The 72,089-nt window shown below is 34.3% G+C and overlaps 5 protein-coding genes across 6 annotated transcripts; all 5 read left to right on the forward strand.

Annotated features, from left to right (window-relative positions):
* The first annotated feature begins 3,769 nt into the window (after positions 1–3,769).
* LOC111392650 lies at positions 3,770–6,932 on the forward strand. Its single transcript, XM_023018027.1, has 4 exons — positions 3,770–3,977; positions 6,020–6,134; positions 6,246–6,335; positions 6,530–6,932. Exons 1-4 carry the CDS (start codon positions 3,910–3,912, stop codon positions 6,728–6,730), a joined length of 474 nt encoding a protein of 157 aa, XP_022873795.1. The 5' UTR covers positions 3,770–3,909; the 3' UTR covers positions 6,731–6,932.
* Positions 6,933–7,318: 386 nt separating this feature from the next.
* Positions 7,319–9,466, forward strand: LOC111392649 (1-aminocyclopropane-1-carboxylate oxidase homolog 1-like). Its single transcript, XM_023018026.1, has 3 exons — positions 7,319–7,939; positions 8,464–8,785; positions 9,066–9,466. Exons 1-3 carry the CDS (start codon positions 7,446–7,448, stop codon positions 9,315–9,317), a joined length of 1,068 nt encoding a protein of 355 aa, XP_022873794.1. The 5' UTR covers positions 7,319–7,445; the 3' UTR covers positions 9,318–9,466.
* A 3,381-nt stretch (positions 9,467–12,847) lies between these two features.
* LOC111392642 lies at positions 12,848–13,591 on the forward strand. The gene has a single exon (XM_023018019.1). It carries the CDS (start codon positions 12,848–12,850, stop codon positions 13,589–13,591), a length of 744 nt encoding a protein of 247 aa, XP_022873787.1.
* Positions 13,592–18,470: 4,879 nt separating this feature from the next.
* LOC111392648 (1-aminocyclopropane-1-carboxylate oxidase homolog 1-like) lies at positions 18,471–20,299 on the forward strand. The gene is made up of 3 exons (XM_023018025.1): positions 18,471–19,106; positions 19,238–19,559; positions 19,889–20,299. Exons 1-3 carry the CDS (start codon positions 18,565–18,567, stop codon positions 20,138–20,140), a joined length of 1,116 nt encoding a protein of 371 aa, XP_022873793.1. The 5' UTR covers positions 18,471–18,564; the 3' UTR covers positions 20,141–20,299.
* Positions 20,300–31,097: 10,798 nt separating this feature from the next.
* LOC111392646 (1-aminocyclopropane-1-carboxylate oxidase homolog 11-like) lies at positions 31,098–34,048 on the forward strand. Of its 2 annotated transcripts, XM_023018023.1 has the most exons (4): positions 31,102–31,844; positions 31,987–32,062; positions 32,719–33,040; positions 33,594–34,031. In XM_023018023.1, exons 2-4 carry the CDS (start codon positions 32,016–32,018, stop codon positions 33,867–33,869), a joined length of 645 nt encoding a protein of 214 aa, XP_022873791.1. In that variant the 5' UTR covers positions 31,102–31,844; positions 31,987–32,015; the 3' UTR covers positions 33,870–34,031. The 2 variants fall into 2 exon arrangements, with proteins under 2 accessions (XP_022873789.1, XP_022873791.1); XM_023018021.1 differs by having other exon boundaries at positions 31,098–32,062; positions 33,594–34,048.
* The last annotated feature ends 38,041 nt before the right edge of the window (positions 34,049–72,089 follow it).

The raw sequence follows: 72,089 nt of genomic DNA on the forward strand, positions 1-72,089 counted from the left end.
AAAAATTAATGAAAATGTATGATTAAAAAGTTATAAATCCCTTAAAATATGTTAAAATTATTTATTTATTTTGACTTAGATTGAAATCTATATTTTAATTTCTACCATATAAGGACTAAATCTAATTGATCTTATAGAATTATGGAGGAATTTCGTTGCAACTTTCTATATTTTGGTTAACCTTTTTCATGAAGCTTTTTTAATAGAATCAAAGTCATCTATTTTTTTATATGGAATCTTTCTGCAATCATAATTGTCAATTTAGTGATTTACTTACCATATTGTAGTGAAACAAATATTTTGCTACTTGTACATCAAAATGATTTACAGGTGGTTAATGTGGAGGCAAGAAATTAGACAAAAAAGTTGATTGTGGTTTAAACGAGTAAATGGTCGCTCATGTAGCATTCTTTAATCTTTTATGTAAATCTTTATGTACATGTAACAAACTCGGTAAAATAAAAAAATTTACTTTTCAGTTTGTAAGCCTATGTTTTGGAAGTATATATAAACATTATTGATTAAATCACTCTTTATCCATACATTTTCTTAAAACTAACATTTATTAATTACTTTTCCACAACCACTACAACAAATAGGACTTTTTATAGCGTGCATTGTACACCATAAAAACACCTTCACGGCATTCGGCCACACACAGTATAAAATAGTGCCGTAAACTTTTTATGGCGTGCAATGTACGCCGTTTACAAATGCTGTTATTAGTTATACGATTTTTTATGGCATGCGATGACTCTATTAGCATTTACGGCGTGCCTTTGCACGTCGTAAATGTTAATTTAATTTTTAAAGATCTGTTTATTTATTTGACTACCAGCACCTATAATAATTACACAAATCATATTTCAACTCAACTAAGATGAAAATTAAAATAATTTTGAGTACGAGCTAGCATGATAAACAATATTAAGTTAATTAATTATTCTAAGCTTAGATGAAAAAAAGTAACCCAAACATTTATCATATAAACAAAATGTACCAATCAATGTAACATATACTTTCCATTCCCTCAACCAACATACATAAGTTCAACAAATGACGAGCTTGCCCCCCAGGGCACTTCTCCACTGGCAAAGGACGGACGCTGTCAAACCTGGCAGAGCAGAGGTCGTGAGTTCGAAACATGGGACTCTTGGAAGGCAAGAATTTATTATTGGAAGGCAAGGGAACATTTGGAAGGCAAGGATTTATTCTTGGAAGGCAAGTGGGAACTTGGAAGGCAAGGATTATTCTTGGAAGGCAAGGATTATTCTTGGAAGGCAAGGATTATTCTTGGAAGGCAAGGATTATTCTTGGAAGGCAAGGATTATTCTTGGAAGGCAAGGATTATTCTTGGAAGGCAAGGATTATTCTTGGAAGGCAAGGATTATTCTTGGAAGGCAAGGATTATTCTTGGAAGGCAAGGTGCAACTTGGATTGGCTTGCAAATTCATGCCGTAAAAATCCGCTTTTATTGTAGTGAACTCATTTTTATCTCTTTTTTTTTTAATAAACACTTTCCCTTATGATGTTTTTCGTTAAAAAAAGTTCATTAGATGGATGTAAAAAAAGATTTATCCCTAATATTTTTAAATAAGAAAGAAATAAATATTAGAGCACGATAGAATATTTGTTTTTCATTTCAATGAACATTTAAAAAATACATGAATGTACTCATTTAAACCAGATCTGTTGATTAATGAAAACCTAATGATAAGAAACATGACCCCCATTTAATGTAGATTAAAATAAGATTTAAACATTTCTTAAAAAAATTGATGAAATGTATGGTTGAAAATCATGGTTAAAATTAATTGTTGAATTTGTTTTCAAATTAAAATCAAATTTTAATTTATACCCAATAGGGACACGATAAAGGAAGATGAGAATATAAGTCCCTCATTGAGCCCTATTCTACAAAATTTATTTTTTCTTAAACTCATTTTCAGTTATACATTTTTTCGATAAAATAATTTTACATGTAAAACTAAATTTTTTAAAACTTTTAATCATATATTCACTAAAAAAATATTATTATAATACGTATGTTTTCTTCAAAAAAAGGGTGCTCAAACTCATGTAAATATTGCGTTCAACTATACCCTTGTTTGAACTCTATTTTTGCATCAAAATGTATTTTATTGAAAAATATATAGTTAAAAAATAAAAAAAAATTTAGAATTTCGTGTAAAATTATTTTATAAAAAATATATGATTCAAAATGAGCATTGCAAAAATGAGTTTTTTAAAAATTGAATGCCAAACATAGACCTGTCAGATAGGAAGCTTGTGAGAGTATTGTGATTGGTTGATTAGGCGTGTTTCTTGTGCCGCGTGTCAATTCAAAAGCGATTTATCAATCAATGTCGAGCGCCTGTAAAAGTTTGATCATTAAACAAACTTGCCGCGTTTACGCGTTCAACTTTAAATAATATGAGCAGCACAGTGTACAACTCCTTGACGAATATAAAAAAGGTTGAACCCCAACCTTAGGGACCCCCATCGACTCTGCTCTGGGCCATCGTGGAGGAGGTAAATCGCAGGATGTGTCTCCCAGAAGCCAAGGTGGAGAGCATATGAATAGGCCAAGGCTGTTAACCCATATGGTAACTCCCGCTTGCAACAAAGTCAATTCCACCTTGCGGGGAATCGAACTCTGCATACTGCCGCGCTGAGCCCTATCATTACTTATTCACCAATTAAATGGCGTGTCATGTCATTGACACTTATACTTAGATTATCATTTCCATATATATAAAGTTTGTTTGAGAGTGATTTTTTTCCCCAAAAAATTATTTTTTTGATTGTCATTTCACTATTCCAATCGTCATATTTAACTTTTTCTCTCATAGATAACGGTTAAAATCAATTCTCAAAATCATTTCTAAACAGGCTCATATATATAATTGAAATATTTATTTATTTTTTTGGAATACAATTGAAATATTTCTTACACCTTCACAAAAATTTACAAAAAACAGTGATAGAAGTAGATACTTTGGTTTTATTTATTTTTATTTTTTTTCCTTAAGGCATTCATGTTTCCATGTCAAAAAGTTTTCAAGCTAACTATAAATCCTTCAACTTTTAAATTCTCGATTTAAGATTTTATAGAAATATTCGAACAAGTAAGATTTTCTTTTTCTCTTTTTATTTGTTATATTTATTCTGCGCATAAAGTTATTATCATTGCTCATGAGACTTCAAGAACTCTTTTGTACAATTCGACTCGTATTTCTTCAAATATTATTACGCGGCTCTCAAAAATAAAACATCCTTATATTTGAACTTCATATTCTCGTAGTTGATATTAAAAATTCACTCTTATTTTGTGCTTCTTTGATCTTACCTTCAAGGGTAATTCAACACTTCTAAAGCAAAATGTACAATCATAATTCCACCTTCAAACCAAAAATTACTCCACCAAAAGTCAAAATTAACTTAAAATCCAGCCCCCAGGCCATATCTCCCAGTGGCAAAGGGGAGGGCAGATAGGGCTCAACGCGGCAGTGTGCAGAGTTCGATTCCCCGCAAGGTGGAATTGACTTTGTTGCAAGCGGGAGTTACCATATGGGTTAACAGCCTTGGCCTATCCATGTGCTCTCCACCCTGGCTCCTGAGAGGTACATCCTGGGATTTACCTCCTCCATGATGGCCCAGGACAGGGTCGGTGGGGGCCCTTAAGGTTGGGGTTCAACCTTTTTTTTTTTTTAACTTAAAATCCCAAAATAATCTTTTTTTTTGCTCAAGTATAAATACCCCACTCATTCTTTGCTCAATTGTAAAGCCTCTAGTTTATCTCGCCCAATTGAATCTCTGTCTTTTTATATTCCTCAAATCTAGACTGAGTAACAGACTCTGTTTAGAGAGAGAGAGGGAGAGAGATTTCGGGGCCCTGTCCGTGCAACAATGGCTTTCATATCATTTCTCGGTCGAGTGCTCTTCGTCTCTGTCTTCATTCTCTCGGCTTACCAAGAGTAAGAATATCGTTTTCTCTAACTCGGATCTGCGTTTTTGTGAGACGTTTGGATATTTTCTTGTTTATATATATGAAAATGTTTGGATCTTTGGGTTTTTGTTGTTTACGTGTATCTTTGTGAAGTAAATGTGAGTTTGGATTTGTCGACTGTTTGAGTAGGAGAGTTGAAGTTTCCTATTGTGTAAAATTGGATCTAATTTACGACTGCTCTCTAGATTTGGTTTTGTTGAACTTTGAAAATTGAAACAGTTTCTTTTGCTTCTTGCAGTAATAATTTCGGATTATTGTGAAGTATGCGTAAAGTTTGAACTGTGTTATTGTGTGAAATTGGATCTAAAAGGGTTCTGGAATGTTTTTGTTGCTAATCACGTAACATTAAAGACTGCACTTGAGGTTTAGTTTTCATTGATTTAACTGAATTGTTTCCTTTCACGCAATAAAAAGATACTTCAGTGATGAGATTAAGGGCTGATGCTGTTGGTTTCAGTTGAAATTTCCATTTTGCTCTTATATTTGTTTAGTAATTATAAATTTTACCTACTTTTTATATATATTTTTTACATGAAAACGTGTGATATAAATTTGACCTGTGTGAGGATCTAATTGATAAATAATTGCCAGTGTGGGGGTATAATTGTGATTGCACAAAGTGCTGCATTTCAGTTCCGTTGATATATGTTTCAGTAACTATGCCATTGTAAAGATGAATCAGAATATCTGATATTTCTGACTATTGTAGGAGTTGTATTATTTTGGATCTTTACTGTAGCAGTGTGGATCTTGAGCTACTTAAATTTTTTGTAGATTTATCCTGTTCTGAATAAATTGAATGTATTTCAATCATGCATTGTAATTGCAAGGACTATAAAACTAGACAAATAGGTTAAGGAGACTGGGAATAAAAATTGGAGAACTTCTCTACTATACTTAAATGAGCACTTTGGGTACAATTAATTTTAATGTATCTGGATGGTATAGTCTCTGAATCCCCAAGTGTTACAAAAAATTCAAGGTTGGAGATCCAAGTACCACGTAATATATCTGATCCAAGTGTTCATTTAAGTATAGAATGGGAACCTTTTTGGTGCAGTTTTCCTAAAAGTTATCTATATTTTTATATTGTGCTTTAAGTTGTAAGATTTGGTATACAATTCACATAGGATTGTTTTCTTTAATGTCTTTTAGTTTATATAAAAATGGGATGTTTTTTCATTCATTTTTTGAGTTACTCATGCCCCACTTATCAAGAGTAATGCTCTCCAGTAGATATATACATTACGTTTTGCCTTCTGTTTGATATCTTTTGGGACTCCTAAGTTTTGTTATCTTGTGTTCAGTATATGGAACGAAAAAAGCAGTTCTTTTCCTTACCTTTCCGGATTGCCTGTTGATAATATTCAGTTTGGATATTCTTTTTTATTAACTAATGCAGTTAGGCATTTTAAGGGTGGAGAAGGTTGGTAATTGTTGGGTTAAATTGCTTGCTATTATAAGTCTATGCTTCTTTTGGTGAGGGATTATTAAATTGTTGATTAACATAATAACTTTGGCAAATTACTTGAAGTCTAAATAAATAATAACTTGGATGCGATAATGTAAACATTTAGAGTGGTTACTTGATCATGGGATACATCCACTGTTCTCTTGGTGTAATATTTTAAGGTTCCGGGAGTAATACCAAATTTACACATGCTTAATTCATATATGCATTAATGCAAACTTGTGCTAGGTCCTTCAATCTAGTTCTACTCATGAGCTTGTTTAAGTTGACCAGTTTTAAGGTTCCGGGAGTAATACCAAATTTACACGTTTCATATATGCATTAATGAAAATTTGTGCTAGGTCCTTCAATCTAGTTCTACTCATGAGCTTGTTTAAGTTGACTAGTTACCTTTTGTGGTGATTTGTAATTTTATTTGTAAATGACGTGAAGAAGGTTCTGCATCTGGACCTCTGGATCTATGTACTGACATAACATCTATGTGGAATACTGAACATATTTTGCTTCTTCCATTTTAATCTGTATGTTTCCATTGGCAGGTACAATGATTTCGGTGTTGATGGTGGGCCAGCGGCAAAGTCTTTGAGGCCGAAGTTCAACGTTTTCTCAAAGCATGTCACAACCCACACTGGATTTGTGGTGCCACATGTTGAAGTAAGTACTTCTTTCATTATTTTTATTTCATTTTATGTAGGAAGTCAACTTGGTTGCAGTGTCAAGCCTTGGAAGATACAATTTCAGTAACTTGAATATTCTCATTCTCAGATGAAACACTTGATTTTGGGTTCCATCATAATGAAGGGGCTCGGAAGCCTGCTGTTCATCTTTGGAAGCTCGCTTGGAGCTGTCATCCTGGTACACCTAAAGCTTATTTTCTTAGCTTATAAGTTACTTTTTTGCCAAACATGTCTTTTAAAGTCTTTTGAAATTTATTACAAAATCTTACTTTTTAAAAGTTTAGCTGAACAAGCTGTTAGTCCCTGTTTTCTTTATTCACTACTATGTCGACTGGGCCATTGTAAGAAACAGTTCTCTTGCCTCCTGCACAGCTTCTGCACCAGTTAATTTCCGCACCCATCTTGTATGACTTCTACAACTACGATGCTGACAAGAAAGAATTCGCCCAACTCTTTGTCAAGTTTAGCCAGACTCTGGCATTGTTCGGGGCACTGCTGTTTTTCGTTGGCATGAAGAACTCAATGCCGAGGAGATCTCCAAAGAAGAAGGCCCCTAAATCAAAGACAAACTAAGAGGACGCGGACAAGTTCATTTTTGGTTAATACACTGCTAGTTTTTGTTAGATTGTACCATTTGCATTACGACGGTTGCTTCATTTTCGTCTGTCTTCTTTGTTACTCTTTCGCATACGCTTGTTTCCTTTTGGATATTTTGCAAATTTTCGGTTATTATTCGGAAATTAATCATAGACGAGACTTAGATTGGAATTAATTCTCTTATTTTTGTTTTGATTTACGTGCTTTTGTTTGGAAATTAGTGAGCTATGCTTCTGCCAGACTGCACTTTGTAGAGTTAAGATCTGTCGTTCAATTTTGTTGCCCATCTAATTAATTCTTGACACACCATTAATTTAGTGGTAAAATTAATGAGGGTAAAATTGATATAACACGTTAATTATTGATCACATGTCAAGAATTAATTGGATGGATAGGAAAATTTGACAAGTAAATCATACCATCAGCATCATAATCTGTCTCATCCTTCAATTTGCACTTGGACTCTTTCTAAAATAATCTCGCTCTTAAGGAGGCCTGGAAAAATAATGGAGGGCGGCTGCAAAAATCAATAAGCTTGAATCTTGACCGCCCATTTCAATAACTAAATATGGCCACAATCACTATCATCTTAAAAGTCAACTGTTGCGTCTAAGTTCAATAAAACTATCTTAATATGTAGAAAGTGTAAGCATGTTTGATAAATCAACTACTTCTGATTAAAGAAAAGGAAATGGAGGTTGCCGGATATGATCGTGCACGAGTTTTAAAAGCTTTCGACGATGCTAAAACCGGTGTCAAGGGACTTGTTGATGCTGGAGTCGAAAAAATCCCTCAAATTTTCGTTACGCCCCCGGATATTGTTGCACAGACAGGTGATACAAACAGGGAAGATTTTAGTATTCCTGTAATAGATCTCGAATGTAGTGAAAAGGATTCCATTGTGGAGAAGATCAGGCATGCTTCAGAAACTTGGGGATTTTTTCAGGTGGTTAATCATGGAATTCCAGTTAGTGTACTGGACGAGATGGTTTGTGGCGTACGCAGGTTTTTTGAACAAGATACTGAAGTTAAGAAACAATTCTATACGCGCGATGTTACGAGAAAAATTGTGTATAATAGCAACTTTGATTTGTATAGTTCACCTGCAGCTAATTGGAGGGACACATTTTTCTGCTTTATGGCTCCAAATCCTCCGAAACCAGAAGAATTGCCAGATGCATGCAGGTTTGTAATGAAAATTAGGCAAAAACGTCGTTAATGTGCAGCGTAACTTCTCTGATTTTCTTGGGGTTAGGGATTAAGACTGGTATTTTGAGAGAAATATTAAGCAAAACGAATCACACAGCCACAAACACATAGATTTACAGTGGGCTCACCGGAGTTAGTCCACCTGAGCCGAAGTTCATTTTTTGAAGGAAAAGTAAGACTGGAATAGAGATCTCACATCCACAGAAAATGCCCCCCTACATAATTTTTTATATAGGAATATTGAGTCAATAATTGAAGGGATCATTAGTGTATTGTATGATTAAGCTCATATAATCAACACTTTGAATTTTCGTTCTTTCCAATTCTACTTTTTCTCTTCAACTGATAAAAGCATTTTCAATCCATTCAACTGAATGCTATGTTTATTGAAATCACGTAGCTAATATAATACTGCAGAGAAGTCTGTCCCAGAGAAAAAATAGTACTTCTTATTCGATGTCGACCATTTCATGTGTAACTTCACCATCTATGATATGCAGAGACATACAAATTGAATATTCAAAACTCATATTGAGCTTGGGGTTTCGACTATTTGGTCTACTTTCCGAGGCTCTTGGACTTGATCGTAGCCACCTGATGGATATGGACTGCGCAAACGGGCTTACATTTGTGTGCCATTATTATCCAGCATGTCCAGAGCCAGAATTGACCTTAGGAGCAAGCAAACATACTGATGATGGCTTTCTCACAGTGCTTTTGCAAGACCAAATTGGAGGTCTTCAGGTTTTTCTTGAAAACCAGTGGATTAATGTTCGTCCAGTGCCTGGTGCTCTTGTGGTAAATATTGGAGACCTTTTACAGGCAAGTTGATCACCCTGCACATCTTTTTACAATTTTATTTTGGACCTTCAATTTACCTATAAAATTGTAATATCACAAGGGATGTATTATCTTTTGTAGAGCTTAATCATTCTTAGATTTATATGTGTTTACCTGTTTGCGTTTCTGATTTCGTTTAATTTAATATTGCCTTCATAATTGGGAAAGGGCTTTATCACTGGCAAGATGAAATGGATTAAATGATGAACAGCATGAATTATGTCTTTGATCTAACTCTGTTTGTCATCGGATTTTCTTTCAGCTTATATCAAACGATAAATTCAGAAGTGTTGAGCATAGAGTAGTGGCGAATCGCGAAGGGCCAAGAGTATCAGTGGCATGCTTTTTCAGCACTTCTTTAGCACCATCTACCAAACTGTATGGACCAATTAAGGAGTTGATATCAGAGGATAATCCTCCAAAATACAGAGAAACAACTGTGCAGGAGTATGTATCCTACTCGTATTTTAAAGGTCTTGATGGGACGTCCCCCTTACTGCATTTCAGGATATAAATTTGGCACTTGGAATAGCATGAATGGATGATTTATACTTTACTGCTTTGAAATGTAATGTTAGATACTAAGCATAGCAGAAAACATATATTGTACTAATGACAGTGAGTTATATAATCTTTTCTTGTGGTTGGAGCCTCTTTTTTAGATCTTTTGGCTTGTGTGACTTTCATCGAGAACTATTGGCAAACTGAGTTGACTAAGTCGAACCAGTTCACTCTTTACTTGAATGACAAGATCCAATATACGTAATATTGACAGCAAAATGTCATCTTAACCTTTTTATTAGATTAGTTTGGACGTGTACTCCAGTTTTGCAAGATAGTGTTAGAAGAGGTGCTTGGCTATGTAAGATCCTGAGAAAAAATGAAATTCAGGGGCAATCTTTTCCACATTAGACACAGATTTAAACCAATCTTTACATACCAGAGTCTGTGCAAGCTTTCTCATGTTTCCTCTTAGTTGGGGCAAGTAAGGGCAGCAGGTGGTCCTAGAGGGCGTAATCGATTGGACTTGTGTGCGAAATTAGGGGCTTTGGGATTCATTAAATACTCGTTGGTTTTGAGATACTTTTAGTAATGACTTTGTACTCCTGTGAGTCTTAAGACAGTCTATAATACTATAAAAGTTTATACCTATTACAAGTGAATTTCACAATCTGAAGGCATAAAGTTCAATATATCACAGAAGACCCAGGAGAAGGGTCTGGTTCATTTACAATGTTTCTTTAAGTAGCAATATTGAGAAACCCGAAATCACTCAATAGGTGTGATCATTGGAGCTGGTGTCTTGCACGAAATCCCATATTCCATGCACAAATAAAGCATATTGAGATTGATGTTCGAGATGATCTTGATGTTCATCAAGTAATTTCTTGATCTAATTGCTGACTATCTGACCGCTGCCATCATTGGATCTTGATTTCAGTTTCTTCAGATAAACTAAACGTAGTTCATTCGCCGTTACATTTACGGAGATGTGAGAAAACCATCTTAAGCTTCAGGAGTTTCTGTCATTTTGCATTTTGCACTGATCATGTGATGCTGTGTAACCATTTTGCACTTTGTTGGTTTGCTTACTCTTATAATTTTTTTTTGGCTAATATATGTGCTTTGTAGTTATTGATTAATACTTTTCAATTCAATACAAAAAGGAACTAAGCCAGCCTTCTGCATACTGTATTACAAAACAAACGAAAAGCTTTATTCTTAATAAATTTGGAGTTGACTGCACTAATCCATTTTTTTTTCTTCACTCTGTTTGATTCATTGCTAGTTCTTCTAGGAGATCTAAAACAATAGACCATTAGCATCTACGACATGCCAGCTAGTTTTGGTTTACACCTTTCTCACTTGTTTTATTGAGATCACATCACTCTTATGAACGAGAACCTCTATAGAATTATGCAAAACACGTTTGAACTACCTAAATCATTATTTCCTAAAATTATTCTCAATCAAAGCAACCTCCACTTGTAGACCTGCCTGAAAAATTAACATAATATATGGTAATTTCTAGCTCATGATTGTAGTTCTGCCTCAATCTGCATTACGATTTCCTTCAAAGCCAAGGGTTAGCATGCCACACTGCTTGGGTGCCGTTAGGATGTGCCATGTACAAGGTGAACCCAGAAACTTTGTCCTTGAAGTCGGTTTTGCCATGATTAGCTAGTACCATGAACGTTATCTTTGTACCAAAGCGGGTATATAGGGATGGGTAGGGTGCCTTGCTTCCTCTGGCATTTTTTTATCCCTTGTGAACTTCAATAATTCTTCCTCGATTATTATCTTTATAACAAACACAGTTTAACTTTAATCTTCTATTTCTTTAGAGCCCCACGTCCTCAATGGTATCATGTAACTATTGTCAACTATGTTCCACAAGTCTTACCCTTGAAAATATGACTCCATGCACGTCTGCCATGTGGTTAGAGATGGCAATCGAGCTTGTCGACTCCGACCATCCGTGACTCGACCCCGAAAAAGCCCAAGTTGACCCAGTTCGAGACTTGGAGGCACCAGCCAAGGCTCAGGCAAGGCCAACCCATCGAGCCACAGGGGCCGGCCCATAAAAAAAAAAAAAAAAACCTCAAGTTGCTGCCAGTTTGGCAGCTAAGAGGGAGAAAAAAAATCAAATAATAATAAAAAAAAAAAACGAAAAACTAAGCCGGCTTGGCTCAGTAAGGCTCGAGATGAAAGCTCGGGCTGAACCTTAATTTTTTGGCAATGCTTTTGCTGGCTCAGCTCAGGCCAAAAAAAGTTAGCTTTAAAAAAGCTTGAGTCAAGCCAAAGCTAGGAGTTTTAGCTCGACTCATTGACACCCCTACATGTGGTGCAATTTTTAATTATTGAGGTTTTAATTCCACTTGCTACTTTTAGAACATTCATTCTGATTTTCCTAACCTCCTCGTTATTAAACAAGCTTAATAAAAGTTTCCTCTAGAATCTTCCCACTAGTAATGCTTTGTGACTTCTTTTATATTGATGTGGTCAACTTAACTCTTTCTTCTTCTTAAATCGGCTATGACTCCTTCAGGTCATGCTCTGTGTGGGCATTAGTTGAGATAAAAAGTTGTGATGGCTTATCATGTTAACTTGTCAACTACATAAACTTGCTCCCAATAAATAATTTTACAACACAACTCCCGGTTAGTGAACTTGACCACAGTCTGGGAAGGATTAGCCGATCTCACTCCGGACAAGACGGAATTTATTCGGAAGTGAAGTGAAGACATTATCCCTTTATTGTGTTTTGTCATTTAACTTGGCAAAAGATAAATCATTTCCGACTTGATTTTTCTTTCGTGTATGTAACTGAACTGAGAGCAAAAGGATTATTATTTATTTATTTATTAATGGAGATGAGTAAATGTGGGAATTGAGATGTTCTATCCGCTACTCAAGATTATATAACCTGCAAATATCGTTTCCCTAGATTTAGGGCATTTGAACAAATAAGTAATTTCGAAATTTAATTCCATTATCATTATATACTAGATGATTGTCTGGAAATTGTTACAGCCTCATAGCCGGGATTATTCACATATGTAATCTATTCTTTGGGCATTTGATGATATGATAGCCTGCACTTTTGGATTATGTATAAGCAATTTGAAAATGAATTGAAAAACATTAAGTTTTGAAATCTGATTACCGTATTTTGTTAAAGAAAAAGGCAATGGCAGTGAGGGAAGACCTGTTTGTGTTGATATTATCACTTTTGTTGTCATTTCCATTATGTATTTTTGGACATTATTGAAGGTTATTTTTGTCACCAAAGTGTAGTACCTTGTCAAGTCAAAGTATGGGTGTAATTGATAGATTAGGTGGTCTAAGGTATGGCTTAATATATCTTCATACATAAGGTCAAATATTATATAGAAAAAAGACAGCTTCTTCTTCTTTGTTCTGAGTAAAGCTAACAGTGGTATCAGAGCTCTTCAGGGTCTTTGAAGGGAGCAAAAAAAAACTGGTTGAAGGTTCAACTAATCAGTGATATCTCGAACAAGTAAATTTGAAGATTCAAGAGTGATGGCCTCAAGTGGTTTCTCAGCACTATTGCCTGTTGCATTTACAGGAGATAATTATGATTTTTGGGCTACTAAAATGAAGGCATACTTGAATGCTTATAGCTTGTGGGAGATAAGTGAAACAGGAACAGAACCTCCACCATTGAGAGCTAATCCAACCATTCCTCAGTTGAAACAGCATGGTGAGGAGGTAGCAAAAAAGTTTAAAGCTTTGTCTTGCATTCAATCCGCCGTATCTGATGCAATCTTCACCAGAATCATCACATGCGAGACAGCAAAGGAGGCCTGGGATCGGTTGCAAGAGGAGTTTAGGGGAAATGCAAGAACAAGACAAATGAAAGTGCTCAACCTAAGAAGAGAGTTTGAGAGTCTGAAGATGAAGGAGACTGAATCTGTCAAAGATTATTCTGACAGATTAATGAAGGTTGTGAATCAAATAAGACTCTCGGGAGATGAGTTAAGTGACAAGAGAATTGTGGAAAAGGTTCTTATCATCTTGCCTGAGAAGTTCGAAGCTAAAATCTCATCACTAGAGGACTCAAGGGATCTGTCTTCAACGTCTGTGGCTGAATTGGTTAATGCATTGCAAGCCACTGAACAAAGATGTCTGATGAGGCAAGAGGAACAGGTAGAAGGAGCCTTATTTGTTAAAGGAAAATTTAAGGCACAAACCAGTTATGGTGTGAAGCAAAACCAGCCTGGAAGAAGGAGACCTGGATGTTTGGAAGATAAATTGTCAAATTAGTTATATAGAGAGAGAAATTTATGATCGTGATATATTTATACGATAAATAAATGTAAGAATAAGTTTTATCTTTTTTGTCTTTTAAGAAAAAGAAAAGGTATGTTTGGAAGATAAATGGTCAAATTAGTTATATAGAGAGAGAAATTTATGATCGTGATATATTTATACGATAAATAAATGTAAGAATAAGTTTTATCTTTTTTGTCTTTTAAGAAAAAGAAAAGGTATGTTTGGAAGATAAATGGTCAAATTAGTTATATAGAGAGAGAAAGTTATGATCGTGATATATTTATACGATAAATAAATGTAAGTATAAGTTTTATGTCATTTATACGTTTTTTTTTTAAAATTCATCTTTAATTTTTATTAATTTCTTGTGTTTACATATGACAATTCTATTTTAAGTAATTTCACTAATATAATTTTCGTTTTTCTTCGACTAGCCAATTAATTTTACAGAATTTTGGGTTCTCGTCAAAGCGGGGCCTTAGGCAATTACTTACTCCACCTAAAGTCAGGGCCGCTACTGTAGAGCCTATTCAACCACCTCTAAGTTGTCTCTCTCTCTTCGATCGTAACTTTTCAGAATCTTTCTCATGATCCCTTGGTTTGGCTGGCTTTGTATCTAAAATCATTGGCAAACCAACTTAGTTTCCGAATTGACTTGATCGGTTGCTTGGCTCATTCAGTCATTGAACTTGATCGTGCCTGCCATTTAACTCTGTGTCTTCAGCATGTTTCTGATCAATTTGGGTGGTATATTAATGCATGACACAGAACATAAAGGTATAAAAGAAGAACCCAAATGAAAAATTGCTACAAATTCGATAATTGCAGACATTATCACAGGAGTCCCATCTGGTACTACATTAGTTCAAAGCCATGGAAAATTGTAATAATACAAGGCACTAGTGGACAGTATAATGATAGTTTTCACTCTTTAATATGTTAATTTGGACCATGTTGCAAAATGAATCTTCAATCGATGGATTTCGGGCTCAGATTAAACTTACCAATCAATATATCAACCAACCAAAACTTCAAACCCACAACTCGAGATCCACTTATGGTTGCATTTCTTTTTTCTCACCTACAAAGGGACACCAATATGGTGGTGATTGCAAGCCACAAAGGCAAAGATAAGACAAGAATAGGCAAGAACTAAAAGGAGGTCACAAGGGGCAGCTATGTTTTCTCTCTTCTCACAGAAGGGGGCAAATACATGACTTTTTGCAAAGGAAAGATGATATATATAGCTTTAGGTATAATTTCAATTTCGGTTAAGACACAAAGATTGGGCCAAGACACAAAGTAATGAGCCAAGATACAAGGAAGCCCTCTTATAAGTGAATTTGGGCCAAGGCAACATTAAAACCAATTAAGTTGCAATTAGAGGCATACGTTGTTTTTGGGTCAAGTATATCAATTGATTGGTTGATAAATACTTCACTCATCAACTGCGGCCTATAAAATATAATTCGACACTGTTTAATATCATTGCCCGGGATTTATTGAGTATCAAAATCCAACAATCTCCATCTTGATGCTCAATAAATCTATAAGCAATTAAAACACACAGTTAGTACTTGCATAATTAAAGTAACCAATAAAATTGAATCATAGACCTTATCTCGTATTTCCAAGTTGAAATACGTATCATACATACTCCATGTATTCACTGGGGCTAAGGTCAAGACACCCAAGTAGAACCTAAATATCCATAGTAGTCAATCAAGAGTAAGCATGCGATGATGATATATTATGGGATAACAAATATAGATATTTTCAGAAGCACGTTCACAGAGAATCACAGATTAACTTCAAGTCAATCAAACACATATTCAAACACATATGCAACAAATGCATAGATGACCCTAAAAACGTCTGAACACACTTATCATATCCCATTCCGTGTTGCTCACACCTCAATAACACATATTCTCTCATCGCCCACCATGCTTACTAGATTGATCACTCAACTCATGTCTAATTAGTAAGCCACAATAGATCCTAAGTCCACGGGATAATTCTCTATCACCACATCACTTCTCTCAACTTACGTGGATAATAGGCCTCTACCTAACAGAAGTGATAGAAATGCCCATCTCACACTCTACCTAATCAAGGTCTCTTTACAGATAAAGGATTCTAGACATTTAATCTCATCTCCACGTGTGATACAAATATCACACTCTACATCCCCGGTACAAACCACAATGTACTCCTGACCATCTATACTCTACCTCACCAAAAAGACATATAATACACTGCTAATGCATCGTAACCCACTATGCATGGAAGCAATTATACCAAGTAATCATATTGCTTCAAATTCATGCAAATGCACATATCAAACACATTGAAATGCAACATATAATCATCCAACAAGAATTAGGTAGTCACACAGATGCAGAAAAAATCACACACAGATGCACATGCAGTAATTAGGTTTACTCTCAATAAACCTCATTAAGGTCATCACTCGAACCTAAAGCCAGATTCGCCTTACCTCTCATCTTACCCTTCTGCTTATCCTTCTTCTTGAGATGGTCCCTAATAAAATGTCTAGACTTACTACAACTATAACACTGTCTACACTAGACTTGTCCCGTCCTTTGCCCTTCTTCTTACTATCATCATCACTTGAGTCACTACTGTCTTGAGTTCTACCCAAATTCATTTACTTAAACTTTATCCTATTCCTCATTATATGTAACTCTCTACTCCTCTTATCCTCTTTCTCTGCCTTAGTCTCTATCTCCTTACTCTTAAGTGAGTCTATAACAATTTCGAGTGTTAAGGTATCCTTACCATACTTAATTGCATTTTTAACCTCTCCATATGAATCACACATGGAATTAAGCAAGATAATAGCCTTAAATGTTTTAGAAACCTTTTCATCACAATTAACAATGTCTTGAACTAATTTGTTAAAGACATACAATTTGTTGTCAAGATCCTTTGAATGATCCATTCTAAAATTGAAAAATCTTTTAAGCGAGTATAATTTATGAGGAGTAAACTTAAACAAATATAAGTCCTTCAACTTTTCCCAAAATTCTTTTGTAGAATCAAGTTTTTCAACTTTTCTCAAAATAGTATCAGATAGGTGTAAAATAATTGAAGAGAAAGCAAGTTCATCATACTCTTCTTTTTATGTTTCTGTTAAGTTTGCAGGAAATTTACCACCTATGGTTTTTAAAACTTTTTGTTGGACCAAAATACCCTTCACTTTTGTTGCCAAATTGAAAAATTTCATTTCCTATTAAAAATTTCAACTTCAAAGTGTGAAAACATTTTTAAGAAAACAGAACAATCAAATGCGCATATAGGTCACATGAAGTAATCTTAAGACTGTAATATACACCATTCTAGATTCTTAGGGTTTCATAAGATTCACGATCATCGATCAAGGAAATGTTCAAATTGGTCAAGTTTAGGTGTTCTAATAGGTTAATAAATGTAACAGGAAGGTATGTAAATAAAAGTTCGAATTTTCATGCAACACAGTCTCACAAAGTGACTGAATGACAGTTAGAGCACAAAAATTATGAACTTATGATCAAAACTCAATACTTCAAATATGGCAAATAACTCCTAAATTTCTAGCACAGACAATGTTACCTCTTCATAGTAACCACAATCCGATTGTCACCCCACACGATGACGCATTAATGCTGAAATTTAAATTGAGATAAGCCAATATACTAGAGCGGATCAATTTGAGTCCATAAATTACGAGAACCACGAATTTATTATTTTAGGGTAGTCACTATATACCCCAAAGTCAACAGTAACAAATTGAGCAAAATTGGATCTTGAACACGCAGGGGCAAAATCGTCCAGGTTTTATAGCACCACTTAAAACTGAAAATGAACACCACTGCAGGGTCTGTGTCGTCGTCCGGAGGAAATTGCCAGAAGAGACCGTCGTAGAAAGAGGTCCGCGCACCATAGCTTTGATCACGTGTCACCCACCCTGGTGCGCCTCGGTCTGCTGAAAACGTCAATGGTCTTGGTTTGTCTAAAAGGCAAGTAGTTTCATCGAAAAACACCCAAATAGATCCGGTACCAAATTGAAAAAATTGGACAATTTCTGGTTCGATCTTTTTGCCAATTTTCAGACAATTTCTGATTGTTTTTGGGTTAGAAATCCACCAACAATCTTGCTCTGATACCAAATTTTGCGAAATGAATTTTCAATAGATGGATTCTAGGCTTAAATTAAACTTACCAATCAACATATTAACCAACAAAAACTTCAAATCTACAACTCAATCCACTTACGGCTCAATTCCTCATTTCTCACCCACAGAGGAACAACAATATGGTGGTGATTGCAAGCCACAAATGCAAAGAGAAGACAAGAATAGGCAAGAACTCGAAGGATGTCACAAGGAGCAGACACATTTTCTCTCTTCTCACACGAGGGGGCAAACACACGACTTCTTGCAAAGGAAGAGGATATATATAGCTTAAAGTATAATTTCAATTTGGGCTAGGACACAAAGATTGGGCCAAGACACAAAGTAATGAGCCAAGATACAAGGAAGCCTTTAAGTGAATTTGGGCCAAGAAAACATTAAAATCAATTAAGTTGCGACTAGTGACCCACGTTGTTTTCGAGTCGAGTATATCAATTGATTGATTGATAAATATTTCACCCACTGACCGTGATGTATGAAATATAATCCGACATTTTTTAACATCATTGTTCGAGATTTATTGATTATCAAATCCCAAACCATTTTTTAGTCAAAGAGCATGGGGAGAAGCGATGAGTCAAAGCAAGTGGATTGGCTATCACTGTCAATAATGCGTGGGCTCTTCATCACCCATTTTTTAAATAAGAAATATTGGTTTTATATATTTTTATTAGCAAATGATTCCAATCCTCTTGCTTATGGTATTTGTCTATGTAATTTTGCATTTTTTTTGTCTTTCTGTGATCTAATTACCTTGAGGAAAGGAAAATGAAATCCTCCAGGTCAACTGAAGTTGCATCTGCAGAGGAGCAAATCTACGACAGAATAAGCGAATTGAAAGCTTTTGATGAGACGAAAGCTGGTGTTAAGGGACTGGTTGATGCCGGAATCACCAAGGTCCCTCGGATTTTCTTTTCACCAGTGGATGGATTCGACAAGGTTTCTGATCCCGAAAAGGTTGAATTCTGTATTCCTGTTATAGATCTTGACGGTGTTGAAAAAGATCCTGTTTCCCGTAAAAATGTAAAGAACAAAGTCCGGGATGCATCAGAGACATGGGGTTTCTTCCAGGTGATCAATCATGGGATCCCAGATAGTGTTTTGGAAGAAATGTTAGACGGGGTGCGGAGGTTCTATGAACTGGATACAGAGGTCAAGAAAGAATGGTACACTCGAGATGGCTCCAAAACTGTTGTGTATAACAGCAATTTTGATCTATACAGTGCAGCTTCAGCTAACTGGAGGGATACAACTTACTGCAACATGGCTCCTAATCCTCCCAGTTCAGAGAATTTGCCAAAAGCATGCAGGTATATTTTGTGTAATCAATTTTGTCACGGATTGAGTCATAATCCCTAGTTTCGAGAGCAATAATAATCATCAAAACAATAAGAAAACAAGCAAAACAGAATATGTTTTAACATAGTGCAATTTCCTGCAGAGACATTCTGATCGAGTATTCCAGGCAAGTAAGAAATTTGGGTCTCATTTTATTCGAATTATTGTCTGAAGCCCTTAATCTTAATCCCAACCATCTGTATGACATGGATTGTGCCGAGGGGCTTGCAATTTTGTATCATTACTATCCAGCATGCCCCGAGCCCGAACTGACTCTAGGAGCAAGCAAGCACGCTGACTATGACTTCCTCACCGTGCTGCTTCAAGACCATATTGGAGGGCTTCAAGTCTTGTATCAGAACCAATGGGTTGACATTCCTCCTGTCCCCGGAGCTCTAGTGGTTAACATTGGAGATCTTCTACAGGTGCGTCCTTATCTAACATACTGATTTTATTTTATTTGTTTTTTTAACTTATGCTACTACTGATATGTCGCTGTAAATTGGAATAAAGACAATTGGATAAATAAAATGAAGGCGTAAATTATTGAAATGAGTAAATACTAAAGGTTTCCATTAAGCAATCTGCTGTTCTGTAAAGCAATATGTCCGCCTACTGTTTTGTCACGTTCCTAATCGAAATTTCCTTCCTTTCATCGTGTTGGACTCCACCACAGTCTAACTTGGACTACATAATTTTAGTTTACTGGAACCAGAGAACTTTGTTAAGTACTGTTACTTGGTGATTGTTTCAGCTGATATCAAATGACAAGTTCAAGAGCAGCCAACATAGAGTACTAGCAAACAAGGCCGGCCCAAGGGTATCAGTGGCTAGTTTCTTTACTACTGGTTTGGTACCATTATCGAAGATTTATGGACCTATTAAGGAGTTGTTATCGGAAGATAATCCTCCAAAATATAAAGAAACTACAGTGAGAGATTACTCTTTACACTACAATGCAAAAGGGATTGGAGGGGCTTCTGCTTTGTTGGATTTCAGGCTCTAAACTTGGTTATTGTCCGTACCAATTGTAATGTACTTACAATTCTTAAGTGATGCTTTCTGCAGTAGAACTGACATAATTTGTAACCGATAATACTCTTCGTTTAAAGATTTGGAGGAGAAGAAATTCTGGTTATATGCAGCATAATTATTAGTTCATTAATCTCTCTTCTTGAATATTTCCCATTGATGCACAAACCACATTGTTAAAAATGCAGAGATGTCACCAAACTAAGAGTTAGTACTATCCAACTCTACACAGCTTTCTTTATCCATTGTATATTAATTAGTGGTTAGATGGACATTGTTCAAATTTTATGAAACTTTAAATTTTAATGACATCAAACCTAATTATTTTACTGCCAAGATCCTACACGTCAAATTACCAAGAAAATTAATAATGCGGGACATACCTTAATTATTTGGGAATGATTCTTTGTTACTAGGTTTTGATTCCGGATCTTGAATCTTGATTTTTGATTATGAATTCTTGAATCATTCTTCTTGATTCTTAATTGTTGATTGCCTGTTCTTGATCGTAGGTTTATGATCTTCCTTTTCAATATGTTTTCTCTTTAATTCTTGTGTTAATGGGATGATAAAAAAAATGAGAGGTTGCCTATGAATTGGGGACTATAACTCTATATATAGTTTCCAAATGTATTTCGCACATCATGAAATAAAATTCTAAAGGAATCCGGTCTCTACACATATAATCCGGCCCACACTTTATTTAGATGCCCTAAACTCAATTACTTTATTTTTTTATTAGATCACTTTAATTTTGGGCTTAACTTCAAATAGCCATTATACATAAGTAATTACATATGTTGGCCACATGACAAATTAATAATTTTTCAACAATCTCCCGATTGGGCTACATATGTTACCTTATAAATTTTGTATAACCTTATGAGCTCAATACTTTTGCTATTATAACCAAAAGGCGTCTTCAAACAATCTCGTTCATTAATTATGCTAATATAGGTTCAATGCGGTCTTCCTTAAAATTACCATAACTAAACCCTCAATGGTCACATATATCAACACAATCAAATGACATAGATTAAGTGTGGATGTTTAGCACGAAAATTACATGCAATTGTGATATGAACATGCATATTTTCAACTGGTCTTACCTTATGAGATCAAACCAAAACTTTAATCAGAGTGAAATTGAACTGAATACTTTATTTTTGAAATAAACCGAATCCGAATACAAACTTCTACTAAATTGACATATCATAAAAATGCAACACCTATGTAGGTAGTATTCTCATGAAAAACCTTGGGTGATAGCCCTTTAGTAAGCGGATTCGCAATTATAAAGTTTGTCCTAATTATTCCATAGAAACCTGAACATTCTGAATTATTTCCTTAACAACTAGGAACTTAATATCTATAAACTTTGACATCATCAAGCTCCTGTAGGAATACAAGAATGATATTGTCACAGAATAACTAAAGTGGTCATTCTTTCTTTGCATTGCATGTTGAAGTTTGATTGATTAGATCTTCTACCAATACAATACCGTCCTTATTTTCTTAGATAAAGACTATAAAAGTATCCGAATTGCAATTTTCTTTTCTCTAGTGGATTTCCTTAATGGTATTTGTTCTTAGGTTTTTGAGTTTGTTCTTCTAAAACAATCTTTTGATTGTGTATGATAGATTTTATAATATTGTTTAAATTCGAAATTGTTTCTTTGAACAAAATCTGGAGCAAGAATTTGTCTTTGGTCAATAGTCAGTTGCAACAGAAGCAATATCAAAAATTGACTTTGTAGTGGGATCATAAAATTTGTAACCCTTAATAGTTACCGTACTTTGAACTTTATTGTATATTTAAGTTGCAATCTTTAGCGCTTCAACCTAGAGAGATTCTGGTATAGTGTGGGATGATTCCACATTCCTCTAGGAATTTATCAAAAGGCCTTGAACGTTGTTCTCCTGATCCGTTATATCTATCATAGTACTCACCACTATTGTAAGATTTGACTTGCTTAATTCTTTTGCTGAGTTAATTTTCAACCTCGGCCTTGTAAGCCTTGAACATGTCTAGTGTTTGGTATTTCTCGCAGATGAGATATAGGTAGTCATAGTGAGAAAAATTTGTCTATGAACATAATAAATTATTGCTGACCATTCCAAGAAGTCAAAGGAAAGGAAATCGTCCTCATAAAACTGTATAAATTAGTCCTAATACGTCTGAAGTTTTATTGGTACCTAATTTTCTTATGTTTGTTTGTGATTAACATAAATACTTGATTCTGAAAAATTAGCGGAATCTAGAATTCTTTTTGACACAAGATTTTTCATCCTCTTTTGAGGGATGCGACCTAATCGCTTATGTTATATCGAAGTAAATTCTCATTGATTAATTTATATTTAATACCACGTGAATTCTCATGTAAGGTTTCTTTATAAGAGACAACCACATTAAGCAGATATAGGTTATCATAACTGGATGAAGAAGTGATACCAATAATATTTGAATTAAGAAAAAAAACTGAACTTACTATTTTCAATTGAATAAAAGTAATCAAAATTGTCCAATGTAGAAACAAAAACCAAATTTCATAATGCCTCTTTAAATTCACATAATAATCAATCTTTAATAATAACCTAAAAGTCTTTATAGCCTCAACTTTAACTGATTTAATATCGCCCCATACAGATGAATTTTTCATCATCAATTGGCTTTAGGCTATTTGGACAACCCCGCATAGACACGCTTATTTAAATAGTGACACCAAAATTTATCCACAAAATGTGTCTGGGTATTGAAACTAAATTAACCTTAGACCATACCAAAATGAGAAGTGTACTTGACTTTACACGCCAAGCGTGAAATTTAGTACAATTTCTTTTCATGTGTCCTACTTTTTCACAAAAGTAACAGCTAGATGATTTAACATTTTCAGGTGTCTGCTATTTCTTTTGAACTGAACTAGATGCAACTTTCTTATTCTTCAACTTGTTATTAGAGGTACTTGTCAAGTGAGTACTTCCAGGTCTCTTTTGCGTTAGACTTTCTTCTTCTTGCACACAATATGAAATGAGCTCACTAAGAGTCCACTTTCCTTTTTGACAATGTAACTGACTTTAAGTTAACCAAATTGTGCAGGAAGAGAAATCAAAACCATATGCATGAGCAAGTCGTCGAACAGCTCAAACTTTAATGCCCTTTGTTCTGAAACAAAATGAGACATATCCATAATGTACTTCTTATTTTTTTTAGCCTTATACTTTAGTGAAATCAAGTTTACTAAAAGCATACAAGTTTCGACCTTATTGTCCTTTTGCTAAGCGTTAGAAGTTATCTTATTGGACAGAGTGCTCCTAAATGTTGCTGAAAATTTATGCTTCATGACCATAAGACTTATGCAATTTGAACGATCCATTTATTCGAGTCCCATTTTATTAGCGGAACTCTTATCCGTAAGAGTAGTGGACTGTTTAGTCCTTAAAGCTAGATCCATGTCACCAAGACCAATACAAACATTATCTTTTTAGCCTTTAAACTTTAGTTCAAGCATAAGAATTGAATTGATGTTGGCATATATTGCAGTAGTTGATGAATTAAACGAATAGAGAACCTAAACCTAAATAGCATGTTCACATGAAAATCCGTGTTGGACAATCAATAATTTCAAATAATGGTGAGCCCCATCACAAGAGACCGAGTACAATATTGATATTTAGTTTTTGTACAAAAATATCAACTTGTAAGTGGTACTCTTGGTGTTGTAATCAAATATTGACAATAAATTTGATCAAATATTAAGTCTATCTTTGAACCGACTCAATGTTCACATAATGAAAAACTTTACAATTGTCACATATTTGTTACCACTGTTGTGCAAGTAATTATGTCAATTAATTGACATAAAATAACCGATTTCCTGACAAAAAAAATGTTGCTGCAAAAATTGAGATTTTGTTACAAAAGCAATTTAGCGACGACAATACTTTTTTGCGAGTATTATCACTCTATATAAGTCACAGAATGTGTTCTGCGACACTTTTTGGCCGTTCACCGCATTAACAAAATCACGACACTATTTGTGTGACGCCAAAAATACGAAATGACAACTCAATATTTGTAGCCGTAATGTCGTCGCAATGTATATATATCGCGAAAAATTTAAAGAGCGACAAGTCAATTTGTTGCAACGAATATTTCAATAAAGTTTTTACGAGAAATATGTTTGTTACGAATGTCTAGTCATGGAATATATTTTGCGACAACTCCCGACCATTCATTGCATTAACAAAATCGCAACATTATTTATTTGTCACAAAATATATGAAACGGCAACAAGATATTTGTAATTATAATGTCGTTGCAGTGCTATATGTCGCGAAACAATAAAAGAGCGACACGATAGTTTGTTGCAACGATTATTCCAATAAAGTTTTTATGAAAAAAATATGTGCTGAGAATATTCTTTTAAAGGTGTAACTTTTGCTACCTATTTTAGTTACCGTACTTTGAACTTTATTGTATATTTAAGTTGCAATCTTTAGCGCTTCAACCTAGAGAGATTCTGGTATAGTGTGGGATGATTCCACATTCCTCTAGGAATTTATCAAAAGGCCTTGAACGTTGTTCTCCTGATCCGTTATATCTATCATAGTACTCACCACTATTGTAAGATTTGACTTGCTTAATTCTTTTGCTGAGTTAATTTTCAACCTCGGCCTTGTAAGCCTTGAACATGTCTAGTGTTTGGTATTTCTCGCAGATGAGATATAGGTAGTCATAGTGAGAAAAATTTGTCTATGAACATAATAAATTATTGCTGACCATTCCAAGAAGTCAAAGGAAAGGAAATCGTCCTCATAAAACTGTATAAATTAGTCCTAATACGTCTGAAGTTTTATTGGTACCTAATTTTCTTATGTTTGTTTGTGATTAACATAAATACTTGATTCTGAAAAATTAGCGGAATCTAGAATTCTTTTTGACACAAGATTTTTCATCCTCTTTTGAGGGATGCGACCTAATCGCTTATGTTATATCGAAGTAAATTCTCATTGATTAATTTATATTTAATACCACGTGAATTCTCATGTAAGGTTTCTTTATAAGAGACAACCACATTAAGCAGATATAGGTTATCATAACTGGATGAAGAAGTGATACCAATAATATTTGAATTAAGAAAAAAAACTGAACTTACTATTTTCAATTAAATAAAAGTAATCAAAATTGTCCAATGCAGAAACAAAGACCAAATTTCATAATGCCTCTTTAAATTCACATAATAATCAATCTTTAATAATAACCTAAAAGTCTTTATAGCCTCAACTTTAACTGATTTAATATCGCCCCATACAGATGAATTTTTCATCATCAATTGGCTTTAGGCTATTTGGACAACCCCGCATAGACACGCTTATTTAAATAGTGACACCAAAATTTATCCACAAAATGTGTCTGGGTATTGAAACTAAATTAACCTCAGACCATACCAAAATGAGAAGTGTACTTGACTTTACACGCCAAGCGTGAAATTTAGTACAATTTCTTTTCATGTGTCCTACTTTTTCACAAAAGTAACAGCTAGATGATTTAACATTTTCAGGTGTCTGCTATTTCTTTTGAACTGAACCAGATGCAACTTTCTTATTCTTCAACTTGTTATTAGAGGTACTTGTCAAGTGAGTACTTCCAGGTCTCTTTTGCGTTAGACTTTCTTCTTCTTGCACACAATATGAAATGAGCTCACTAAGAGTCCGCTTTCCTTTTTGACAATGTAACTGACTTTAAGTTAACCAAATTGTGCAGGAAGAGAAATCAAAACCATATGCATGAGCAAGTCGTCGAACAGCTCAAACTTTAATGCCCTTTGTTCTGAAACAAAATGAGACATATCCATAATGTACTTCTTATTTTTTTTAGCCTTATACTTTAGTGAAATCAAGTTTACTAAAAGCATACAAGTTTTGACCTTATTGTCCTTTTGCTAAGCGTTAGAAGTTATCTTATTGGACAGAGTGCTCCTAAATGTTGCTGAAAATTTATGCTTCATGACCATAAGACTTATGCAATTTGAACGATCCATTTATTCGAGTCCCATTTTATTAGCGGAACTCTTATCCGTAAGAGTAGTGGACTGTTTAGTCCTTAAAGCTAGATCCATGTCACCAAGACCAATACAAACATTATCTTTTTAGCCTTTAAACTTTAGTTCAAGCATAAGAATTGAATTGATGTTGGCATATATTGCAGTAGTTGATGAATTAAACGAATAGAGAACCTAAACCTAAATAGCATGTTCACATGAAAATCCGTGTTGGACAATCAATAATTTCAAATAATGGTGAGCCCCATCACAAGAGACCGAGTACAATATTGATATTTAGTTTTTGTACAAAAATATCAACTTGTAAGTGGTACTCTTGGTGTTGTAATCAAATATTGACAATAAATTTGATCAAATATTAAGTCTATCTTTGAACCGACTCAATGTTCACATAATGAAAAACTTTACAATTGTCACATATTTGTTACCACTGTTGTGCAAGTAATTATGTCAATTAATTGACATAAAATAACCGATTTCCTGACAAAAAAAATGTTGCTGCAAAAATTGAGATTTTGTTACAAAAGCAATTTAGCGACGACAATACTTTTTTGCGAGTATTATCACTCTATATAAGTCACAGAATGTGTTCTGCGACACTTTTTGGCCGTTCACCGCATTAACAAAATCACGACACTATTTGTGTGACGCCAAAAATACGAAATGACAACTCAATATTTGTAGCCGTAATGTCGTCGCAATGTATATATATCGCGAAAAATTTAAAGAGCGACAAGTCAATTTGTTGCAACGAATATTTCAATAAAGTTTTTACGAGAAATATGTTTGTTACGAATGTCTAGTCATGGAATATATTTTGCGACAACTCCCGACCATTCATTGCATTAACAAAATCGCAACATTATTTATTTGTCACAAAATATATGAAACGGCAACAAGATATTTGTAATTATAATGTCGTTGCAGTGCTATATGTCGCGAAACAATAAAAGAGCGACACGATAGTTTGTTGCAACGATTATTCCAATAAAGTTTTTATGAAAAAAATATGTGCTGAGAATATTCTTTTAAAGGTGTAACTTTTGCTACCTATTTTATGCAAGAATTATTGGATATACGTGCCAAGATTTCTCAATTTGAGGCACTAATGCATAAGTTCATATCGAATCAACTCGGCATGTCTCCACAACAAGCTGAACCAGCAACAATGTTTAGCATGCCACCGCCTATTGATAATTTATGAATTATAATTTATTATTTATTTGCATTAATTGTTGAGACAGCTATTTTTCTTTATGGCAATGTTCAACCTAGTATTTCTATTTTTGTAAGTTGTTATGTGATTGAAAGTTTAATCGTCTAATGCATTTTTCTTAATTTTTTTGGGAATAAATATCTTTTGGAAATTTTATACAACTTTTATCATAAAAATTTTGCTCTTGATAAAAATTAATTAAAATTTTTAAAAATTTGTATTACATATTAAAATTTAGTCAGACGAAAAAATAAACACTTATTACAAAAAAATAAATAACGTTAGAAAAAAATTAAGACAGGAAGTAAAGAATGTTACAAAATAAAATAAAATCAACGGATGAGTTACATTGTAAAAACTTTATAACAACATATATTTGAGGGCTTTTGCAGCATGCATTGCACGTTGTAGTATCTTTCAACTCTACGACAATATTAGAATCTACAATATATGGGTGAGCATTGTAAAAAATCTACTGCAATATTTTTTGTCTGTTGCAAAAAAAATATTTTCTTGTAGCCTTTGGATCTTCCAAGTATAGAATTTTTAGCAACAAGTATAGAATTTTTCATGAATAGGAAGAAGCTCATAAGCCATTGCCATTTTGGTTGCTGTGAACATAGAAATTGTGTGTTTTCTACTAATCAATGGCAGAATTTTTGTGCCATCTTTTATTGCTAAGTTCAAGGCTTCTACTAAGGATTCTACATTTGGCGAAAAAGTGTATCCCAATTCTTCAATGAGAAGTGCTACATGTACATAAATTGTCTACATAATGATACTCATAATTATATGTGGTACTAAATTCAACCTTTAATTCAAATCTCACACTTGTACATTAACAATCGGATGATTGCCACATCACATTATAGACACGATTATGTGCAATAATTTTGCACAAGTAAAATTTCTCTTCTTCAATTAGTATCAAAGTTCCAGTTGTACTTGGAAAATTTGGAGTCAAAATTATCTTCCCGCAATGCATTGCTTCAATTAATTATGTGCAATAATTATGTACAAGTAAAATTTTCCCTCTTCAATTAGTATCAAAGTTCTATTTGTACTTGGAAAATTATGTATTGCTTCATTATGTGCAATAATTATGAACAAGTAAAATTTTCCTTTTTCAATTAGTATCAAAGTTCCAGTTGTACTTGGAAAATTTGGAGTCAAAATTATCTTGCCACAATGCATTGCTTCAATTAATGTAATATTAAGCCCTTGAGGCCTCAAAGTTGGTTTCCCAAATAGATCAATAAAATTGTAAAATCAGACAGTTCCAATGGATCAAACATGCTCTAAGAAGTAAAATGACATACTTTTGAATGAAAAAATCGAAGAATACTATCCGCATGTTCTTAGAGCATGTTTGATGCGTTGTAGTTAAATGGACAATGTTTCCTTTTTAATCCTATCCCGTACTATGCAATAAGCCATTATGTAGGGATATATTCGTTCTTTTTTTTTTTTTTTTCATAATTTTGAAATTTCATGTAACCTAAAGCTTGTTTGACCTTGAGAACAAAAGATTCTTAAGGATGATTGTTCCTAAAAGTATAATATTTTTAGAATGGTAGAGCATAAATAAAATACAATAACACGATAAAAAACGGAAAATCTAATCTGAATAGATTTCTTGCATATGAATTTGGTTTCTTTGATTTCAAAATCGAAATCCCAATCGTTGTATCCTTTAGAGTTCAGATTACATTTGGAGCCATCTAAAATGGTATTCCTTGAAATGTCTACCTGCAACTTTTAATTGCATTAGCGTAAGGTTTGATGATTCCTTGTAGCATAATAAACAGAAAATAACCAAAAACAATAAAATCAATGCACTTTAAACACATTGAAATAGAAAAAGAATTCGATAGGTTTATTAACTAAACTGAAAAAACGACTATGTAAATATAATACAGCGAGCAGATGAAGACAAGTGAAAACACAGTTAGGGAAAGGATGCGGTCTATACTGAAATGAATGTCATAGCACTAAAACTATGCAGAAAATGAATAAATTTTAACATATTCCTCAATTGGTATGGCTCAATTGATGAATATTAGAACCACAGTACGGATACAATAATTGAGCCTAACAAATAAAAGTTAGTATGTAGTATAATTTCTACATTTTTTTTTGCTGAAAATTTAAAATCATAAAATATATGATTTATGAAAATTAATTTTTTATTAAAAAATTATAAAAAATTCGTTCGGTTCGATTTTGTGTGGTTTTTTAAAATCGAAACCGAGACCAAACCATTTTAAAACGGTTAGATTCGTTTTGAGGAAGAAAAGCCGTGGGTCCACGTGGACCCGAACCAATGGTTTCAAACCAATGGTTTTGATTCAATTTGCGGTTTTGTGAATTTTTTATTTATTTATTTATTTATTTTATTTTATTTATTTATTATTAATTTTTTTAGGGTTAAAGCCTGTATAAGGGCTGTAAGTCTTTGAAATATTGTGTGGTGTCTTTTGGTGTAGGCCCGTTGCACCAACCATAAATTTATTGCTTTTATAATCGATTAATAACCAACTTTTGCATTCAAATCTTGTGTAAGCTTTCGTAATATTTTCGTCTTGATATTTGCAATGTTTGAAATGATGGTTTTCGTTGGACAAATATTAAATTTTCAAGACATTGGACAAATTGCAGGTCAAATCTCGATATTTTTTTTTATTTAGCAAAATCGAGTATGCTGAGCTAACATTGAGCTTGCTACATAAATTTTGAATTTACTCTAGAACTTGTGAGGAATTAGTATACAACTTTTGTTACACAGCTTTTTACATGACAAATAATATACTATCGAAATATTGAATTTAGATGTTCATTGCAAAAAAACAAAGTGCAATTTGGAGTTGGGGATAAAAAATATGCAAATTTGAAAGTAGGTTGTCGAACAAATTCGAATTTTCAACAGAAAACTTTATATATGCCTATCATACTCGACTTGTACATAGTAAACTCGAGACTTCCATGACAAACTCAAGTTTCGAACTTCTAACTCGTCATATAAAATGCGATATTACCTATTTTTCAATCTCTATTTATAAATAAGGATGTGAAAACCCTTAGATAATTTGGATGGTGGAGGAAGGTGATTGGGTTTATGTAATTTTTGGAATAAGGCAAGAAGTGTCACTGTAGCACACATTCAATTCAGATAACTCCTCAACTTAATGAAATTCATATAGAAACAAGATGACATGTGACTGAAGGGCCACTCCTTTTTGTACTGCACTACTTGTCTACAGACTAATCGCTCAGACAATAAATCCAATAAGAAAAACAAAAAGACAAAAGATACGTGCTTTGCTGTATCTCCTTTAGTTATCATAAAATATATGATTCAAGAATTGAGAGATTTTTATTTTTATTTCTGGTCTAGATTTTCTCTAATTTTTTAAAACTATAGTGTTATATCTTTGTAAGGAAAGATGCAAACAAATCGACACTCAATGAAAGGATTCTTTTCCCTAAAAGTAAATAAGTAAAGCACCATTTCTCATAATTGTATATGTTAAAAATATTCAAAATAAGATCAGTCACATCAAGACACGAACAACGATCAATTATTTTACATGGAAAACTTTTCCGATGTGATGAATAAAAACCAAGGAGCCATAGTCCAATCAAAACCTGCACTATCCATAAAATAATGGATACACAGAGTATTCTCTAATTACAACTAGAGGGTGCAATCTATATTTCTTCAAGCTAACAAAAATCTCGACTGTACAATACGAAATAGAAAAATATATGGAAAATGTTGAAGAACCCGAGATTTAATCCCAGGTTCCGTTCGAGCCGCCTCTGCCCCTGATTTTGATGACGAGCCCCCCCAAGTGCAGAAGTTCAACGGCTGAGGTGAAACACCTCGGCCCTGGATTGGAGCTCGGGATTTAAACTCGGGCTATGTAGCATAGTCCAAAATATATACCCATAAACACATGGTTATTGTTCACGCACATGAACCAATGAGTTTTTTCCTCCACATAAAAGAAAATATCCCAACAATCCCACCAAAATCTGTCCAAAATAAACAAAATTTTCCATTCATATATATTCCCCCGGTCTATTCTTCTTTCACTATTCTGACTACAGAGAAGATGTCTGAATATGATAGGAAAAGAGAAACCAAAGAATTTGATGATACAAAAACTGGTGTAAAAGGTCTATTGGAAAAAGGGTTGTCGAAAATTCCTCGTATATTTTTCCATGATCAGTATATACTTGAAAAGAAATCAGTCTCTGCCAGTCCAGAGTACTCTATCCCAATAATTGATTTTGAAGGCTTAAACGAAAATGCAGTGAAGCGTAAAGAAATCGTCAATAAAGTTAAAGACGCTTGTGAAAGTTGGGGCTTTTTCCAGATCATCAATCATGGGATTCAGGTAAGCATCTTGGATAAAGTAACTGAAGGTATAAGAAAATTTCATGAGCTAGAAACTGAGGTGAAAAAACAGTATTATTCCCGGGATGTTAAGAGGAAGATTACTTTCAACACTAATTTTGATTTACTGCAAGCGTCTACAGCTAACTGGAGGGACAGCATTTATTTTGTTATGGCTCCTGATCCTCCAGAACCTGAAGAAATTCCAGAGGTGTGCAGGTATGTTCCTATTTGAGCACGGCTAGATGCAAAAAACCTATAACCATACTTGGTGTAGATCAAGTTTTCCACTCTACGACGTGGGAACACACAATTGAACAGTTAAAAAAACAGTTTTTCCACTAATCAAATCTTGACATCAAGGATGATGTACGCCAAGTTTTACACTTTTTGACGTGAGAACACACAATTGAATAGTTAAAAAAGAAAAAAACAGTGTTTTCACTAATCAAATCTTGACACCAAGTATGATGTGCAAATATTAATGTACAAGTGGCTTCATTCTAAAACATATTAACTTGTGTACTTATCCCCCCAACCGTAAATACAAAAATGCCACTTGTAAATTTTGATCAATATACTTATTTACCCGATCAAAAAATAAAAAATTGAAAAAATAAAAAATGCCACTTGTGCATATAGATTTATAGGTGTTGAGATGGCAGAATTTAATTTACTGGTTTAACTTTGCTTTTTGTTCAAAATCTAATGAAATTTTGCTAGTTGATATTACTGCTTGTACATGCAGCATTTCTCAAATAAATGTGCATTCACTTTGCTTGTTCCCGACTTTGAATCTTTATTTCTATTTGTCATTGATCTCGCGAGAAGGGATCAAAGCTTGATGGATAATGTGATACAATTCTATCTTGCAGAAATATCATGATGGAATACACGAAGGAAGTAATGAACTTGGGGTTTACACTGTTTGAATTGCTCTCAGAAGCATTAGGACTAAACCCAAATCACTTGAGAAACATGGATTGTGCCGAGGGGCTTTACATCCTTGGCCATTATTATCCACCGTGCCCTGAACCAGATCTGACGTTAGGCCTCAGCAATCATACTGATTGCAGTTTCTTGACTGTACTTTTACAAGACCAAATTGGTGGTCTCCAAGTTTTGCACCAAAATCAGTGGGTAGATGTGCCTTCTTTGCCTGGAGCTCTAGTTGTAAATGTTGGAGACCTTGTGGAGGCGAGTACACTTATCCCCTGTTTGTTTGGTAGAAATTAAAATTAGATATTTAGTAGATTTCGATAACACTTGATGGAACATGTGGTTGGAAAAGTTGTGGGTCCTATAAAATGTGATTAAAATTAATTTCTAGAGTGACTTATAGCAATTATTCGCCAATAGAACCGGTTTGAAAAGAAAGAGTATCCAGATGGTTATAAACCTAAAAAACCAAGCCTTAATGATAGGGAACATAATTTGAGTCAATACTTTGATGTCTATGGTGGTCCATATTCACGATTAGGCGACTTTACGTAAGTCTTTTAATAGAAGTTGACCTTCAAAATCATCTTGTAAACAGTGAGGGCTATCCCGAGACAGGTGCCAGACATTACTGATTTAATGTCATTTAGTACAACTCACTCTTAAAACTGACTTCTAAAGAGAAGGCTTCCTATTGCAATATCTATAGTTTGGTTATTCCCTATTGCTATTTTGATATCTTGAAGATGCATTCACAAGATAAATGACACTTTTAAGTCTGTTTTATACTTTTGGTGTTTTATTACTGCAGCTTATTACCAATGCGAGGTTCAAAAGCGTCTATCACAGAGTATTGGCAAAGAATATAGGGCCAAGAATCTCAGTCGCAAGTTTTTTCAGATTGCATTTTCAAGAAAGCAGTAAAACTAAAGTGTATGGGCCGATCAAGGAGTTATTGTCTGACGAACATCCAGCCATCTACCGAGAAACCACCAGCGAAGAGATTGCTACGTGCCGCTACACCAAAGGCCTTGATGGGACCCCACTACTCTCACACTTTAGGTTGAATGCAACTGCCAATGAGTGATTTAAATCAGCTTTAATGTCTTGAGCAATGTGCCATGTTAAATTGTGTAGATATAAAAAAATTTGAAGTCATTATGTTATTATGAATCAGATCGTGCAAATATAGTATGTGCGAGTGATATCTTTATATCATATATGTATGCATACAGACCTTTCGATTTAAGCCATAATGATTTAGTAGACGTCTCGCAGGTCATTTCATAATGATTACTCAATTGCACTTAGGGACGGAGTGAGCACCAAAGAACCATGGTGGTCGCCAGTGCTGGCTTCACCGAAAATTGTTTTTCCATATATTTGGCGGTTGCTCGATGGTCGCTCGAGCGGTCATGGAGCAGCCATGCAAGCTCCCCTAGATAACCCTTAGTTCACTTGAATTCCTAAATCCGTCGGTGATTACACTATTTATCACCGGAAAAGATTGTACTTTTCATTTTTGGACATAGTCACATAATATCTCGTACCTTCTTTATACCTTTCATTTTTTATCACCTCTATTATTAACAATCCTTTCATTCACACAATCTCGCAAATACCTAATTATATAAAGATTTTGAAAGAGACGTTGACAAAAAGAAAAGACTATCAGAGTATGAAATAACCCTAAATGAGAAGAGAATCATGGTGTTGCTTATCAAGCCTCCTAAATTAAAAAGATTCACGGAATTTCAAATTATCTTACTCAATAGGAAATTCCTGTAATTTTCGTGCTTTATGTGATTGTGGAGCGAGCCATAATTTGATGCCTTTGTTTGTATACATTAGATTATGTTCGGGGAGGCAAAGTAGCAATGTTGTCTTTGCAAATGGAAAATAGATCAAGCAAATGTTCACAAGGCATGATTGATAATATGCTAATCAAAGTTGAAAATTTCATCTTTTTGCAGATTTTATAATTCTTGATAGAGAGATGGATCGGGATATGTCGGTGATCTTAGATCAACCATTTCTAGCAATGATTATGCTCTCATTGATATCAAGAAATGTAAGAAGCTAAAATTCTTGGAAATTATCAGTACAAAAAAGGAGTTGATGGACTTTTTGGAGCCTTGAAGGCAAAAAAGGAAATAGGCAAAAAAGGCGTTTGCAAGCATTGTAATGTCGAAACAATACTTTTAAAGCCACAATTGTAAGGAGTTACAAAATCAAGCTAATGATTCTAAATAAGCGCTTATTGGAAAACAACCCAATTTATATTCCTTTTATTTACTTGGTTTTTAGATATTGGACTTGGACATTCTTATACTTTCAATTGTTTGCAGAAACTTGGCTTATCCTCAACGTGTCTGCCACAAGTGTTGCAACATAGATCAACACTTGTTGAGCACAAACCATTTCGGCCATCTGTTTACATGATGTCCGTTTTCCTTATCCCACATTGCAGATGTACACGATCTAATATTCGGGCGAGGTGCTGGGTGCATTGTCAAACCAACATGTCAAAAAGAAAATATAGACACGCAAGTTTTCTAGGTGGGAACCGCGTGAGAGGAAGAGGGACTTAGATATTCTTTGTGCATGTACTTGACTGTATCCTAAATATGTTTTTGAAGTGATTTTTTGAACAATTCGGTAAGCATTCTTAACAAAACAAGTTATAATGCTAAAAGATTAGAAAAATGGCAAATATTAAAAAGAAGAAATGGTGTGGATAAATGGAAGGATGAGAGAAAGACAGAAAAAGAATATCAATGATATAGAATTCCAATATGAAATAAGATCTTCATAGCTGTCGTAGAGCATGTTATTGCTGAGGGCCATCATCGGGGAAGTGCTTCTCGACAACGGGTTTGAAGCTCATACGTAAATTGTTCAACAAAAATGTTGAGAAGGATTAGACTATCACCTAGCTGAAGAATCATTAGGGTTTTATGCGAACAGACCACAAGCTATTGTTCAATTTACTTCAATGCACGGGAATTGCATGCGGTCTTAGCAAGGGGATAGAATTGATGCCCCTGACTGGTGGTGGAAGCAGAAACTTAAGGTAAGAAAACATTACAAAATCTATTAAAAAAATATGATAGAGAATCCTTAAGCTGCATTTTATTACTCTCGTTCTATTTCAAAAACTGGAGATATGAGTCTATGCAAACTTTCTTTAGCTCGTTTAGGCCAAAATGAATATTCGAGGTTTCAAAAATATCACGTTAAATTGTTAGATTTTGTTCTTGATATTAATGCCTGCTTGTTATATTGCAGGAGACCCCTAAGTATGAGAAGTTCAAAGGCAATAAAAACACAGAAATTTACCACACATATAGCTGCTGTTTGGGGATAGTTGTGACTACGAAATATGCGTTGACACCATTCAATCTGTCTCAACGTGGATTTGATTTGGGCTCCAATAGTGACATGGATGACTCAAATGACTTGACCATCAAGGCTAAGACAACCAATTCTAGCGACGGCCCGACAGAGGGAAGATCGAACTCTTCGATAAACATTTCCCTTAGTTGAAGCGGCGAGAAACATAAAGACAAACATGTGAAGGAAAAGATGAAGAAGTAAGCATAAGGAGTGATTTTTGCTGAAGAGGTGTCCGGAAAAACTGACCACAAGAGGATTCGAATTGTGAATAAATCAACAACACTTGACTAGTTGTGTTCTAATATAGAAATAAGCTCAATGTTGGCTAATCACGCACACACAAAATTGGGCATCGGATAAGCAAAAATTTATTTTTGATGTTGTTTGGATTTTTCTAAATTGTTACTTAAATCTGAATCTTAGCCATATAGTAAGCAGTTCAACGTTGGGTCTTTTATTTGTGATAGTAATATGTTACATACCTAAGTTTAGTTTAGTTTTATTCGAGGATGAACAAATGTTTAGTTTGGAGGTATTTGATAAGTGTGTTTTGTGCTTTTATTTAGGCCATATTACTAAACGTTCATGTCATCAAATTATTAACTTCTAAATAACTTTGGTGAACTTTACTTTTTTTTGTTTGTTTTTGTTTTGTTTGTGACAGACTCATTTGAAGCAATTTGGAAAAAGAAATAAGGATCAATTAGCTATTGGATGCAAGTTTTTGGGATCAAAGTCTGCACTATAGAAAATGAAGGACTAAATTTCATTATTTGGCAAAAATGAGGCCTTGGAAAGAATAGGAGGGTGTATTCGTCATTTTCAATATTTTTATTAAGAAAATAGACGGCAAGGGGTATTTTGCCAACTCCAATAGGCATGGGAAATTTATGTACCATATCTAATAGGTGGGGGTTTTGTCCTTTCTATTTTTTCCCCATTTTCCCTATTTATTGGGATTTAATGGCAGAACTAACGAAACATGATAGTGGGGCTATTTCACAAAAAAAAATGTTGCAAACACATTTTCTGCCTTTCTAAATAAGTAGGGAAGTTTTCTTCACAACGTCTAATAGGTTGGGAGATTTTTTCCTATTAGGCCTTATAATTAATATTTTTGTAGAATATTACTTACTCATAAAGAATATGAATTGTAATTTTCAATATTTTTGAAGAATATCTTTTGCAGTCTAATATATAGATACCTGTTTAAACTTTTCGGAGAAAAATAGCCATAAATATGTGATATGATCTGGGATAGGCCACGAACAAACGAGGCTTCTATGCAAGTTGATGACAGGCTAAGGAGAGGTTTGAGCTTGATTGGGGCTTCCAGAACCAAGATTTGAGCTAACAAGCCATGCCAATTATTTGTTCGAGCTATGGAGTCCAAAATGCTGAAGTTAACAAGCCAAATAACAAATCATGAAGGCGAAATCATGTTTGGTGTGTTCGATTCAAAGTTTTGGATGATATATGAAAAAATGAGCAACGTTGATTAAAACGGACATAACTTTTAGCTCGGGTGTCGAATTTTTACCTATGAATACAATCCGAAATTGTCACAAAATTTTGCACATGAAAAAGTTGGTATTTAAATTTAAGCTATAGGACCACATAGTTTAAAAGCCATGCGACTGTAGGCCCTTATACCGAGACAAAATTGAAGCCTGAAGAATGAACTATGCGATTGCATCTAATATAACTATGCGACCGCATAGTACAATTCCCGGACGAAGTTTTCAATTTTCGCGAGATCTTTTATTTGACTAGAATTCTTATTTTTTGTAACTTTTGTATTTTTAGGAGTTTATTTCCGTTTCAACTAGATTTTCTAGATTTTCCTATAAATAGGGATATTATTCCACATTGTAATCGGAAGACTTTTTTGCTTGAATTAAAATTGAGATTTCTTCTCTCGAAGCTTTGCTCTTATTACTTGTTCTTGATGGAACAAAACATTAAACTTATGAAGATTTAGAACATCTTGTGGTGATAAAAAATATTTGGTGTGAATTATAACACGTGTAATCAAGGGGTTCTACAATCTTCGTTATTGTTGGGTTTCTTGATTCATTGTCTTGACTTCAAATCCACAAATCTGGATGTGATTTCATAAGTTGTGTGATTAAGAGATCATTAGTTCCATATATTTTCAGATGATCTGTTCACTATTTGCGGGTTGGATCCAAAACCTTGGTATATTTGACGTTGTTAGGATTTGTGATAATCTCTTGTGGGTTATGTTTTGTCCGTTACTATACAGGTTCGCATCAATTGGTATCAGAGCTTAGGCTCCAAAATTAAGGTTATATCCCTGTTTTTTTGTTGAGTCTTTGTTTTTTTGTTTTTCCAGTTAGCGTTCTTCATATTTTCCAATTATTGTTGAGTCTTTTATTCGTTAAAATTTCGTCAATTTTTCAAAAGTTATTTTTGGGCTGATTTGGCATCCAAATCTACTTCTGTCTATTTTGCTAGATTTGTAGTCAAGTTTTCTATCAAAAAGTAAAAAAATAATGAGTAAAAAAAAAGTAAAAAAAAAAAAAGAGAGAGTCAAGTTCAAGCAGGAAGCAATACCCAAATCAACATGTCTGAGGAGGTGATGCGGTGATTTGAAAGGTTGTTAGTGGATATGAGAGATAGGCTGGATAGGCTTGATACAAGACTTGCTAAATTACATAGGGATCAACTTGTTGGAATGTTTATCTGAGGAGACGAGATAGATTGGAGCCTAGGATGGAATTGCATGATATGTATGAATGTGTTAGTGACATTGATGAAGTTGTATTCTTCGAGGCGGATTTATAGAGAATGAGGAATATAGGTGATAGGCTTAATGAGTAATATAGAAATCTTGTTGATAGAGTTGATAACCTGGTCGTGGGAGAAACACTTATTGTAATGCGTGCTATCAATACAACAAGTCGAGTGGATAATGTGGAGTTGCCATGGGAAAAGATCTTTCAAACTAGGTGCCACGCCGAAGACAAGGTATGTAGTTTGATTATTGATGGAGGTTGTTGCACTAATCTAGTTAGCACAATGGTTGTGGAGAAATTAGGCTTGAATACGATGGTACATCCTAAACCTTATAAATTAAAGTAGATGGATGAATGTGGAGAGGTTAGGATATGTAGACAAGTGTTGATAAATTTATCACTTGAGAGGTACCAGGATGATGTATTGTGTGCCTATGCATGCTTGTTACATTTTGTTGGGTAGGCTGTGGCAGGATGTTAGTGATAAGAGTGTAAAATATAATATTTTTCCATTTTATTATTGCATTGGAGTGATTATTTGATGCCAAAATATACTTATTATACTTATGGTTTGATTCAAGTTGCATTTTGGTAGAAAATATGAATTTAGAAGAAAAGGGCGAAAAAGGACCAAAATGGAAGAAAGTGAAAATTTAGGGATCAAGTTGTAAATAATCTAAAGATGAGACGGGCAATTGATTGATGATTCGAGAATGCTAGGAGTCTATTGGGTATAATTAGAAGTCAAAAGAAGTTAAATATGACCATAATATTTTCACAAATCAAATTACAACCGCATAAGAATTTTCCAGATTTTCAGCCAGAGATTAAGATCAACTTTTGACCTAGTAAACGTTCGAATTTGGAAGAGCTATTTCTAGAAAAATTGTAGCCCTTTTGTTAGCTCTCTAACGCACTTTGAATTGCCTTAATCAGACATTAAAAGAAAAAGTTATGGTCAAAATACTAAAAGTAGTCGCATAGAATATTCCAGCCGAAAATTTAGTTTCCTTATTTGATTCAATCTCTTTTGGAAACAACTTGGCACATAGTTTTAAGCCCTAGATTGGACAGAACACGCCTATCTTGACATCCATAACAATTTTCTCGCATCTTGGACTAAAGAATTCGAAGGAAAACTAAATGCCTAGGTGAATCTACGAATGAACTAATTGGATTTGGCGATTTCACATCATTTATTCTTGCAAATTGATATTTTTATTGTCAAACACTTCTAGATCTAGACTTTCTTTTATGAATTTACTTTGGAATTGATTTAACTTTTACTAGATTCTTCATAGATCTAATCATGTTTTTTCTATTGTGGAATTGAACTAATTGTTGAATTTCAATTTCAATAAACTTTATTGATGGATTATTTATTGCCTTATGTGTTGTGTATATGGTCGATTCTTAATTTTAGTCCAATAAATATGTGTGAAAATGGTTTACAAAATTCTAGACCCTAGGTTTACAATTGAAATTTGATTAATCTTCATTGTTAAATTTTCTGATTAGAGAGTTGGGATGAAAACCTCTAATTGAGCAAAAAGCCATGAATTATTGATGTTGATGATCTAATCCAATTGAAGAAATTCGGACGCTTCACTAATCTCGCATATTGATAATTAAATCTCATTCCAATCGACAAATTATTTTCACATAATTCACGAAATTCAATTTCGTTAAATCCTTTAAACAATTCATCTATCTTCCTATGGAATCGACACCCCAAAGCTCTGATACAACTACCGCATTATTCTTTGGGCGTAATAGGAAGGCAAAGTATAATGAAATCAAAAATCATTACAACTTTACTAAGGATGGGAAGCCTATTATTCTTGTGTCATTGACACCGCAACAAGCGTATGAAGATCAGCTCAAAGTAAAAAGTGAAAATGAGAGAAAATAGTGATGTGGTTGATTGTGAGAAAAAAAAAGAGCCACAAAAGAGTGATATGAAAGTCGAGAGTGAAATTGAAAAAAGAGAGAAGTTGTTAAAACAGAAGTGGTGTTACAAGAGGAAAATGCAGAAGAGTCTTCAGAGAAAAAGGAGGAGTTGGGAGTGAGCTTATGTGAAAAGGAACATGGAGTTGAGAAGGTTTTGGTGATAACTAACAATTCCCTCCCTAGTTTGGCTATTTTTGTTTTGTAAGTTAACGAAGACTCAATTCTAGAAATCAATCATGTTGGAATACCACCTGACCCGAGAGTTGAGCATCGATTTGGAAATCAACTTGTGGAAGGAACTAATCAACAATAGTATCTTAGCTTGGAATATCCTATTTACCAAAGGGTAACTTTGTAATTCCTGAAGAGGTGAAGGAGTTTCAAAGACCATGGAATGAATTCATATGCAGTGGATTGAAATACCAAGGTGATATGCCAGGAAACATGCATCCAGTTGAAGTGACATTGCTACAATTGCCTAGGCCAAGCAAAGCAAGGAGAGTGTAAGGTGATAAATCAATTGAAATTATTCTTGGAGCATCACATACTTGCAAGGGGAAGTCGTTGACGCATACACACTTTGATCATTGTAAAGGTGATTGGGTTTACATCCGAAAGAGGTGGACACAAATTCAAAGAAGGTCCAAATTGCATTCGAGGGGAGATGGACCATTTCAAGTTATTGCATTGATTGGTAGCAAGGGTTACAACTTGGGTCCGGATTCGAGGTCAAATCCTTTCAAAGAAAGAGGGGATGGTATGATCTGGGATAGGCACGAACCAACGACGCTTCTTTGCAAGTTGACGAGAGGCTAAGGATAGGGTTTGAGCTTGATTGGAGCTAGCTGTAGCGACCCAAAATTTTAAAGGTTTGAATCTCTACCAAAATTTTTATTTTAAATTGTGGGACAACATGACATGCCATAAAATATATAATTAAGAAAAGGTAATTTACTTAAATTTGTAGAAAAAGAAATATACATTAATTGTTAGAACGATTATTTTCCTATGCCATTTCTTTAACGTGTACATTAAAAAGAGCACAAAAAATTATAATTCAAAGCATAATATGCTTTTTCTCTTTCTTCAAGGCGTAGGACACGGCTCCCAAAATGAAAGAAAACTACCAAAAGCTACCTTATTTTATTGAAGAATTCACACATTACTATCACTACATCACAAGGCTATGGGGCATAATTTATTGCAAGATATTAATGTCCACCTGTCAACCATTTAGTACCTGACCCAAATTTGGTAGAAGGGAAATATTTAACTATTCCTAAACAATGAAATTGGTGGGGAAAATAGTATTAAATTCATTCGTTTTTTGGGAAAAATTACATTTTGGTTCCACAAAGTTGAGTTTTGTCTATTCATTTTCGTATTCTGTGTCTAATTATCTACCGTTCATTTCACTTTATCCAGGTTTGGTAAATAGGTTTGGTAAATTATCTACTGGAAAAGTAGATTCGATGAAAGAAAATCTTGATAAAATAAAAGTAAATAAATGGATATGAGAATATGACTAGTTTTCACCAAATTCTGCAATAAAATCATACATACACATGCTTCGTTTTACCCTATATAATTAATTCTAAATAAAGTTTTGCTTCCACTAATGTAAGACAACATTCACGGATAACCAAACAATTTAATCCAAACATTTAATTAAAAGTGCAAATTCAAACACGTCCACGTAAAAATAAACATGCACGATAAATTTAATTGTAAATAAATTTCCATGGCAACTAAATTAAAATAAACGAGGTTACGTGCTAGATTTTAGATTTTTGTTCCATAGACGAGACACAACCACACTATCGAACCACTGTACTCCAACACGACTCGTACTAACCTGTAAGGTAGGGAAAAAGGTGAGTATGTGGAATACTCAGTAGGATACAAATATTTGTACAATCTCGAATAACATTTATCATTCATATATCAAAATAATTCGTACTGTTATATCATATCTTTAAATCGATAAGAGCTTATATCTTATCATATCATTTGTACCAGATGGCCATATATGTCATATCATATCATTTCATTAACAAAATATTTATCAATATGAAATAACAAAAATTAAACGGGACAACCATTTGTACGTCGTATCCTACCTTAACCTTCAAATGTGTTTCAACCAGTGAATATGTTGAGATAAGAAAGATGTACTACAAATACTTCTGCAAAGTCTTTTCTTGTTTGAGTGCACTAAAGATATAGAAATAATGAGTAATGAATGTAGAACGGGAGAAGTTATAAGAAGTTATAATGAATGTTACGTGAGTGATGAGAGAGAACAATAAGAGAATTGAGGGAGTTTCTCCTATTATTTGAGTAAGTGGAAAACATGGCAAGTGGGTATTTGAAGGTTTCTTAGAGGTGGTTAGATTGAGTGGGAGAGAGAGAAACTCAAAGGAATAAAACATGTGAAGATATAAAATATACACATATAACTATACATATCTCTTTCTCTCTCTTACTAAATATATACACACAAACCCCCCCTTTTTATTTATTTATTAAAAGTCAACTAATGCCACCACACGTGAAAACGATTTAGCATCACATCTTTTGGCCTCGATAACTTGGGCTTCGTTCTATCAAATCAACCTTTTCTCCAGCCTAATATGCATGATTACTTACAATTTATCTAACGAGCCCAATATTCATATACTTATCATTACTAGGTCAATATCTAATTATTTGATCCAAATAAAATTAATGTTTGCTATGTATCATCTTAGTCCCTAAAATTTCAAAATATTATAACACATAAACATTTAATTCTATTTCACAAAAATTTAGGACTTTACATACAGAATCAAGATTCGAGCTAACAAGCCATGCAAATTATTTGTTCGAGGTATGGAGTCAAAAATGTTGAAGTTAACAAGACAAATAACAACTTGTATATTGGTTATGAAGGCGAAGTCATGTTTGGTGTGTTGGATTCAAAGTTTTAGACGATATATGGAAAAATGAGTAGTGTGAATGAAAATGGGCAGAACTTTCAGCTCGAGTGTCGAATTTTCTCCCATGAGTGCAATCTGGAATCATTATGAAATTCTGCACATGAAAACTTTGGTGTTGAAATTTAAGCTATAGGACCACATAGCTTAAAAGCCATGCGATTGCATACCCTTATACCGAGACAAAATTGAAGCCTGAAGAATGAATTATGCAACCGCATAGTACAATTCTGGGACGTAATTTCCAATTTTTGCGAGTCTTTTATTTGAGTAGAATTCTTATTTTTTTGGTAACTTTTGTATTTTTAGGAGTTTATTTCCATTTCAACTAGGTTTTCTAGGTTTTCTTATAAATAGGGATATTATTTCACATTGTAATCGGACGACTTTTGCTTGAATTAAAAATTGAGATTTCTTCTCTCAAAGCTTTGCTTCAATTATTTGCTTTTGATGGAACAAAACATCAAACATATTAAGATTTAGGACATTTTGTGCCGTTCAAAACTATCGGGTGTGAATTACAACACATGTAATCAAGGGGTTCCACAATCTTCGTTATTGTCTGGTTTCTTGATTCATTGTCTTGGGTTCAAATCCACAAATTTGGGTGTGATTTTGTAAGTCGTGTGATTAATAGGTCGTTAGTTTTTGGTTACTTAGTTCACTATTTGCGGGTTGGATCCAAAACCTTGGTGTATTTGGCGTTCTTAGGATTTGTGAAAATCTCCAGTGGGTTCCGTAATGTCAATTGTTACGCGGGTTTGCATCAATATGACATGAATACCTCTACTATTCCAATAAAAATTGGCTGACTCGTCATTAGTCCATGTCTAGTAGTTGGTCCTTAGTTTATGTAGAGATATCAATTAGTGTAACAACACTAGCAACAATGTACATGGGATTGTCCAACTCTTTTCTACGCTAACCATAACCCGTTTATCAATAAACTTAAGAAATGCTCTCATTCTAACGTTTTAGAATGCATAATTATTATCGTCAAACTATGGAGGAAAGCAAAGTGGTTGACTTATCGAGACAAAATAGGGTTAAGGACCGCAATTAAGTTCTAATATTGTTTGTTAGGAAATATTTAGACTCAATTATACAGAATTAAGACCATCAACAATAAAAAGCAACAAGTCACTATTTATTATTTCTAGATGATGGTGGTTATTAATTCAATTAAATCGCAATCAAACAATCACATAAGCATTCAAATCAAAGCAACAAAAAGTAAAAAAAACACTAGAAGTTGATGATGTTCGAAAACCCCTTAAGAACTCTTCACAATGATAAAAAAATCTCCAAGCAAACCTTGCCAAAAAGATCTAGTAAAATGTTAACTTACAGTTGGCTTGGAAAATGCTAAATGCTACGCGTTTTATATAATGTAATTATACCACAAGTGTCAGGTGTCAAATTTTAAAATATAATAGTAGGATTAGGATTTCAAACTCAAAGTGATTGATATTTAATTTTACCAAGTACTATAATTCTATAGCTCTTATTTTATCTAGATGAATAAAATTTGGAATAAATGGTATTAACTAAGTTAATGTGATGATTGTGGTGATATATACACACACACACACACACACACACACACACACACATACACACACACACACACACAATTACATAATTATTTTTAATCAATTTTTCCAAATTTATAAGCAAGAATCCTAATTTAATTTTACCCCCTCTCTTGGGTGCTGAGTAAAAATTAGTCCTATATTTCAATTCCAATATTGTTATTTTGAAGTAAAATCTAAAAATTATCAAGTTTGTTGTTCTTATATGGAACGTGCTTCAAAGATTCTACACTTTCTCTCGAAACCTAAAAAATTTTGGTTGTATTATTCTATAATTGCACCTAAATTTTTTTCTCTCTCAAGTGCCAAAACTTAAGCAATCAATAGATTCAATTAGTGGCAAGTTAATTGAAAGCATTAAGAATAAATAGGACAAATAAACATGATTGAAAAAATCTCAAAAAAGAAAAAAAAACTATCTATAAATATCAAAACATAATCTTAAGTTTTGGTTACATCAAACTCTAAATTAGATGTTTAGTTCATGACGGAAGCCAGAGAAATAATCAAATTCAAATAAAACAACATAGAGAAAAAATAAAAAAACTTATTTTGGTAGATATTAAATATCATTTGCGATGTTCTTGATTTTTCTTTGATGTCTTGATGATTGCCCAATTGAATTGTAGTTTAGAACTGTTCTCTCAATTGATATTTATCTTATCTTGAAGTCCTAAGAGAAGTTGGAGTTGGATTGACATTAAAAAGAGACAAAAAAATTCAAAACCCTTCATCTCTTCAGCAATGCCTTGGTGCCACAAGCATGACATTGCAGCTCCGTGTTGCTATGAAAATTTAGCAATATTGGTGCTTAGAGCATCCACTTTCGGGCAAAAAATAGCACTACACATCTTTCAGTATTTTTATCTTAACTTTTTCTCCTCATATTCTATCGAGAAAATTCAAAGTGCATTAGAAAGATAACTTAAAGGGCTACAACTTTATTTTAGATAGCTTTTCTTCAATTTGAATGTTAACTATATGTAACGTCCCAAATTCGCGGAACTCAAAGCGTTAAAAAAAAGTCTTCTTCTTTGTTTGACCTCTTTAATGTTAACCGAAATAAATTGTAAATAAAAAAAATTTTGGAGTTTGAAACATATAAAAATATAATGGGAGATATTTGTCCACATAGACTTTAGACAACTATGGTGTAATTTGATTTTGGAAAACATTTGGAGGAAATTTAGCAAATATCGGTGCACAGCAGCGGAAAGAGAAAATATGTTTGACCTAGCAAACGTTGACTAAAAATTATGAAATTTTAACAAACATTGCAACATTCATATACGTACATCATATAAAAATTTGAAATCTCGTTGCTAATGTTTGAAGCATGAAAATTTTGTTCGACTATGCCGGACAGAAATTTCAAAACTGACTCGACGCAGTATACTAAAACAAATATAACTTTTTCTCTATGTAAAGTTTTAAGGTAATTCCCAAGATTATTATTAGAAGACCCGTAGGTCTTTAAAACCCAATGATTTCACTTCAAAAGATGTAATATAGCACAAGTTAAGCCATTCTTAAGTAGGAGGATAGAATATGAAAATTCAATTTAGTAATAAATAAACTTCTTGCACAGTCAATTCAACACTTTTAAATTATAGTTGACATGCAATGTATTTAAAAAAAAAAAAAAGATGAAATAGACATTTAAGCATTCTTAAAAAAGCGTCATCAAAGTATTCATAATAGATTTACAGAAACTAAAATTTTTACAAGAAAGTTGAAAATTTTTCAAATCATCGAACACTTGCCACTATGCCAAACCACTGCCATGCCTCGATTTAACTTTTAAAATTTTAGTAGGGATGAGTACCACAAGTAATACTCAATAGGAAAGCAATAAAGTAAATGGTAAAAATATATATTTTCAAAAATGCAAACTTTGGTCATTTGTGTCACCGTTAATTTGCAAAGCGAACTGGTGATCAATTAGTCTGCTTACTTTTGAGTTTTTGCTAACCCCTTTCAAGTATCATAAATCATCTCTTCATATCTTATTTGGACTAAAAAATGGTGCTTCCATCATAAGTAATACAATAACGCAAATGCAAAAAAAAAAATGAATAATTCTTACATCACTTACAAAAGTGCCAAACACACCCTACCTTAAATGCTTGGAGTTTGTATACCATTTTTGTGTCCAATTTGTAACTAAATGCAATGTGCTCCTAGCTTATCCTTCAAATAATTTCCAGATACCTTTAGTCTATGGAAGAAAGGTAAGTGGAAATTGTGTGTGTATAATTGTGATTTGTGATACAAAAGTGGCTAAAGAAGTTAAAATTTGATTTTTCAAATGACAGGTACAATTAGCATTTCAATTTTAATAATAACATGCATTTGAAACAAACTTATGACTCCAAAAATACAAGGGACGGTTTCTTGACAATTGGCAAATGTGGAAGTTAAAATAGTAAGTGCATTTAGTAGGTAGGTTGCCATTGATCAAATAGGAGTTAAAATTGTGAAGGATAGGGGGAAGGGGGTTTAACGTTTTTCAAATACAAAATGAAAATGGAAATTGGCAATTTACCAAAAATGGGGGTGAAAATGCTAAGTGGAAATTTTATGTGTATAATTGGTGGATTTGATTGATGAACGTGCAGGCATTTTTGATAGCTAACAAAATGGGGTTTAATTGATAAGGTAAGTTAGGATGTTATGGCACTATGTAATAGGTTATCTAGCTCTTGTTTGAGCCTCATTCTTTTGGAAAAATTCATTTTTCAATAGTGTTTTAACATCATTTCAACCACATATTCTTCAATAAAATAATATTACACGCAAATCCAAAGCTTTTCCTTATTTTTTAACCACATATTTTCCATCAATACACTATTCAAAAATTCATTCTCCCCAAAATAATGGGGCTCAAACAAGGGCCTAATCTAAATTTTATGGATTTAATACATGCAGTAATTAAACAAAAGAATTTTGCGGTATAAATTAGAATTTGACATCCAACGACAATTTTTAGACAAGTGAGTGCAACATTACTATCGTGACCAAAACTTTAATATGGCCTCTTAGGAAGTGTCATAGTGATATAGTAATATAATCCAAATTATTTTCGTGTTCTATAAGAAAATTTCTTTTAAAACGAAACACAAGATTTTCTTTTTATGTTGCTACAACATATCAAAAATGGATCTCAATCCCTAACTTGAAATTTGGAACATGCTTATTTGGTTGAAAATTGATTTCTAAAAAATATTTTAATCATATAGCACTCCTTTTTGACTTTTAAATGCATTTGATCGAATCCTAGCAATATTCAATTATCATTTTGTGATCTAAATCCAATATTGAAAAGTTGCAATTGAGTCCTCAAACTTTAGATTTAACCCTTTTTTTTTTTTTTTTTTTTTATCATTATTCACTTCTTTCTTTCATTTGACTTCCAATCATCGAGTTTCACCTAATCAACATCAACTTCTCCTTAATTCATGCCAACATCACTCTTTTCACTAAGTTTTGCATCATTCACACCAAAAAAACACAAACCAAAATGTTTCAAAACTCATAGAGATAAGCTAAAAATCAAGATTAAATGATATCAAAAGCATGAATGCTGTTACGCCTATAAATTACCACTTCATATTGGATCATCTTATTGGACTCGGACGAGGCTCATCAGAATTGGGCCCGAAAGTCGAGGCTCTGATGAGGCTAGCCGAGGTACCACCAAGGCCCTAAGGAGTTCAGCCGAGGCGCTCGCCAAAGTGCCTATTATTATGTTCGTATGATCACCTCTTTATTGGAGTTGGACTTCTGCCCACCAACCTATTTGGCTCATTTCACTTCCATTTCTCTATATATATGAATTTACACACACAACTAAGATATGTTCCACACTCTCTATCCAAACCCCCATCTCCATACTATTGTATTCTATATATCTATCTCCGTTCGACCGTTGACTTGATCGTCGGAGTGCAAACGGTCGTCGGACATTTTTCTCGTCCAGCCACCTTTGCCTCTTGACGGGAGCTACTTGCGCAAGTCTCAAAGGGACGAGATTAGGGAACCTGCTGGAACTATTTTTGGAGGTCAACAGATTGACGCCGTCTGTGGAAAACGTTGCGTTAACCATGTTATATCATGTCTCAAAAGCTACCGAAAAAATATGATTTTCGAGGCAATTTCTTCTGCCAAAAGATAACAGGATCAATAGTGATGGAAATCGGCTCGGCCCATCATTGCTCGGGGGCAAGCTCACGAGTCGGGCCGAGCTCACGAACAGCTCGTGAGCTCGTGATTTTTCTATTTTATTTATTTATTATTATTATTATTTTTATTTTTTTGTAAATTGCACGTTTTGGACATTTTTAAAAAAGAAAAAATTAAAATTTTTTGACGAGTCTCGTGGGCTTGACGCTGCTCGGCTCGTGGATTTGAAGCCCGGCTCGGCTGGGGCTCATCCGCACGAGCTCGGCTCGTGGGCTCGACGAGCCGAGTGGCTTTGAAGCCCTGCTCTGCTCGGCTCGGGCTCGTCATTCCGCCCCGTTTGACATCCTGGATCAACCGTAGAAAATGAAAGAAAAACGGCTTTGAAAAAAAAAGATCTTCCGCTTAATCCGTTAATGGTTGAGGAAACCACCATGAAAAATGGTTATTTTCGGCCATGGAAATAGTGCAAATGAAGTTACTGGAGAGAGATTTTTACTATCAAAAGGAATTTTAAAGATTTTTGTTCTGATTCCACAAAAAAATGAGGAAGAACTTCTCTTTGCCTACTCGAAGCTACATACTAGAAGAAATTTTGTCCAAATCGAGTTTTTTTTTTTTTTTTTTTTTAACGGGAAAGTTGAAGAATTTTTCCAAGCAACTTCTGACACCCAAAGATTGAAGGAGCAGGCCATGAAAATGGCTACTTGTGGAAGAAATAATTGCAACCAAAAGCAAGGGAAAATAGACGATAAACTACCGAGAGTGTTAGTGGGCTTGGCTTGTTTCTTTGAATTATGAATACCAAAGGAATAAAGATGGTGAAGCTGTGACACAGTAATGCTTGACAAAATGCCCCACTCAAAATTCCTACTCTTCCTCTCTCTGTCTCTCTAGCGCTACAATTGCTCTTCCTTCAGCATTCCATGAAAGGCTGGAACAGACGAGAATCCAGCCACTCTCTTTATTCTTCAGAGAAACACATCCAAAAGGGTTAAATCTCATCTCTAGCCACACCATTAAGGCTGATACAAGGTGCTGAATGTTATGGTGACACTGACCACCGCTAATTTCGTCGTTGCCACCCCTAACCCCACCGGAAAATTTCATTACACAGTCTTTGCTTTTACACATTGGATTTGGTTCAACATTAAATTGATAGTGACAAGATAATGGTGGTGGCGTTTTCAAACAAGTTTCGTGGCGCAGCTTTCTTGCAGATTTGTTGCTGGAAAAATGATGAAGAGTTTTGCAGAATTATTTATCTTTTTGCTGGCATTTTCTCAGAGCTTTCACGAGTCCCTATGTATATGTTCCATCACATTAAGGTGCTGAAATTTCTTTGCTGTTTTTAGCTAAATGAATAAGATATTTGGAAGACCATTCTAGTTGGGCTTGGGTATTTATTTTCACTAGGCCCAATGTTCCTTGTTGGATCATAAACATTTTTTTTGGGACCTATAAACTTGGAAACCACTTTTATGTTTGGTTTGTGAACTGGGCCTAAAATTCATTTTCCAATGCTGATTTAGTTGCTACTCTTTGGGCTGCCACAATTTATCCCTTACCAATTTAGTTGGCTAGCACTAATTCTTCTTTTTGGGCCATTATATAGCTTTAGATTGGGCTTCTAAAATACTTCAATTGGCCGATCATTTTTTACATAGTCGCGAGCTTGATAATTCAGTTTGCATAAAATTCCATTGCAATCTATTTTGCAAACTAAGGTTATTTAAAGACAAGCAACTTTAATTAAGCTTTCTAATTCCAAGTTAATGGATTCACTTAAGCAAATTGATTTGCAATGTTGTTGGCCACCTTGACAAGTCAGATTCAACATTTTATAAGTCCTATTTTCTTGAATAAAGGAAGAGGCGGTATGTTATAAGTCTTTGTTCCTTGAATAAATGAAGATGCGATATCTTTGAGTTCTCATTCCTTGAATAAAGGAAGAGATGGCATTTTGGATTTATTGTTCTTTGAAAAAAGGAAGGGGTAAATCGCCAGACGTGTTTGCGGGCAAAAGGAGCCTTTCCTGGCCTTATTCGCGGGGTGTCTATTCCCCGCCTTGCCAGATGCTCATCCCTGGCTTCACGAGATGTGTTGTCTTCGCCTCACTATCGTCGAGCTTGGCTCTAAGTCCTCTTTTATTTGAGGCCAGCTTATAAGGCTCCGATAGTACGACAGTTCAACAGATGTTTATTCCTAGCCCCGCGAGATGAGTGTGCCTTGCCTCACTATCGTTGAGCTTGGGTCTAAGTCATCTTCTATTCGAGGCCAGCTTATAAGGCTCCGATAGTACGACAGTTCACCTGATGTTTATTCCTAGCCCCGCAAGATGAGTATGCCTCGCCTCACTATCGTTGAGCTTAGCTCTAAGTCCTTGTCTATCCGAGGCCAGCCTATAAGATTCCGAAAGTCTGATAGTTTGCCAGGCTTATCCCTGGCTTCGCGGGATGCTCATTCCCCGCCTCATTATCGTCGAGCTTAGTTTTAAGCTCTTGTCCATCCGAGGCTAGCTTATAGAACTCCGATAGTTCAACATTTCGCCAGATGTTCATCTCTGGCTTTGCGAGATGTCTTTTCCTCACTTCGTTATCGCCAAGCTTAGCTTTAAGCCCTCGTCTACTTGAGGCGAACTTATAAAACTCCAATAGTTCGACACTTCGCTAGATGTTTATCCCTGCCTTCGCGAGATGTGTTGTCCTCGCTTCATTATTGTCAAGCCGAGTTCTATGTCCTCTACATCCCGATGCTGCTTATGGCTCCGATAGTTTGAGTTATTTGCGGGACTTTCTTTCCCCGATTTGCTAGATGCATATTCCCTGGCTTCGCGATATGTCTTTTCCTCGCTTCATTATTGTCGAGCTGAGTTCTAAGTCTACTACATCCCGAGGTTGCTTATGGCTTCGATAGTTTGAGTTATTTGCGGGACATTTTTTCCCCGTTGCGCCAGATGTATAATCCCTGGCTTCGCGAGATATCTTTTCCTCGCTTCAGTATCGTCGAGCAGAGTTCTAATTCCTCTACATTCCGAGGTTGCTTATGGCTTTGATAATTCGAGTCACTCGCGGGACGTCTATCCCCTGCCTCACCAAATGTTGTCCTCGGCTTTACAAAGCTTAGATACGCTCGATGCGGAGTCCCCTGTGGGTCATCGCCTCGGTGGCTGCGTTCCCTCCTAAGCTTTACAAAACTTTAGCCGTCTCCCAACCCATCGTCCCCTGTGGGTCAGCGCACCGGTGGCAGATGAGCTCCTTCCTCAAGCAGCATCAAAGCTTCAGCGTCTCAGTCGAAGATGTGTCTTGACCTTCAACTTCACAAGGTTCAGCATCTCCCACGCGTTGTCTTATGAGTCAGTGCTTCGGTAGAGACAGTTGAACCTACAACCGCAGTAGCAACCATACACTCAGCTGATCTTAAAAAGTCAACGGTTGATATACATCGGTATGTTTCAGTATCAGTATAGCTATTTTTATTCAGTTCAGAGCATCGCCTCTACTACTGTGTCCACAGCATCGCTTCTGCTCCTACATCCAGAGCATCGCCTCTACAACTACAATCAGAGCATTGCCTCTATATCCAATGCATTGCCCATGTTGCCTATGCTACTTACATTCAAAACATCGTCTCTATATCAACTTTATCACAGTAGCTGACATTTCAAGTCTGACCCGCATATAAATAATACGACTCGAACTTGGGGAACTGCCATATCACTGTTAGCATATGCATCTCATTACTGCTTCCAAGCATGAATGCCATATCACTATTAGCTTGTCATACATTATTTTCATCACAGCTAGTACGTATGTCGTGTTATCATCATTTTCATTTTATTGTCAACATCATGTTACTTGCTTCACTATAACACTACTGATATACTGAGCTATGCGAGCACATGATTTACTATAATGCATGAAAGACCCTCTGTATATATCTAGGAGAAATGTGATATGTCACACCTTATAGTTATGAGCATTTGAAGGGGCAAATGGACCCCAATTTTATTTGGTATATGTGTTGTGGATATATTGTATTGTATTACAGGTTTGGTTTAGTTCATATTACAGAGGAGATGCTGCTGAAATTTCGAAATAATATATGCAGTATATCTTTCGAGGCAATTCATGAGTCCTCACTTATTCTGACTCGCACACATTTTTTGAGGCAGTCGTGAATCCTCACTTATTGGAGCGACTCATATTTCTCGAGCCAATTCTTAAATCCTCGCCTATTTGAGATCGATGCATATTTTCGAGGTAGTTCGTAAGTCCTCGATTATTGGAGCTACCCACCTTTTTGAGACAATCTATAAGATCTCGCCTACTTGACAGTTTATATTTCAAGTCCTACCCGTATATAAATAATACGACTCGGACTTGGGGAACTACTGTTACGCCTATAAATTACCACTTCATATTGGGCCATCTTATTGGACTCGGACGAGGCCCATCAAAATTAGGCCCGAAAGCCGAGGCTCTAACGAGGTCAGTCGAGGCACCACCGAGGCCCTAAGGAGTTCAGTCGAGGCGCTCGTTGAAGTGCCGATTATTATGTTCATATGATCACCTCCTTATTGGGCTCGGACTTCGGTCCACTAACTTGTTTGGCCCATTTCACTTCCATTTCTCTATATATATAGATTCACTCACACAACTAAGGTATATTCTACATTCTCTGGCCAAACCCCCATCTCCATACTATTGCACTCTATATATCTATCTCCGTTCGGTCGTTGACTTGACTTTTTCTCGTCCGACCGCCTTTGCCTCTTGACGAGGTGCTACTTGCACAAGTTTCGAGGGGATGAGGCTAGGAACCTGTTGGAGCCATTTTTGGAGGTCGACAAATGCAATACATTCGTCAAATATCTCCAAACTTAATACTTTGCTAGTCCTCGAACAAGCACACAAGAAATGAAAGGAAAATAATGAAAATACACAAATAAAACTAGCAAATGAACTCACCTAAAAATTTAGTTAGATAGCTTGCCTTTATGGCTTAGGATTGAAAACATGATACGAAATTCATGAACTACTATAAAGTTATAATACAAACGCCAAATTCTTACATATTTAATGCAAAACTGGTATGCATGTGTGAAGAATTAAGTGCAACGTTGTACATTCATGATTTGATTCAATTCCTGACCTTAAAATTCAAATATATCATTTCTTCACTCGTGAGATTCACAAAACACCAAACTTGTTTTCTTTTTATTCTCTTCCTAAGGATGTATTCTAAGGTTGATTTTCTATTATTAATTTCTTACACCACTCAAAATTTGGTTTAGCCTAACCAACAACATTAACAACTTACGCATGTGATGATTCTCCCAAATTGGGTTTAGTCTAACCAACAACAACTACAATTTACCCATGTGATGATTCTCCCAAATTATGAGTGTTTCGACAATCAAGTTTACAATAAGTAATTCAAATTCACTAGTTATTGAGTCAAATAGGTAATAAGTGCAATGCCCTTTTCTATTTTTTTAAGGCAGCAATAAATGAGGTGTAGACTCCTAGCATTCAGTTGTTATCTAGCTTATATTTGATAGTTAAAGACACTCCACACACTTTTTTAACATGTACGAAATCACCAGAAGCTTAAATTGTTTATTTTATTGGCTCAAACACCCCAAATTATGTTATACAAGGTTAAAGGTGTAGTGAGTAAAAGGTTAGGGGATTGAGTATCTAAGTTCTCTATTTTCAACCCATAAGCATGAATCAGCCTATTCATATACAATGCTACAATCAATTCATGTCCGTAAGTATGTTTCGCATGAATAAGCAAAAAATTTAACCCAGAACACCGAACTACCAAAATTCATAAACTAATATATGTTCTCAAGTTTATACATCATGGCCAACAATACTATTTAAATCACACAAGCATGTCAAACAATTTTTTTAACAAGCACACAAATCAATCAAAATAAAAAAATTAACACAAAACAGCTAAGCAATTAGACAATTAATATTTTACCTCCCAAACTTAAATTAAATGTTGTCCTCAACGTAAAATAAAAAAAAATGAGGTCCTCCTTGAGTGAAAATATTGGTTGTCTTCATTGTCATTGGCTCATGGTGATGTGATATAGATGGATGTAGAATGTTGCTTCTAGATTCTCTCACAAACTTCAAACTTAATGTATGATAAAAAAAATTCATTAAGTGACTAATAATAAAAATATAATAAAATCTAAATAGTGGAGATAGAGGGATAGAAAGCTCAGGCTGCCTCTTAAGAAGTGCTTTTTAATGTCATTAGCTTGACTTTGTTTGAATTCCTTATGTTAGATCTTAAAGAGGCACATCTTTCATGTTTTAAATTTTTTTTCCTTGGCTTTGAACTTTTCTTCAATAGAGCATGGCCATGAGGAATAAGAGGTGGCTTCAACTCTGGTATAGCCTTCAAAACTTCTTTTGATTTAACAATGATGAAAGGTTTATCTATTTAGTTCTTTTTCCTTCTTGTGGGCAAGCTTTATGAGCTAAGAGAAAGTTAAACACTCCCTTGCTCCCTGTGTAGCTTCCATTAGAAGATATATAACTTATTAAATAACTAGTTGCAACATATTGCTCTAACGGATCATAGAATAATTCTTTTTTTTTGTAATTTTCACCCACTACTACATCAGTTGATTAGAACATATGGCAAGTATTGACTTTTTCTAGAGATTTCTTTGGTTGACAGATGATGAACATGACTTGCTCTTCATTAATCCTTAGTGTTAATTTTCTTTCTTGGACAACAATTAAAGCTTTTCCAGTTTCCAAGAAAGGCTTGCCAAGAATTAATGGAATTCTTGATCTTCTTTCATATCCAAAACCACAAAGTCCATCAAAATGATGAACTTCTCTATCTTCACCAATACATCTTCAATGAACCATTGGGGGTATGTGATGGATATATTAGCTAGTTGCAAAGTGTTTTTCCAAGGCCCAATTTATTGAATACAGATGGTGGCATCAAATTGATGCTAACTCAAATGTCACACATTACCTTGTCAAAAGTAAAAGTACCAATTGTACAGGGAATAATGAAGCTACCCAAATCTTTTAGCTTTTCAGGGAGCTTTTTTTCTAGAGAATATCACTATATTATTTAGTTAATTTCATCATTGCAACTCCTATATCTTCATATTCTTTGACATTACTTCCTTTAGGACCTTGGCATAATTTGGCATTTGTGCTAAGGCATTTGCAAAAGAAATGTTGATTTAGATTTTCTTGAAGCCATTCATAACTTTTGTAATCTGCTCAGCAAACTTCTTTAAGAATCTTTACGGATATGGTTGCAATGGCTTCAAAATTGGTGGATTGTTATGAAATGAGATTGAGTTAGGCTTAAGACCCTTCTTTGTTGCCTCTACCTCTGTTTTATACTTTTCAACATGATTTTCTTCCACATGTTTGGAGTTGGGTATAAGTACTACAGCCTCTTTAGGCTCGCTCTCTTGAACTATTTACCACTCCTCAACTTGATGGCATTTAGTGCTCTAGTGGGTTTACCTTTGTATCACTGGAAAATTTTCCCTTTTATTAGGAGTTTATTGCTATTTCAAGCGAACAATCTTATCTTAAGATTTTTCACTATGGCCTCCATATTGGTCATATGAGTTACGATGTTGTCTAATCTTGACGCATGCTTTTTGAACCTTGTCCTAGTCTCTGAAATAAAGGTTCCCAATGTTGGGAATCTACTTAACATGCGTAGCGAAAAATTAAAACATATTTTGATTCCCGTCAGGATTCATCTTTGTGTTTAAATAGAAATTGTGATAAGATGTACCTTTTACAAGATTTGCAAACTTCTTTGCCATAACTTTGTTCTAACAACTTGAATTTGTCTCCCATAGTTGTCCAGTTGTTCAACCTCCAATGATGATCCACACAGAGATAATGATTCCAGGATTAGAGTTTTCTTCTTGTACTAGCAAGAATAATGAATTCTCTACCAGATTGTAAACCCTAATCAGTTATTTATATAAGCCCAGACGGGCTAGATCTGACCCAGTCCAATATTTAATTAATCCATTTAATTAAATTCGGTCCGTAAATTAATTAATCCAATTAATTAATTTGGACATATAAATAACCAATCTAATTAATTAATTTATCGAACAATTGTTAAATTAATTAATTGACAAATTACAAAGTTCTAATTCTCTTTGGTGTGCGACCCATCAAGTTCCTGATCACGATGCCTAACGACGTGAAATATTATTTTGATCTAGTCAAAATTGATAAATTAAAATACCCTTTTAATTTATCACAAATTCACACTCGCTGTCTCAAATTGACATCTAGCAATGTGTCAGGGCAAAACATGTAACGGGAAATGTCACGTGGTATGACAAAATCAAACTCGTTCGTTTACCGTGAGACTATAATCTCTTCGTCAATATGATCAGATCAATTACGAGATATGGAAGTGTATTAATCCCGATTATCGATCATATCTTTCACTCCACTATTAAGTCAATATAAGTCGAAAACTCCTTTCGACTTATGAGAACACCTTGGCCAAGGATTTCGTTATTAACTTAATTAAATGAAACGCAGATCATAATCTCTTATTATCTAATAGTGACGAATCCTCTATTGGTCACTCACAACTTTCATAAGATTCTTGACATACCCGAACGATGTCGTATTAGCGGACCTTGGTAGAGCAACATCCAACACTGTCAAAGTATAACCGTCCTGATATAAGGTACCATGACGACCTCAAGTCAAAGGACCAAATCCACTACTGAATGTTAGAGATTAACCACTGACACTCAGATAACTATCCATGTGGAATCTCTCGGTAGGTCTCCAATATTTTGTTCTATAACAAAACATCCACGTATTCATTCAATTGTCACCACACTTTTGCTTGTGAGATCAGCAACTTACTTCACAAGTAAGAAATGCCACTTATGATGATTTATCCGTAATAACGATATCCATGTCTCATTATTACTTACGACCATGAACGATTTAAGATTCAATCATATGTAATTTGTATGTCATAATCACAATTCATTGTGATTAACAAATTACGAAGATTTGAATCTATAGACTCTACTATTTAATTTGATTGTCTATTAATTAAATAATAGATCTGCCATTAAATTGCATTAATTATATATTAAAAGTATTTATGTCCAAAGTTGATTGGACTTAGGGCATAACACATATAAACTCCCACTTGCACTTGATCCAATCATTTATGTATCCTATATCATAAGAGTCTATATGACGATCATGTTTATGCTCCGACAACTCTTTGTTAGTGGATCTGCAATATTGTCAAATGTGGGAATTAGTTCTTCTCTTTACGTCATTTCTATGTATTATCTCTTTGATGAGATTATACCGCCTTAATACATGTTTGGATCATTGATGAGACCTTAGTTTCTTTGCTTTCACGATGGCTCTATTGTTATCACAATACAATGACATGCGATCAACAATATTACGAACTACTACAAGTTCATTAATGAACATCTTGATCCACATTGCAACTCTTTGCTGCTTCTGAAGCAATCATGTATCAGGTTTTCGCTATTGAATCAACGATTGTTTCATGTTTGGAACATTTCCAACAGACCGTTAAAGAGTAAACCTGTTTCTCCATATAAAATCTTCTCAAGATTTTATCTATGTAGATATGGATGAGTTAAGAAATCCTCTAAATCTATCTCTATAGATCAAGTTGCCTCTCTCATAACGTTCATGTATAAATCCTTTAACAACCATTATTTCAACGATTGAAATATAGGGATGTCTTTTCCCATAATATTAGGAATGCGACAATGCTCCCACTATCTTGTTGTAAACACACAATTCGTCTTCATATTTGATAAAATCAAAATCTTTTGATTTTTCCATCAAATCAAAGATTTTAGCTCCAAGAGATTTGTTTTAACCCATAGTCACGGTATGCAACTATTGCAACCAAAATCCGAATGGACCTCAGCATGGCTATAGGCGAAAGGTTTCATCGAAGTCAACATATTGTCTTTTTTGTTACCTTTTGCTATTATCATTGCTTTGTATGTTTGGATATTTCCTTCCATGACAACCTTTTATTGTAAACCATTTATAACCTATGGATTTTATCCTATCAGAAGGGTCAACCAAGGTCCAAACCTTGTTCACATATATCGAGTTCATCTCGAGTTTCAAGACCTCTTGCTATCTCTTTTAAGTCAACATTTGACTTTGTTTTTATGCAATTAGTGGGTTCATCATCCTCGGTTAGCAATGCCTGATTAATAATCATGGATTCGCATCCTTTTGAAGGTCAAATAATCCCACTAAATTTACATAGAGCTGACACGTCCTCAGGAGTCTCTACTTCCTGATCAAGAATATGTCCCATATCAGATATGGGATCAAACTCGAATTCATCTACTTGGTTAACTATATTTGTGGACTCTTGATGGGTTAATAGAATTGATATCCAAATAGCTGTTTTGGATATCCCACAAATATGTAGTTATCGGATTTAATTTTAAATTTATCCGATTTAATGCGCTTCAAATAAACGTCACAGTCCCAAACTTTCATATGAGATGAATTGGGACTATTATCTTTCCACAGCTCGTATGGAGTTCTGTTAATCAGCTTAGATGAGACATGATCTAGTGTGCAACACACTGCAATTAGTGCATGACCCCAAAATGATTTTAAGAGATTTGCATGACTTGTTATTAATTACACTATATCTAATAGTTTACTATTCCTCTTTTCAGATACATCACTATGTTGCTATGTATATAGAGGAGTCCACTGCAAGATAATCTCGTTCTCTTTTAGATAATCTAAATTTTATCTTTAAGATGTTCTCACTTTGATCGGATCTTAATGTCAGGGTATCTTTACCTACTTGTTTTTCTACTTCTAATTTGAATTCTTTGAACCTTTCAAGAACTTCATGCTTGAATTTCATCAAGTATACATGATAATTGATGACATAAGAGAAACCTCATTTGACATTAATTGACATGAGTCCATATACATCTCTATTATTATGTTAATATTTATGCAGACTTATTCCTTTTCAAGTAAAATGAGATTTGGTCATTGTGCCAAGCATGCATGTTTTGCACTTGTCAAATGACTCAAAATCAATTGACTCTACGTATACATCTCTGTGTAATCTTGAAATTGCATTTCATCTATATGACCAAGTCTGCAATGCCAGATTTGGGTATTATTCAAATTATCAATTTTATGCCCCTTAACTTCTATACTTATTATAGAATGCTTAGTGTTTAGAATATAAATGTTATTTTTGTAGCTTACCATAACTATTAAGATATTAATCAAGATAGGCAGGAGCAACAATTGTCCTTAACATTAAAATAGTTCATGTCTTTTAATGTTCTAGTTATAATGGATACATAGCAACATTTCTCTAATTCCAATACTAAACCAAGAGGCAACGACAAGAAGTACAATCCTATAGGTAATACAACAACTGTTGCTCATCTTCAACGTGTAGGTTAATTTCTCCCTCTTGCAGTGGTCTACTTCTATTTAGTTTCTCCATATTTGTATAAATATAAGATCTATATCTGGTATCAAATACCTAAGAAACTCGTAAAGCAGACGTAAGCCATGCAATATTTCTTCCAATGACCTTTCTTTCTATAATGAAAGCAAGGGTCATTAGATTTGGCATTGTCCTTAGCTTTGATCGTATTAGCCATGTTGGACGCTTTCCCAAAGCTCCTTTAGACTTCCTTTTAATATCCTTTGAGGAATCAATGGCTTGCCCACTACTAACTTTGATATTGGGTATAATAGTCTCAAGCATGTTCAGCAACTCAATAATTCTGCATTCGAATTTATTCACATTAAATTCATAATTAGTCGTGAATAGCTTTCTTTGACAGAGATTGTAGAACCAAGTTACTACTTGGTTCACGGTTTATGAGTGAACTCAATTGAGACATTTCTCAACGTCAATCATCTTCAGTGTTTGAGCATCGACTGGAGATTTCCCTGTCATTTCACATCGGTATAGTTTCTTGAAAATCTCATATTCTTCCACATCTAATTATTATCATACAACTCTTTGAAATGAAAAATCATGTATTAGCATCTATATTCTCATGTTGCTTTCGTAACTCAAGTGACATAGTTGCAAGCATCACATATGTGCAGTACTATCGTCATCATTGTGTTTATTACAGTAGCCATCTATTCCTTAATCGAATCATCAGCAGGTGTCTCTGGAAAGAGCTACTCAATGATATAACTAATTTTCTCATGCCTGAGAACAATCCTCAAATTGCAGTGTCAATCAAGAAAATCTGGTTTGGTTTAGTTGTTGGCATCCAGTATGCCACAAAAAAACACATGGTTACTCACGATTCAATAAATATAAATGACAAAAAGAAAAAGGTTAATATATAAAATACATCAATTAATTTAACATGAACTTTTATTAAATTAATTATACTCTACTGTTTAATTCAAATTTATGACTCTCCCACATAAATTTATGGAATCCATACTTAACTCAAAGTGGGTCGGGATCCCATCTATTATACTAAGACCTTGAGTGTACTCAACAAACCTTAATATAACAGTTGGGTAGATATTATTATCAATTGCATCTCCATACAACTCCCAGATCGTTAAGCTGACAACTATTTGTTTTCACACATCTTATGTGTTAGTTTAACATGCCTCTAAAATTTATCTCCTTGAGTGTACTCAACGAAAGATAAATTTTAGTTAAGTCAAATCCGTCATTCCGAAATATCAAATATTTCATAGTGTCAAAATATCCCTAATAGACTAGCCTTGAGTGTACTCAACAAGTTGAGATGATTTGAGACTCTGATTTTTCACTATAATGATGGAAGACGATTATAAATGTGACTTAATATTTTATCGAGGGATTTTGCATTTAAAAGTCTAATCGTAACATCATATATGTTGTATTACATATCTACCATGTATATAAACATATATATAATATAATGTAATAGTGTGGACGATAATGGACTTTACTATCTAGTCCTCCTGAGCCATAAGGAAGATTAGTTGGTCAATTCCTAGAGGGAATCGCATTGATTACTATCAATGTACCATCGTTATGGTTTCCTCCTCTTTTTGTTTCTTCAGTTAGTCCAGCCGCCACTTGTATCTTATGCTAGTTGGTACGCAGGCCTAAATGAATTTGGACTCGCAGGCCCATAGTAATAATAATAATAACGGACTCGCGGGCTCATAAAATGACAAGAATAAAATTAACCGTTCAATACATCCACATGGTCGAGTCCATAATCGTCCACTAATAATGCATTTATCACATAAATGTACTCTCATATAATATCTAATATTATATACAAGCATGTTTCAAGCTTCTAACAACTAAGGTCGTCTAAACTCTTTTAGACAAATGGATCGGAATAATTAAATAATTAATTAATCATATTAATCAATTATTTTAATTAGCAGGCACATTTAATTAAAATCAAAATTTAATTGAATACAAAACTAGTGTCCAACTCCAATTCCACAATCATAGGGCGGGATTATTTAATTGAAATCAAATTTTAATTAAATATCAAATTAGAGTCCAGCTCTAATTTCAAAACTTAAGGTAGTGAAATTTAATAAAAATCAAATTTTAATTAAATAGCAAAATTAGAGTCCAATTCTAATTCCAAGATTCTAGGACGAATTAATTTAATTAAATCAAATTTTAATTAAACAACGTATTAGAGTCCAACTCTAATTTCACGAAAATATTAGGGTAAGACAATTTAATTAAAATCAAATTTTAATTAAATGTCGAATTAGAATCCAATTGTAATTTCAAGAACATATTCAGGTGAATAATTAATTAAAATCAAATTTTAATTAAGCATTAAATTAGAGTCCAACTCTAATTTAAATTGAATTAATATTTTAATTTAGGATAACATTCCTAAATAAAATAAAATTCAATTTAGGGTCAAAATTTAATATTTAAGTTAAAATTATATTTTAACGAAAATATAAAATCGTAATTTTTAAATAAAATTTTAATTTGGGCCATAATTAAAATTATAGGTCATACCCATTTAAAATATAATTTTAAAACTATTTTAAAGTTCAAATTCAAAATCATTTTTGCAATTTGCAAATAGACCCAAAATTAAAATTAAAAGGTAGTCCTTCAATTACTTTAATTGCATGACATGCCCTCCATTTAAAAAATTGCAATGTGACCCTAAGTCATTAATTGCGGATGGCCCCCTTAAATTTCACAAAGGGCCCCTATTTAAAATTGCATATTGACCCCTAATTCTGTAATTGCAAGATGGCCCCCGTAATTACACTAATTACAGAGCAACCCCAGTCTCCAATGCATCTTACTCGAAAAGAAAACCTAGAATTTTCATCCAATTGAAAACCTATAATTCCCACCGCCTTTTTTACTTTTTTTTTTCAGAGCGGCGCCGGTCGCAGCCCATTGGTTTGGCGGTGGAAGCCATCGCTGTCCAACAGCGATAGCTCCAGACGCTGCTGTAGTAATGAGCAATAGCGCCGTGCTGCTGCTGGTGAGATAACGCGTTGTTGCAGCCGCGGCAGGGCGCTGCCTCGCGTCGCTCGAGCGTGACGTGAGACAGCGAGCACTACTGTCGGCGGGTGCCGGCCTCCATGTCCGATTCAACATTTCTTTTTTTTTTTTAGTTGTTTTTCAAAATCAAATTTTGAATATATATATATATATATATATATATATATATATATATTATATATATATATATTTAATTTCTAGAAACAATGAAATGAACAAAATCAACTTTTGATTATGCCCAAAAATTCAAAACAATCTCTAACAAACACAAAGTAGGCTCTGATACCCTGTTGGGAATCTACTTAACATGCACAACGAAAATTTAAAACATATTTTGATTCTCGTCAGGATTCATCTTGTGTTTAGATAAAAATTGTGATAAAGATGTACTTTTTACAAGATTTGTAAACTCCTTTGCCATATATTTGTTCCAACAAATTAAATCTGTCTCCTAGAGCTGTCCAATTGTCTAGCCTCCAATGATGATCCACACAGAGAACATAATTGCAGGATTAGGGTTTTTTTCTTGTGCTAGCAAGAATAATGAATTCTCTACCAAATTGTAAACCCTAATAAGTTAGTTATATAAGCCCAAACGGACTTGGCCTGACCCGGTCCAATATTTAATTAATCCATTTAATTAAATTTGATCCGTGAATTAATTAATTTGGACATATAAATAATCAATCCAATTAATTAATTTATCTAACGATTGTTAAATTAATTAATTGACAAATTGTAATTTTCCAATTCTCTTTAGTGTGCAACCCATCAGGTTCCCGATCACGATACCTAACGACGTGAAATATTATTTTGATCTAATCAAAATAGATAAATTAAAACAACCTTTTAATTTATCACAAATTCACACTCGCCGTCCAAGACTGATATCTAGCAATGTGTTAGGGCAATATATGTAATGGAAAATGTCACGTGGTATGACAAAATCAAACTTGTTCGTTTACCGTGAAACTATAATCCCTTCGTCAATACGATCCGATCAATTACGAGATATGAAAGTGTGTCAATCCCGATTATTGATCATATTTTTCACTTCACTATTAAGTCAATATAAGTCGAAAACTCCTTTTCGACTTATGAGAACATCTTGACCAAGGATTTCATTATTAACTTAATTGAATGAAACGCAAATCATAATCTTTTACTATCTAATAGTGACAAATCCTCTATTGGTCATTCTCAACCTTCATAAGATTCTTGACATACCGAATGATGTCATATTAGTGGTCCTTGGCAGAGCAAAATCTAACACCGTCAAAGTATAACTGTCCTGATATAAGGTACCATGACGACCTCAAGTCAAATGACCAATTCCACTATCGAACATTGGAGATTAACCACTGACACTCAGATAGTTATCCATATGGAATCTCTCGGTGGGTCTCCAATAATTTGTTCTATAACAAAACATCCACGTATTCATTCAAGTGTCACCACACTTTAACTTGTGAGATCAACTACTTACTTTACAAGTAAGAAATGCCACACATGATGGTCCATCCGTAATAACAATATCCGTATCTCGTTATTACTTACGACAACGGACGATTTAAGATTCAATCGTATGTAATTGTATATCATAATCACAAATTCTCGTGATTAACAAATTACGAAGATTTGAATCTACAGACTCTACTATTTAATTTGATTGTCTATAATTAAATAATAGACCTGCCATTAAATTGCATTAATTATATATATTAAAAGTATTTATGTCCAAGGTTGATTGGACCTAGGGCATAACACTTACACCCAAAATGTCTTCTAGTGATGGCTTTCCTTCAGAGGCTTGATTTTTAAATCTAGATAGAGGTTGTAGCACTTTTTTAGTGTTGCCATAAGAGAGGTTCTCATGATTTCACAGCTCTAGATGGTAGTGGTTTGTTGAATAGTTTCTCATTTGGTTGAAATTTATGTTGTTCATATATTGGACTTGCTAACTCTTCATCTTAGACTAATAAAAGTAGTCATAATAGATACTGCTTTCTGTTGAGTCCCTATGAAGTTAATGTAGCTATTTAATTTGTGAGTGATGACATGTGAGCTACCAGGGCTGTAATGGGATCCACCTTGTAAAGACCAACAACTTTCTTTGCCTTTGATTGCTTAATTGGCCATTGATAACTGTTAGTAGCTATTTTCTCCAATAGCAAAAAGGCGACATCTACAGTCTTGGACATAAAAATACTTCTTACTGTGGCATCAACTATTGTCGATGTCTAACCATTTAATCCATTATAGAAGATCCAATTTGTGTCCAATTCTGATAACCACGTTAAGTGCATCTTCTAATTAATTCTTTGAATCTCTCCACGTCTCATAAAATTGTTCAAAGTCTAACTATTTAAATAGGCCAATCTTACTTTACAATTGAGCTGACTTGGAAGGGAGAAAAAGTATAGTGAGAAATTTTTGGGCCAAACCCTCCCAAGTAGTGATGGATCCATATTGCAATGATTGAAATCATGCTTTAGTTTTATCTCTCTAAGAGGAAGAAAATAGATGGAGTTTGATTGCCTCTTCAATGATGAAATTTATCTTTACGGTATCACAGATTACTAGAAAAGAATCCAAATGAGCTTTAAGATCTTCTTCCGAAGATTTCTCAAACTAATTTTGTTGCATCATGTTGATCAACCCTGGCTTCAATTTGAAATTATCTGTATCTATCAAATGACGTACAATGCCAGAATAGTTGTCATTGACAATTAGTCTAACATAATATTTAATAGCCCGCTGTTGATTGGTTTACTTTGCTACTTGTTTCGCTTGCTCTACAATTGCTTCAAGTTCGTTTCTTTTGATATTAAAAATTGAAAGGTTCTTTCAATCTCAAGATCAATGAGTAGTAGTGTTAGGAGGTAAAAGAGAGATGCCAAGCTCACGTTTTCATTACCAGCAAATCAATTTATATACAAGAAAAGGACCTCTTAATAAGCCCTTAAATAGAAGATGCAAATTGATACTACTGATACTAAAAATAATACATAATAAGAATGTCAAAGAGAAATATGGCAAGTAAATATTTGCTGTTGGTAAGTCTACTTTCTTCCAATATGGAAAGCCTGATTTCTTCTAATACACCCCCTCAAGTTGGAGCATGAAGACTACGAATGCCCAACTTGCCAACAAGGAAGTCAAATTGATTATTACCCAATGATTTGGTGAAGATGTCAGCCAGCTAAAGATTAGAAGGAACATGTGATGTCCAGATTTAACGCAATCACGAATGAAGTGACAATCGATCTCGATATATTTCGTACGCTCATGATGAACTGGATTAGCAGCAATACGTATGGCAGGATGATTGTGACAATGGAGTTGAGCCAGTAAAGGATGAGAAATTGTCAAATCGTTAAGCAAGGTACGAAGCCAAATGAGTTCACAAGCAGTAGTAGCCATGGAGTGATATTCGGCCTCAGCTGAAAAACGAGATACTGTAGTTTGCTTTTTGGTCTTCCAAGAGATGGGAGAACTCCAAGGAAAATGAGATAACCAGTGATGGAAAGGCGCGTGTGTAAAGCCCCAAATTTTCATAACACCATAGCGTTACCAAAAATTCATTTTTTGTTTAATTTACATGCGTAAAGATCAAAATAAAATTCTTTAATATATAATAACTGCGACATTCATAAATTTAAAATAAACATAGCAATTGTATCTAGAAAATAACACTACCTACCCCAAATCCAATCGCCCCGAACTAACCTGTAAAAATTTGTAAAAGTGAGTATTCGAGAACACCTAGTAAGATATGTGCAGTTTCCACACACACACACACACACACACATATATATATATATATACACACAATAAAAATTACGCTTCATACCATCTGATCTCATGGAGTATATTGGTGACCAAGTGACACACTCATCTTAGGTCCTCTTATAATTCCATAGGATTTCATCTCTCTTTAAAAAAACAAATGTCTACTGACAATCCATGCATTTTTAATTGAACATAAACGCATAAAAAAACAAAAATACTTGCACTTAAAGCATCTTACCTCGTTGATTTGAAAAGTTGTAACGGACCAGAAAAATGCATGTGAAAACCCCTTTTTAATGCTTCATTCTCTCTGACTTGACTATTTATTTTCTTTAGGAAAAGCTTTCTGAAATTTCTGTAGGTATATGCTTGGAATACGTGAGCCTTATATAGGGGTGGCTAGAGTAAAAGATAAGTCCTATCTCAACCAAAAGATTTATTTGATTTGTACTACCCTTTTGTTTTTATTTCAAACAAATCACGTGTGATAGAGAGTTGGTTTATGTATTGGAGTATGTGACCATGATTTGACTTAATCCTAATTGGTTTGTTATTCCATGCATGCACACATGAAGATATATAAAATAATAGGAGTGTGCATGTGAGTGGGACGCCAAGACTTTTTAAACTCTTATAAGATTTCAGCAAAGAAATCCTTTGTTATCTATTATTAAACCAAAAAGCTACTGGGTAGACTTTAACCATTAAAACTTGTGCCTAATTATTTCTAAGACTTTAGTTTGCACCTTAAACTAACCAAGGAAACATATTGGATCGGGGTCTACTAACTGTTATAAAGATAAATACTATAACTATTTGCTAATTATCTTAATTCCATTGATTAACCGTAAATAGAGTTTTGATGCTAGTAAAATTGAAAAGCCATGCTCTACAAATAAGTTGGATAAGCACTAGTTTAAAATGGAATTAGGATTAATATTAAATTATATCATAATCAAATTAAGATCATTGTTAAACCCATTTAAATATGGTCTACACATGGCCACAATAAGCTTAAATTTGTATCACTTACCTACTTAATTAATAACAAACTTACATTCCTAAACTATAATATCTTGTGCCTAACTTATCTAAATCAACTTTTTCTTGAGCCTAAAATACATAATTAAATACGAGCCATCCAACGAGTATAATATTGATATACTTATCATCACTCTATCAAAATCCAATTATTTGACCCAAAAATATAATAGTTTAAAATATATTTCATCTTAATCCCTCATTTTCAAAATAATCAAATATGATATCTATAAATAAATTTTTATTCTAAAAAAAATTTTCGGGATGTTACAGCGGTTCAAATCACAATAAGCATGAAGATGAAAATCAAATCTGGAGAGAAGGAAAAGGCCTTGTCCAGGAGTAGATTTTAGGTAACACAAGACTCGAAGGGCTGCTACCCAATGTCCATGTCTGGGTTGATTCATGAACTGAGAAAGAATATAGATTGAATAGAAAATCTTCGGTCGGTGATAGTTAGGTAAATGAGTCTTCCAACTAGACGACGATAAGTACTTGGATCATCAAGGGAAGCGCTAGCATCTAAACCTTTGCTCCATAGGAAATGATGTGGGTTTGGCACCAAGCAAGCTTGCTTCCTATAGGATATCCAAATTATATTTACGTTGAGACAAGACTATGTCATCAAGAGATTGAGCTATCTCTAATCCAAGGAAATATTTGAGCGGACCCAGATCTTTAATGTGATACCAGTTATCCAAATATTCTTTAAGAGTAGTAGTGTGTATATTGTCGGTTCTAGCAATAATGACATCATCCACATATACTAGTAAAGTAGTAAAAGTGCTGCCCTTTCGATATAAAAAGAGAGAAGTGTCTGCCTTAAATTGGGTAAAACCAAAGTGAAGAATAGCACTGGAGAATTTGGCATATCATTGTTGAGATGCCCGTTTCAAACCATAAACGGATTTATAGAGGTGACACACACGGTTGTCAGCTGAGTATAAGTACCTAGGAGGCGGCGTCATGTAAACCTCCTCATCAAGGCTGCTATGCAAAAATGTATTATGAACATTAAGTTGGTGTAATGCCCATGACTTGGCAACTGCCACAGCTAACAATGTTCTTACCGTGGTAAGTTTGGCGATTGGCGAAAAGGTTTCATTATAATCTAGGCTTTTAAACCTATGTATATCCCTTCGCAACCAAGTGAGCCTTGTATCCCTCAACCATTCCATCAAAATGATACCTAATCTTCTATCCAATGACCTTTTTACCAGGAGATAACTACTCTGAAGTTCATGTATGGTTTTGGTCAAGTGTCTCTAATTCCTTTTTCATTATTTTCTGCCAAGGAAGGTCTTTAATAGCCTGTTTATACATTTTCGGCTCATCATTTTGAGTAATGGTCACAAATAAACTAGTATTTGATGAAGAGAATTTTGAATATGAGAGAAAATTAATTAATGGATAAGATGTACCTGAGGAAACATTGTTGGAAGTGGTGGGAGAAAGATTATTATTTCGTGACAAGTCAATATTGAAGTCACGAAAGTGAGCTGGTAATGTTCTTTTACATGGGGAAAGTTGTGCTGGAAGGGTGAGGGTTTAAACAGGACTGGGAGAGTTAGTTAAATTAGTGGGTGAGGAAGGTGCATCAATATAGTTAAATTAGTGGGTGAGGAAGGTGCATCAATATCTGTGGAGTAATCAGAATCCGTGATAACTTGGTTGCGATTTATGACATCGATGGTGGTATTTGTAGGGAATGACACAGGTTCATGATCAGGGATAGGCAAAGGGACAGGTGTGGTTGTTGATGGACCATGATCTGGAGAAAGGGATGAAGTTTTATCTTGGAAAGGGAAAAATATGTTTATAAAACATCGAATCCCTAGAAGTAAAAGTTGTATGTGCGATTAAATCATATACCTTGTACCCCTTTTGGCCATGAGGATAGCCAACAAAAATGCAAGCTGTGGCACATTCTTGTAATTTGTCTCTAGATCGGAGGAGGACAGAATTATAGCAAAGACACCCAAATACATGAAGATGAGAATAATTTGGCTTTCAAGAAAATAAAAGCTCATAAGGACTCTTTCCAGACAATAAAGTTGTGAGAGTATAATTTATCAAATATACCACTGTTAAAATACACTCTCCCCAAAATTTAATGGGTAAATTACCCTGAAATCTCAAAGCTCTAGCCATTTCAAGTATATGCCTATGCTTACGTTCTACCATTCCATTTTGTTGGGGGGCATGGAGACACAAGAAAATTGGCTCAAAATCCCCTTTTTTGATAGAAGAGTTGAAAATTATGGTTTGTGAATTCGGTTCCATTATCACTGCAAATTTGTTTCACAGTCTTACCAAATTGTCTAGTTATTATAGTCATGAAGGAAATCAACTTGATATAGACTTTGGAGTTAGTTTTGATTAAATACACCCAGGTGGCTCCATTGTAATCATCCATAATGCTTAAAAAATAATTGGCGCTAGATAAAAAAGTGTTATGATACGCTCAACAAACATCACAATGAATTAACTCAAAAGATTCATGCGTTTGAATTGAACTAACAGGAAAAGGTTTTCGAGCCTATTTTGCCCGATGACAGGAGTCACAACATGTATTAAACGACTTAATAGTAGACAAACCTAAATCACCGAGAAGAGATAGTCTATTAAAAGACACATTTCCAAGACGATGATGCCATAGAATAAGTTTAGAATCAGGAGTAGTGGTTGCAGCCATAGGAATTTTGATTGCTCGTAATAGAGCCCATCTCGTAATTTACCCATTCCAACCAGCTTCCTTGTGGCTAGGTCTTGTAGGGCACAAAATGAAGGAAAAAATGAGCAACACAATTTAAGTTTTTGTTAATTTGTTGATAGATATAAGATTGCAAGTAAATGAAGGTATATAAAGGACATCATTCAAGGTAACGAGGATCAAGAGAAATGTCTCCATAAGATTTAGCCGGAATAAACGTTCCATCTGGAGTTTTAATTGGTGAAAAAATTAGGCATGGTTTCGAGAGAAGTAAAGATACTTTTCTGGCATGTCATATGATCAGAAGCACGTGAATCTAGAACC

The sequence above is a fragment of the Olea europaea genome, unplaced genomic scaffold (assembly GCF_002742605.1).
Source record: "Olea europaea var. sylvestris unplaced genomic scaffold, O_europaea_v1 scaffold956, whole genome shotgun sequence".
Lineage (NCBI taxonomy): Eukaryota > Viridiplantae > Streptophyta > Magnoliopsida > Lamiales > Oleaceae > Olea > Olea europaea.

Bases quoted from the DNA above. Each gene is read 5' to 3' on its own strand.
- LOC111392650 (XM_023018027.1), top strand. From the start codon at position 3,910: ATGGCTTTCATATCATTTCTCGGTCGAGTGCTCTTCGTCTCTGTCTTC. The intron at 6,135-6,245 runs GTAAGTACTTCT...TCTCATTCTCAG, and splicing joins TTGTGGTGCCACATGTTGAA to ATGAAACACTTGATTTTGGG. The intron at 6,336-6,529 runs GTACACCTAAAG...CCTCCTGCACAG, and splicing joins CGCTTGGAGCTGTCATCCTG to CTTCTGCACCAGTTAATTTC.
- LOC111392649 (XM_023018026.1), top strand. From the start codon at position 7,446: ATGGAGGTTGCCGGATATGATCGTGCACGAGTTTTAAAAGCTTTCGAC. The intron at 7,940-8,463 runs GTTTGTAATGAA...TATGATATGCAG, and splicing joins GAATTGCCAGATGCATGCAG to AGACATACAAATTGAATATT. The intron at 8,786-9,065 runs GCAAGTTGATCA...ATTTTCTTTCAG, and splicing joins ATATTGGAGACCTTTTACAG to CTTATATCAAACGATAAATT.
- LOC111392642 (XM_023018019.1), top strand. From the start codon at position 12,848: ATGGCCTCAAGTGGTTTCTCAGCACTATTGCCTGTTGCATTTACAGGA.
- LOC111392648 (XM_023018025.1), top strand. From the start codon at position 18,565: ATGAAATCCTCCAGGTCAACTGAAGTTGCATCTGCAGAGGAGCAAATC. The intron at 19,107-19,237 runs GTATATTTTGTG...AATTTCCTGCAG, and splicing joins AATTTGCCAAAAGCATGCAG to AGACATTCTGATCGAGTATT. The intron at 19,560-19,888 runs GTGCGTCCTTAT...TGATTGTTTCAG, and splicing joins ACATTGGAGATCTTCTACAG to CTGATATCAAATGACAAGTT.
- LOC111392646 (XM_023018021.1), top strand. From the start codon at position 31,401: ATGGTTATTGTTCACGCACATGAACCAATGAGTTTTTTCCTCCACATA. The intron at 32,063-32,718 runs GTATGTTCCTAT...TCTATCTTGCAG, and splicing joins GAAATTCCAGAGGTGTGCAG to AAATATCATGATGGAATACA. The intron at 33,041-33,593 runs GCGAGTACACTT...TTATTACTGCAG, and splicing joins ATGTTGGAGACCTTGTGGAG to CTTATTACCAATGCGAGGTT.